Source organism: Epinephelus fuscoguttatus, linkage group LG19 (assembly GCF_011397635.1).
Source record: "Epinephelus fuscoguttatus linkage group LG19, E.fuscoguttatus.final_Chr_v1".
NCBI lineage: Eukaryota > Metazoa > Chordata > Actinopteri > Perciformes > Serranidae > Epinephelus > Epinephelus fuscoguttatus.
The window spans coordinates 7,423,247-7,486,474 of NC_064770.1; the positions used below are offsets into that span (position 1 = coordinate 7,423,247).

The 63,228-nt window shown below is 41.0% G+C and overlaps 1 protein-coding gene across 1 annotated transcript; it reads left to right on the forward strand.

Annotated features, from left to right (window-relative positions):
• Positions 1 to 27,178: 27,178 nt before the first annotated feature.
• LOC125879579 (retinoic acid receptor alpha-B-like) lies at positions 27,179 to 57,400 on the forward strand. The gene is made up of 9 exons (XM_049561527.1): positions 27,179 to 28,355; positions 47,658 to 47,812; positions 49,574 to 49,715; positions 51,733 to 51,893; positions 52,027 to 52,203; positions 52,398 to 52,602; positions 52,808 to 52,875; positions 54,759 to 54,849; positions 56,505 to 57,400. Exons 1-9 carry the CDS (start codon positions 28,157 to 28,159, stop codon positions 56,771 to 56,773), a joined length of 1,467 nt encoding a protein of 488 aa, XP_049417484.1. The 5' UTR covers positions 27,179 to 28,156; the 3' UTR covers positions 56,774 to 57,400.
• Positions 57,401 to 63,228: the final 5,828 nt, after the last annotated feature.

A 63,228-nucleotide genomic window follows, 5' to 3' on the forward strand; every position in this document is an offset into this window, starting at 1 on the left:
TTCATTATGTAGGTCAGAGGGAGAATAAAAGGAGAGAGAAGCCATGTGTCGGTATCCTCAATAATTAATCAATCCTTTTGCTTTCTCTGCGTCTCTCACCGACTTGCATAGACGTGAGGATACAGGCAGAGCAGAGGAAGAGATAGACAGTCAACTGCACATCAAGCTGCAGTTTATTTGTCCTCGGGGAGCCGTTAGCTTAGATAATCACCTCAGTGAGCTTTTAGCAAGCTGCTGCCATCACCAGTGTCTCAAAATTCAGATGTTGAAATTTCCCCATTTTTAACTGTGATATATTCTGTGAGGAAGTTACACGTGCTGCCACCCACACAGACACTTTTGAGGAATTACATTTTGTCCTAAGACTTTGATCTGTAATATCCTCATGTGATCTCGAAGAAAAAAGGAGGATTTCAAAAGAGAAGGGTGGTATTGCAGAACAGGGTGACCAGGGTGACCCACATGTTGAGACAAAGTCCCGCAATTTGATTGGCTCTAGTTTTCAAAAGTCAAACCACCACAGGGCAGATGCTTTTCTAAAATCTGGCTTTTATCCAGTAGCTGTGAAGAAAACTGAGGCTGGGTTTAATGTCAGTCAAACTGCGCACACTTGGGTCATGTGCAGGTGAACCTGTCACAGTCACAAATGCTACGTCCAATGGGGGAAACTGGGAGTCAGCAAGAAGTCACAAGCAATGCAGATTTAGGCAAAACATGATGGAAACTACCAGGAAGAAAAGGAAACACATCTACAACAAAGACTGGGAATCCACTTTTTTCCAGGGTGAATTCAGGTGCTGGAGTTACTTATGAATGTCATATATGTCATGAAACAACACAGTAGCCTACACGTACAGCAAAATAGAAATGGTTATTTTTTTTTAAGTTAGAGTAGTCTTGCGTAGCCACACCTATCTCAGCACTTGCAAAAGGTCTGAAATCAACATATTATCATTCTCCTATAGGGGAAAAACACTGGCTTGTTTGTGTTTCTCTAAACCAATCATCCTGAGCAGCGCTTAGCCCAGGATGCAGCAATGGTGCCCTTGTAAAAAAGTGACAGGGCTAACTGTTGTTTTTTTTTTGACTGTCGGCTCAGTGTTGGGTGATAGTGCTGCTGCTGTGTTAAGGCCCAGACACACATAGTGTTATTCTCGACGGACTCCGCTATGTGGAAAAGAAGGCCAGCTAGCACTGATGAGGGCCAACAATGAGGGAGACACCGCACTGATGAGGGTGGCACTTACCAACAGGCCAGCTTTGACCGACGACCAACCGTCAGCTTGGTGTGTCAGGGCCTTTAGTGCCTTGACAGAAAACAGATCAAGATCAGGCATGAGAGTCCTGCAAGACAGAGTCTGGACTTTTCTGAGGTGTGTTCACAAGTTGTTTTATTTGTTGCAGATCTTAACAACAATTCACCATAAAAAAAACTGACATGCCTTATTGCATGATCCAAATATTTGTCAGAACTCATTTTCAGCTTGTAAGTTGTTGTTTGCTATAGTAAGGGTAATTTTGAAATTGGTAACATGCAGATAGCGGAAGGGAGGGTGAATGTCTCTCTAAATAGCCAGCTAATGGCAGGCCTATAGCCACAGTCTGCATCCGGTGAGTCAGACTCAAGTAAGATAGACACAGACCTATCAAAAATTTTAGATGACGCAACTTCTCAGCATTGATAATGTGTCCCACATTATTGCACACAAATATACTCTTTGTCATACATTTGGTTTGTTGGTTTCTGGTCACCCTACTGCAGAATGACTGACATCTACACACATAGTGCACACTAAGATGGCCTCACACACACAAACAGGCTGGTGACGCAGGATATCCTGCTGTAGGCGTCAGCCCAGGGAAGAAGAGGAAGTGCAATCTGTAGAGGCTCAGTGGAGAGAAGCTTCAGTTTGACAATAATATGATTATAGAAACACCACATATACACTTTGAACATAGATATATCAGGCTAATTAAGCTCAAATTTATATATAACTGTCTTGTTAGTATTCAGAGATATTTGGTGTTGAATGTGTGTCTTGTGATAACCGTTCTCACATTTATGTCTCGATTTTTACACCTAAAGGAAGGGCTTGAGTATAATAATGGATCTGTTCAACCGCCATAACTAATAACTGTAACTAATGGCATAAATGACTAGGGACCCTGAGCTAGCAAAACTAAATGGGATACAGTTATTATTAAAGCAATACTTCATATGCATATTCATTTTTTACCAAGAGTTAATAATACATTTTATTTAAAAAAAAAAAGATAGCACCCTCATATCAATCTGTTACTCACTATCAACCACTCCGTTGTTCCAGTGTTGGACTGACAATTCCTCCACAGGCTATGGCTGCTTATGAGCTGTGTCAAACCAGCTCATAAGCAGACCAGGAGGGTCCTGCACTGCAAAAACTCAAAATCTTACCAAGAATATTTGTAGAAAAATCTGTCAGTGGAGCAAGTTTTTTTTGCTTGTAATAAAAAAAACAAACCTTGCTGCACTGACAGATTTTTCTACTTATTTCAAGTGAAAATTTACTTGAAACAAGTGAAAATTGCCTAAAAACAAGTAACTTTTTAGGTGATGAGTCTTATTTTAAGTGTAATGAGATTTTTTTTGACTAGAAATGAGACATTTTGACTAGAAATAAGACAAATATTCTTGGTAAGATTTTGAGTTTTTGCAGTGTGACCACCTGGAAAGTTATTTCAAATAGTTTATGTTAAGTGTTATATTCTGTGTTCATTCTTGTTTATCACTATCCTTGAAAACATGAAATAACATGTGCCTTTTACTGCATTAAACCATGTGTTCGCCAAAATACAAAGTCACAGGCGTGTATCTACATGTTGATTGCCATAGTGCGTGAGGTCCAACCACCTCTCAGTCTGATTTGGTCAGCAGTACTGAGATGATTCTCCTGGAGTAGGGCAGTATAAACTTTGACATGGTTCAGTTGTGCAAGTTCAACATTTGTAGTCTGTATTTGTCATGTGCACAATTACAGGAGTAGTCAGTGGCGATGAAAGTCTTTTTCTCAGACTTTTTTTAATTGCAACCACACGTGCAATTTCTTTTCTTAAGTGAAAATATATATAGTGTGCATCTGTCTATGTTTAAACTCAGTGGCATGCACAGACTTTTTGAAGGGCAGGGGCGAAAAGAAAAAAAGGGCACATACAGCGTGTTCTTGCCACTGAAGAGGGCGCGAAGTTCCATGTGTTTTCGAGGGCACTTTAGATGTGTTTATATGTTATACAACTGGCACATAATATAGCCTTAAAACAGACTAACTAGGCAGACTACTCAAGTTAGTTTGTAGTTAGGATCAGCATCCACGAGAACTGTGTAGAACACGTTGGACTGTAAAGAACACACAGAGACATGGATGTATGAAGGAAATAAATCCCTGGGGGGGTCTGGGGGTCCTCCCCCCGAACATTTTCAATTAAGTAGATGCCATTTCTTGTATTCTAGTGCATTTTAACACCATATTAGCACAAGATAATCCAAACTGGTTCTGTGAGATATAGTTCTGGCTCAGTATAGATCAAAAAAGGGCCCATCATAAAAGTTATTGCAACAGTAATGTTTCATAGTATTTCTTGGTCCTAATAGTCTTCTGGAGTGTAGTGTGTTTTTCCAACAGAGCAGTTGTGTTTTGGCAACCAGGAAGGCACTTAAGCACATGTTTTTACCACCCAAGAGGGCAGTTTAACATGTTTTAACCAGCCAAGATTGCAGTTTAACATGTTTTAGCCAGCCAAGAGGGCAGTTTAGTGTGTTTTTTCCACCCAAGAAGGCAGTTTAGTGTGTTTTGCCAACCAGGAGGGCACTTTAGCGTGTGTCTTGGCTCCAAAGAGGGCACTTTAGCATGCGTTTTGGCTCCCAGGAGGGCACTTTAGGGTGCGTCTTGGCTTCAAAGAGGGCACTTTAGCACACATTTTGGCTCCGAGGAGGGCACTTTAGCACGCATTTTGGCTCCCAGGAGGGTACTTTAGTGTGCGTTTTGGCTCCCAGGAGGGCACTTTAGCGAGCATTTTTCAACAGTTGCCCCAAACCTTGGGACCTGGCTTTCATGTGGATGCCACTTAATGTGCTCCACCCACCCGAACACTGTTGTAGACCAAGTAAACCCCCTCATGGCAATAGTAATCCCTAATGGCAGTATCCATTGAGCCCTGTGGGTTGCAAGGTGGGGTACCAGCACGATTGGGATCCAGGGAGTTTGGGCCAGGTCAGGAGGGTTTGGAGACCTTGAGCTCTTGTCACAATCCGCGGGCCATTCCTGAGCATGTTTTGCAGTGTGACATGGTGCACTGTCCAGCTGGGGGGCATGGCCACTGGAGAGTGCCGGTGCCATGACGGAGGAACTTAGTCTGTGTTGGTGTTTGTACTGGGAGGAAAATGTAAAGCATATTGCATGGTGGCTTCACCTTCACCACCATCGGTGCGTGTGCTTAAAGGACTACTTAACCCATTTTCAACCAACTTTGTATCATAACAACGTGGGTAGCATGTGTGAATGAACTGTGGCAAACTCCCCTCCATCATCCCAGGGCCCAGATCTCCTTGCTCACCTCTCAGCTCACAACCGCTGCATGATGCATTACAAGTTACCCTTGTGAAGAGAGTCTCGAAGAAACAGAAGGTAGGAAGCAAGAGAGGAGGCACAGGAAGTGAAGGGAGTGAGCGGGGAGGTAGCGATGGAGGCAGGGAGGGAGGGGAAGCTCGATGCCTGAAGCAGATGGTAAATAAAACAATGGGGGAGCTGTGACATGATGGGATTCCCCTACATTCCTCTGTTTGGCTGAGACAGAGAGGCCAGCAGTGACATACACACAGCCTGCTTGTCATGTGCAAGAATGAGAACCAAGGGGCAAACATGTTTGTGTCTGTACACAGAGGCTGTATTGTGACAGGATGTTTATGAAGCAGTAAATAAAATAAAATCTCCTGCTAGACGAAATTTAGCAGCACAACCGTTTTCACTGCAGAGGAGATTCTTTGCTTTTGCGGTTTTGAACGGATTGGGAACACGTAACTGCTGATGTGATGAGTGACTGCAGTTATGAGCACATTGTGTAACTAGTTGCGCAGTGCAGAGCTGTCTGACCTTACACAACAGACCCAAATATTTCCACACACACACACACACACACACACACACACACACACACGCACGCACACACTTTCAGGCATGTTTTCAGCCACAGTACTCCCACTGTAGTAATGGGGTCACAGGGAGCTTGCTGAGAGCTCTGCTGCTCTCCTTTGTCTGTTTGCCTTCAGGCCCGATGGTCTCTCTTCCATTTTATGCAGCCTCAGGTGTCTGTCAGTCTGTCTATCTGGTTATTAGTGATGGGAAAAAATCAACAAACAAATCTTTTTGAATGACTCTTTTTAGTGTCCGGTATGTATCAGGTCAGCCGGTCAAACATCCGAGTGCTCATGAATCTCTGAATTTTCCCAATCACTGTCATTGAAGAGTACCGCTCACTGTGCCTGCTAGAGTGAGTGAACAAGAAGTGATTAGATAAGACTCAAGTCAAGATCTTGCCAGCCAAGGCCAGTGGTGCATTGACACGCTCCTCGGATGGTGATTCTTATGACTTCATTCCAGACACACCAAACCTGCCTCAAAGGACTAGTGGCGATGAAAGCTGACTGTTGCATCGCCTCACGCCACCTGTGTTTTGGCCAAAAAGTTGCTCATGAACGCACTGCAAAGAGTAGTCTGTATTCATCGTTTAAAAAGGAAACTGGAAGACTGACTGGAAAAATAGACTGAAAATAAATATTCAAGACACCAGTTAAAGATGCTAGTTAACCTAACAATAAAGCAAGTATGCATGTATGGTTACATGGAGTTTCAGTTACAGTCCTCATGACTGTACAGCAGACAGTATCCTGCATAACCTCAGCAGTCCCTCCATCTGACATCAGACAAAACCCATTATGTTCTATACAGTAAGCTGTCCTGCTGTGCTCCCCAAGCCCATCAGAGTCTCTCTCTCTGACTCTCTCTCTCTCTCTCTCTCTCTCTCTCTCTCACACACACACACACACACACACACATGCACACACACACACACACACACAAATTACAGGCAGGCCCATGAATCCTGCAGCACTGTAGAAAATTCACTTTGTGTGTGTGTGTGTGTGTGTGTGTGTGTGTGTATGGGCGTGCGTGCCTGCACCCTCATATCCCCGTCATGTTTAATTACTAAATTCAGCTTGATCTGTTATTCTACTCTACTCACGCAAGGAGCACACACACACACACACACACACACACACTGCAAATAAATAAATAGGAGAGGCTTATTTCTAGGTCTAGGTCCTTCATTTTTACCCATCCATCCATAGCTGTTATCCTCTGCAGGGTTGCAGTTATTTTTACTTCCAACTGTACCTACTGGCTTCTTGCTAAAATGCTGAGCTCTCCGACCAATTAGGTTGCATGTCAGCAAATTACAGAAATACTCTAACATTTCTCTTTTAAATGCCCTTACTAGTATATCTGATTGCCAGATACAGTTGTATTTAAACAATTATTACATCATTATATCAATAGGTGTTGTTGTCAATCTGCTCAGTCTTTTTGCTTGTGAAGAGGATGTAGAGATGTTGTAAAATTTACAAAATAATGGACCTAGTCATTGTGATGTTACCCATTATTTTGTGGATTCTCATTTTGAAGCATGGGGTCTAGTTTCCTGGTGCAGCGCAGGGTGGCGCAGAGTGGCGAACCCCACGCAGAGCTAGTTTCGAGCTGCGCAACCTGAGGCGCGCTCAGTTTGGTAGTTTGGCAGACCGAGGTGCGCTGAGATGGGTGTGGCGGCGCAGCAGGGGGAGGTGTCGACAGATGCAGCTTGGCGCAGTGACAGTTTCGTGCCAGTTCACATCCCTCTCAGCCAACCACAAACAGCCACAGCATCAGATAGGGAGTATATATTCAGCATCTGTCATCTTAGAAAAGTCAAAAGAAAAGAAACAGAGTGAGACTGTGAGAGAGAAAGAGAGAGCGTGAGTGCACGAGAGAAACGCAACATTGATTTACACTTATGGTGACCTCCTCCCAGGCTACCTTTGCATCATCAGCCCGTGGAGGTCTGCTCGCAGTTCCGTATATTCGGACACTGCGAGCTTGGACCTCCCAGACCAAAACATCAGTTTCCTCCTGGGAGAAGTTTGGCCGTCTGACGCTGCTGCTCTCTTCTGCCATGGCGAATTGAGTAAACTCTCATTACGCCTTCACGCGGCGCATTTAAGGGTGAGGAGAGGGGCTAGAGGAGTAGCTGCGCCAGGGCGCACGGTGTGCCAAACTTGCAAAATCTGCCTGGCCACACCCAGTTGGCGAAGCGCAGGTGCGCTGCGCCTCCGCCTCGCCCAGTCTGTGTAACTAGAAGCCCTTGAGTTTGGCATTCTAGCCATCTTGGCCACATCTTGGATTTTTGGAGCCTGAAGTGGCCATAATTGGACAAGAGGCGGAGATTACCCAAATGCTAACTGCTAGCTTGGTTAGCATGGTGCATTTACAGATATGGTTAACTGTGATAATACTAAACATGCTTAAAACCATTAAAACAAGATGTATTAAGTGGAAAAAAATGAATATTCAACTCCGTAGGGTCTTTCAATATAACCAGATGCCAAACAAGACTTTTTTAAGTCACCATAATGTTAAAATGAGCTTTCATAAAGTGAAAACACAATGAAAACAAACAGCTACAGCTAAGCCTATACTCTGTCAGTGTATCCTCATTCAACAGTTTGTATGATATCCTGCAAATTAGCATTCCACAAATGATGTTACTGCTTAACTTAAAGTTATGTACTGTGGTTAGGATTAGGTGAAGAAACAAAGTGATGACGTACCCTAAAATGACTTAATATAACAAATAACAATTTGCCTCAGAGGACTTTACAGCATACGACATCCCTCTTTCCTTTGGACACTCACAGCGGATAATGAAAAACTCCCCCCCAAAAAAACATTAACAAAAAAAAATTGAAATTATCACACTTCAGCTCATTGCTAACGTGATCGCAGTCTTTCCAAATATGTGGGTTGTATGTATTGCTGGCTTATGATAATTTTGGTCCATTACTTTTTGGAAAATGTCCAAACAGTGCATGAGAAAAGCAAGACTATGTGAATTGGGGGTTATAGGGAAATTAGCTATAGAGACCAAAATTGTTTTTTGTACCAGACTGTAAACATGTTTATTTCTGTTATAAGTTTGGGCATTATAACATGGGGGTCTGTGGGGATCATGGCCTTAAGTGGTCATTCAAGAAAATGTAGTTTTTGGCACTTCAGCATTGACTTCATTTCTCGTATCCAGTTTCACTCCAAAGTCTGATTTCCAGCACAAGACACTGACGTAAAAAGCCATACTTTCACGTCAGCAGTTATTGCTTAATGGTACCCGGTGGCATCAGGGGGAAACGCAACAGCGCAACAACGTAAAGTCAAGGTGGCAGAAATCCAAGTAGGGTGGGCAGAAGGGGAGGTGGATGGGTTCAACAACCACCAACTTTCACCTGGGCGGTCAGTGTTTGCTTCCCATAAGACTGTAAAGCCAAACTGTTTTTTCTTCGGAAACCGAACCACATGCTTTTGTTGTTAAACGAAAAAAACGTTCCAGAACATCAACAACTAACGCACCCAGGGTACCTTACACATCATATCTTGACATGGAAAGTCCATGACCAAATGTCAATATGTGACAAGGTCAGAGTGAGAGTGTGTTGATTTTTCAGCTCCAAAGGGTGCTGCTTGGGTTTATTTAAAGCAAAACAACAGATAAGTACACTGAATAAAAATATAAACGCAACACTTTTGTTTTTGCTCCCATTTTTCATGAGCTGAACTCAAAGATCTTAAACATTTTCTATACACACAAAAGACCATTTCCTCACAAATATTGTTCACAAATCTGTCTAAATCTGTGTTAGTGAGCACTTCTCCTTTGCCGAGATAATCCATCCCACCTCACAGGTGTGGCACATCAAGATGCTGATTAGACAGCATGATTATTGCACAGGTGTGCCTTAGGCTGGCCACAATAAAAGGCCACTCTGAAATGTGCAGTTTTATCACACAGCACAATGCCACAGATGTCGCAAGTTTTGAGGGAGCATGCAATTGACATGCTGACTGCAGGAATGTCCACCAGAGCTGTTGCCCGTGAATTGAATGTTCATTTCTCTACCGTAAGCCGTCTCCAAAGGCGTTTCAGACAGTTTGCCAGTACATCCAACCGGCCTCACAACCGCAGACCACATGTAACCACACCAGCCCAGGACCTCCACATCCAGCATCAAGTATTTTTGTTAAGTATAGCTACTGTTATACTTTAACATCTCTGCTGTGCATCCCCTCATCATGTCTTTATTCTTCCTTCTCTATGTCCCTATACACACCATAAACAGCGACAAAAAAAGCTCACCAAATTGCTTTCAGTACAAGTCAAAAATATCCATGAACCATGAAACAAGATGCTGCCCTTCATTTTTCTATTTATATCTATTAAATGTTAAAGTTCTGTTGTGGCCCTGTGTTGTACATTGCACATTTTGCATCAGGGATTTGATTCTCACTGACCCATAAATAATGACAACAACAAAGGGATATCCACCAACAGGACAGAGCACACACACACACACACACACACACACACACACACACACACACACACACACACACACACACACACACACACACACACACACATACACCAGGAGAGCATCATCATGGGCTATATATAAATAAAGCACAGACCCATATACACGTAAATACACACCACTCTGCTGGCCATGACTTGAACATAACATGCAATACCATATATATATATATAGTTGATGCAGCCATCTCACAGATGCACATACATGCACCTACATTCTTGATGTGACATACATGTATGGCTGTGGCACACATGTCACACGCAATGCCCTGAACTCTGTGCCCTCCTGTTTGCAGCAGGGCAGAAACAGTAGAGCCCTCCTTTTAGCACTGAGTGACTGTGTCGCACTGATGAATAAAAACTCTGAAGATACGCATCCCTTCGAACATGTAAAGGTTGTAAATGTGACCAAATAAATGGCACTGAACTATTGGTGATGATGTAGCCGGTGTTCTATGGGTCTGACAAGCAAGCACCAAAAAGATTAGAGGTTTGATTTCTATTTTATGTTATATTCATTTGGGCCCTGGTATAGTAAAGTTTTGTGTTTATCATGGGAAAAAGATTTCAGTAGACATGAGCATATACTCAGTTTTAGCTCAACTATACGGGCATATACATGATCTTAGCTGAGATAGCCGTGGGTGATTTTCAATTATTTATTAATGATGAAGTTCATCATTTGCTTTGTTTACATTTGAGCCATTAACTCCCTGTTCATGGTTGTTTACTTTTGTCCTGAATTGTGAAGCACTTTGTTGAGCTTGTTCAACATGAGCGCCATCGATAAATCATTGATCATCCTTCTGATGTTTAATAATAATCATGATAGAGATTTTACCACAATGATGGTTTGCAGAGATGTGATGAATAAGTAGTGCAGATGCTACAGATAGCCACAGCCATGCATGATGACAGCTGCTCTGACTCCGTTTGAGAACCTTACTAATGTAACGCAGTTGGTAAAATTACACTTGTATTTCTTGTATTTCACAGTTCTAATTAGTGCTGACGCAGGCACAAGTATTGATAAGCAAATAGCTTGTTTCTACATCCCTTTATGGCTACCTATGGGAGTAGAATTAAGGCTTGTGCGTGTGCAGCCAGCTCCACAATGATGACAATGTATACCGACCAGCCAAAACATTAAAACCACTGACAGGTGGTGAATAATTTTAGTGAATAATTTTGATTATTTTGTTCCAATGCATTGTTCTGCTGGGAAACCTTTAGTTCTGTTATTCAAGTGGATACCACCTGACATGTTCCCCCCACTCAAACACCGTTGCAGACCAAGTACCCCCCCTCATGTCAACAGTACTCCCCAATGGCAGTGGTTAGGTAGTATCTACATGAATGCCAGAACCAAAGGTTTCCCAGCAGAATGATGCAGTGGAACAAAATAATCAAAGTTATTCACTTCACCTTGAACAAAAAACCAAGGAAGTCTTGCTGTTTGTAAAAAAATGTAGACAACATTTTCGTATCAACCAAAGTCTTCTTCAGGGTCTGAAGAAGACTTTGGTTGATACGCGTAGGTCTGTCTTGTTGCCTTTGCTCTAATAAAAGTTACTTTATATATATTTTTACCTGAAGACGGGGTGCCTCAGTTTTTTTTTTCCTTGGTTGTCTACATTTTTTTTTACAAACAGCAAGACTTCCTTGGTTTTTTGTTCAATATCAATTCACCTACTTCACTGAAGAGCACCTGCCGAGTCAGAGCCTTGTTTACCCAAGCAGCGCTTCCTTCCTTCTTTCTTTTTCAATATTCACTTCACCTGTCAGTGGTTTTAATGTTTTGGCCAGTTGGTGTATCAAACATATTTAGAAATCTGACAGGAACTAAACTTGAAACTTATCATATGCTTTCACTTTCAGTCTCTGTCAGAAAGGGCTAACAGCAAAGTAATGCAATATGTTTGGGGAATCACTGAGCTTTCAATGGGATACATGAGACTTGAATTATACTGCGTGAGTTATGTGAGAGTTTGTAAATGGATGTTTTAATATGGTTTTGCAGTTGTTATGGCCCTGACACACCAAGCTGACGGTCAGCTGTTGGTAAAAGTTGGGCCATTGGTTAGCGTCTGCTGCCCTCATTGGTGCAGTCCATCCCACACTGTTTGCACTCATCTATGCTGCTAAATTCAGCATGTTGAATCGGCGATGGCACAATGGAGCCATTGGAAAGTGCACACAGTAAATATGCTCTGTTCTTTCAACACTGGATTGTGTTTTTATTATGCTAACTAGCTTCACAGCGTCAAGTTTCCTTTTTTGAATGACGATTACAGATGACTGCTGTTTGCTGGTATGGAGAGGTATGTCATATAGGCACAGAATATATGCGCTTGTATGCTGTTGGTTTGGTGTGTTAGTGTGTAACATTTTGGCCGTGATATGGCGACGAGAGGTGATGCAGCAGGGGGGGCTCTCGCAGTCACTAGTTCTCCAACATCAGTTTGGTGTGTCTGGGCCTTTGAACATGGTCCCCAAAGACTTCGTCTTATCAACAATGTTAGCCATTTTTGGATTCTTCATTCACCGGAAGCATGTGTGGAAAAATAATGTTTCCTTCACAAATTCAAGGTAACACAGGGTGAGTAATTGCTCATTCAGGGGGTGAGGTATTCCTTTAAAAGAACTGGTCTTCTCAACAGTAGCAGTGGCGGCAGCCGGAGGTGGTTTGGCTATTTCTAATGTTACATCAACAGGCTCTTTGCTGCTAGGAGTGGCACTAACATTAGCTTGCTGCTCCCTGACTGTATTTAGTAGCATAGGGTTTGACTATCGAAGCTCTGTTGTGGTCATATTCTCTGTGTTGCCATTTTGGAGACAGGCCAACATTATTCTCATGTAACATTAGCCACCAACAGAGAGAAGCAAGCAGGTGAGAACAGAAACTAGTGAGCTCCCAGTGCCCCCTGGGTAATGAGGTTTATTTAAGGTAATGATGAATCTCCCAGAGAACCTGATAGGAGAGGGCAGAAACAGTACCAGTAGCTTTTTAGAAGTTTTAGTTTGCAAGATAAAGTCAGGGACGCTTCCAGTCACCTCTTTGACTAGAACTGTGAGTCGCTCTTCGGGATGAAAAAAATCAGCTCACCAGTTTGTAAACTCTCCTGCTACTTCTGCTAGCTAGCCAGGTTGAGGTTTTCAAATATAAACAGCAAGGAAAAGATGGAGAAGATTGGGCACCAGCTGAACAAGCATCCTGCTAGCCATTGTACAGGCTTTGGAAAATAGACCTGGCGACCTCTGTGCCGTGTTACTTTTTAATGGGACATCAGGAACTGTAATATCCTCTGTTTTGCTAAACTTGGCAAAATCCTGGAACAGTAGCACAAGGTTACAATGGGCCCCAGTGCATACTGTTATGATGGGCCCTAGTGCACACTATCATGCACATATAGTCTGGTTACATGATCAAACACTTGACTTTGGATGACATCAACATACTGTAAATATTATCCAGCAATCATCATTGCATATATGTATATAACAAAAAATTCCACAGAAAATAAGAAATTATTGATTTAATTTAACAATATTAATAGTTGATTTATAGTGACAGAATGACCATATGATTTTGTTACAGATGCTAGTGAGTATTTTCCAAAATAAGAAAAAAGAAACATGACAGAGATGGGTTTGCCTTTTTCAAGGACATATAGCAAATGGCGCTGTTTTTAATTTAATGAGAGTTCTCCTTTAAACACAGGCATATTTTCAGTGTGGCAATTACTCATATGCACCTGTTCTCCACCCAACATATTGTTGGAGGGCCTACTCTCTCTATGGGCGCCCCATCTCATGTGCACCAGTGCAACTGCACTGCCTGCACTCTCAAAGGCCACAGGCTGGAATCGAACTCGGGCCGCTGCGGCAACAGACTTGTACATGGGGCATCTGCTCTACCACTAAGCCACCGATGCCCCGAGCTGCTGAATCACTGCTGTATGCCATTCAGAGGAGGAGCGACCATGCGGCCATTTTGTTAGGGTCGGAAGTGTGGATGGTTAAATCATTCTACAACCAGAAACCATGGATTACCAGAACCACCTGGAAACATAGACAATTATAAAGCAGCAGCCAACAATGTAAGAAGATGCACAAAGGACTAAATTTTGGTGCACAGGTTAGAAGAGCTGATGGGATTTCACTGGAGCTGTACCTTGTATAATTCCACATGACAAATAAATGATTTATTCATTAATTGAAGAATAAAATGTAGAAGTGTTGGCCCTGAGCACCAGTGAGAACCGGCTCGCTGATTGTGCTTTGAAAATGCTACAATGTCAAAAGGCTGTTACAGTCAGACTCTAGGATGTTATATGTCTCTACAATATTCTTTACCTCTCTGAACACCACGGTTCATTTAACACAAGGTTCAGGATACATAACACCCAAATGGAACAAAACATTGTACATATGCCATGTTTCACGTAGCATGTACAGTATACAGTACATTGCATGTGTTCTGTGTGACCTATGAATGCTCTGCCTCCTTCCAACATTGCGTGATCATTTATGTTTTATTATGTGTGATGTCAAGCATAAATGCCTCTATACATACATGCGTGTGTGTGTGTGTGTGCGCGTGTGTGTGTATACATTTTCCTGTTTTACCCCAGGCACACAGAACCTCACTGTTGTCAAATCATGTTTGTTTTCCATATCTTTACCAATCTCTGTCTCAGTTTTCATCTCTATTTTTACACTTTTCTGTTTATCCAGCTCTCTCTCTCTCTCTCTCTCTCTCTCTCTCTCTCTCTCTCTCTCTCTCTCTCTCCCTCCATACCTGTCTCTGTATCTGTCTCTCGCCCCTACATCCTGTCTCTGTCACTCTGTGTGATTGTCTGGTCTATCAATCCTAATTTGCTTCCTCTTTATTTCTCTCATTATTCCTCTCTCCAGCCTGTCTATATCCCTGTCTCCTCTCGCTCATCTCTCTCTCTTTCTCTCTGAAAAGTGTAACCTACTTATAGCACAGCTGTCTGATGAATAATGGAAGAGAGACAGTTACTATCAGCATCTCCATCAGCAGGATCCCGCCTTTGATCTCCGCTCCTCTCCCCTTCCCTGCTGCCCTTCCTTGCAACTCTTCTCCTAAGTTTCTCCTCACCTCCTTTCTCCTTTCAACTTCTCTCCTCTGTTTTTTTTCTTCTTTCTTCTTTCTTTTGAGGGTTCATACAACAAAGTAAAACTTAAGCCCAATTCCATTTCTTATTTTTACCCTACCCCTCGTTTTTAAGTACCTCCTTGCGCCTCAGAACAGAGTCACAAGGGAAAGTGGATGAAATCCCCCCCCACCCTCTCATGAAATGAAACAACAGTGTTGCTGGACATTGTGAATCAATCAGTGAATTAATTTTATTTATAAAGCCCAATATCACAAATTACAATTTGCCTCAGAGGACTTTACAGTGTATGACATCCTTCTGTCCTTTGGACCCTCACAATGGATAAGGAAAAATTTCCCCCAAAAAACCCACGCGGAGAACTGCTGCTCACTGGATATTTCCTGTCTTTTGGACCATGCTCTGTAAAACTGTAGATTAGGAGTTTCTGAAATACTCAGACCAGCCCATCTGGCACCAACAACCAAGCCACCTTCAAAGTCCCTTAATACGCCTGTCTTCCCCATTCTGATGCTTGGTTTGAACTTCAGCGGGTCGTCTTGACCATGTCTACATGCCTAAATGCATTGAGTTGCTGCCACGTGATTGGCTAATTGGCTATTTGCATTAACGAGCAGTTGAACAGGTGAACCTAATGACGTGGCTGGTGAGTGTATGTAAAAATGTTACATGCACAAATCAGCATTAACACTGTAACATAGCTACGGAGACAAAGGCACAATAGTAATTTCGTTTGTTATGCTTAAATAAAGAAAAGAACCATAACACATTAAAATGACATTAAACTAAGATAATACAATAGTTATCGTAATATTAAAACCTTTATTAATGAACAAAACTCTTGTTGTTTGTGCAGCTTGTTTGTTTGTCTTGCCGATGATCCCTCATAACACTTTGCCCTACCCCTCTATTCCAACATGAATTGGGACACCCCTGGATGTGAGCACGTGCAACAGAAAGGTAGGGGCTAAGTGGTAGGGGCAAGGATTATGCTGGGATCTGGCCCGAATTTACAAACAAAATTCCTAATGCAATTTTTGAGATTTTGGCTTAAAAATCATTTTTTACACAACCACAGTACATGTTAAGGTTAAATATTAAAAAATGTACAGTACACCACGTTAATTAACCTACAAATAACACATATAATATACATAGTTCATAACAGTTTGGGAAAGGTTGTTTTTTTTTTAACCTTTGCTCCAGCTACTAATGGCAACTGGCATGTTATATTTAGGCTACTCGTGGCTTTACTTGTGTGATGAAACCACTGATATGTTTCTCTGTGACATACTAAACCAACAAAGAGATGTTAACTTACCTTGTCATTTATGGGCTTCAAGTGAAAAAATGTAGGCTACTGTGATAATATGATCATTTTGTGTTATCATTATACTGCCCAAATTAATGGTTCCAAAAAATGTGCTTGAAAACTAACAGAGAAAGTTATTTGTTTTCATTCTACATGCATAATCAGTTTATCTGATGTAATGCGTAACATCAGATTATCTGATGTTACGCATAACAGTGACACAACACACTGCACTGAATGAGAGAATGTGACCCACACATTTCCTCTTACCCGCCCTTTTATACTCCTTCACCCTCCTTATTCTCCTTATCTTCCTCTCTTGTGTGCACTGCCATGGTCTCTGCATTTTCATTTCTGATTGGCTGATTATTTCAATTTCTAGGCTATCTGGTTTCTTTTCATGTTTAATGTCTGGGCAAAATATTTTGTGTTATGCCCCAGAAATGAAAGGGCAAAGATCAGCGCCCACCTTGGCTCTATGTCACTGACAGCTACAAATCAAGCCAGAAATCTTGGTGTTATTATTGACTCAGACCTGAACTACAACAGCCATTTAAAGTTTATTACTAAATCTGCCTATTACCACCTGAAAAATATAGCTAGAATTAAGGGGTTTCTGTCTAAACAAGACATGGAAAACTTATTCATGCATTCATTTTTAGTAGGTTGGATTATTGCAATGGCTTATTTACAGGCCTTAACAAAAAATCAATCAGACAGCTGCAGCTGATTCAGAACGCTGCCACCACAGTCCTTACAAATACCAGGAAACTGGACCATATTACACCAGTCATTAAATCGCTACACTGGCTTCCTGTGAGTCAAAGAATAGATTTTAAAATCTTACTGCTGGTCTACAAAGCCGTAAATGGTCTCGGACCAAAATACATACTTGATCTACTGGTTCCCTACGAAGCATCCAGACCCCTTAGATCATCTGGAACAGGTTTGTTGTGTGTTCCAAGAACAAGAACCAAGCAAGGTGAGGCGGCATTCAGTTATTATGCTCCTCACCTGTGGAACAAACTTCCTGTAGATCTGAGGTCTGCTCAAACTGTCAGCTCCTTTAAATCAGGGACACTATTGTTTACTGAAGCGTACTCTTAGATTAAATACTTACCTGCTGTATTCTACTGCCCGTACTTTTTAACAACACACTGCTGATTTATGCCTTTTATTATTCTACTTCTTTTCTTATCCTGACTGTTCAATGTATTGAGCCTGTTTTTATTTTATGTTACTGTATTTTATTATTATCACTATCATTCTCAATTTCTATTTCCCTTTTCAATCGACTGATTTTATTGTTTTAAATTGTGTCTTGTTGCTTTTAGTGTCTCTGTAAAGCACTTTGAATTACCTTGTGTTGAATTGTGCTATACAAATAAACTTGCCTTGCCTTGCCTTGCCTTGTTACATTTAATTAAGTGTGCAAATTTAGTTTGCATTTAATATGACTTGCCATCACCAGGTAACAATCAAAGTTTGGTGTGGAAGCATGGTTGGATTCATATAGCTGGGAGGCCTGGGACAAAAATGAGCTGCTGGTCCCCCATTAACCCCCTGTTTCTTTCCTTCTGACATCCCTTTTTTCCACCAAAATTAGTGCATGTATGCACTTTTTTTTACTGTAAGCACAGGAAAAATGCTAAATACCCATTGCCAGTTTCTGTGTGTGTGTGTGTGTGTGTGTGTGTGTGTGTCTTTTTTTTTTTTTTTTTTTGGTGTGTCATGTTCTACATCACAGACAGACAAGAAAACAGGTTAGTAAACAGTAGATAGCATGGAGGCCAGTGAAAACATTACAATTTATTTTTATATATCTCTTATGTATTCAGTCTGACTTTTAACCTCTGTGGACACTAATTTGGAGCAATGTTTGAGCACTGCTTGGGTGGAGATGTGTGGTATTTTGTGGCGGAACATCACTCCACGGCTATAATTAGCACATTCACCCAGGGTTTGTGTTTCTATCAATGCCGATTGGGGCCAGAGCCAATAAATACCCATGACTACTGCAGAGTCATTTGACCTGGGTGTGAATGCCGATTGTAATCCTTTACCATTAAATACGAAGGCCAGATGTGGGAAAGGGGCTTAATATACTGAACCCTAAATTGAGTGGGTGTGAATGTTTAACTGAGTACCAGCTGGCAGCTTGCATGGTAGCCTTGGCCACCTGTGTATGAATATGAATGTGACAAGTAGTATTCAAGTGCTCTGAGTGGTCGGAAGGTGTTACACTAGTGCAAAGTCATTTTGGTGGATCAACAGGGTGGCAATAATAGAAACACAGCAGTGTCACTTGCTGGCAGACTGTTTGACTCTATGAATGCTTTTTGGGCTGTTTTGGAACAATAAACAGAAGGTAAGCATGCATTGCTTTAATTACTCTTCTCTCTGCTGTGTAGTGTTGATAACTGATTCAGAGGGTGATGATGAGTATGATGATGATTAGTGCTTTAGGCATATGAATGGGGAATACAACATTAATGTAAGCCCCACAGCTAAGCAAGTGGGCATTTGTGCCATTAATGGAGGTTGATATGGCAAAAGTATCAGTAATATATATATGTATTAGGGCTGTCAAGCAATTAAAAAAAAAAATCTAATTAATTACATGCTTTGTGATTAATAAATCTAAATTAATCATGAACTTCAATTCAAATGAATTTTGGCAGATAATTTTGCCAGTGTCATAAACCTGCTGGATTTTGGACACAACTGTCCTCCTGTCCTCTACTACTAAAACTGGTCTGCAGTCCCTTGCAATCCATTTTGCAAGGGACTTAGTTAAACAGTCACAAGAAGACTTACTCAGTTTGTATCTGAACACCTGGACCTAGCTTGGACCTAAGGGTTTACTGCTGAATGTTTTGTATTGAGGTGATATTTAGGCTTGAATTACTCCAATGATATGAAAATTCCTTACTGCGGAAATTTCAGAGAACGGTGCTGCTATTAACAGTTCCATCTGGGCGTTTTTTAAATGTAAATGTTCCATTCACAGGGCCAAGCAGCATTATCTGACCCAGTGACGCACTGGGTCAAAAGGCACCACAGAACACGATTAATCAGTGTTATTTTTTCAATGTGTTATTGTTTTTGTGATTAATTAATCAAAATTAACACGGGTGGCAATGTGGTGCAGTGGTTAGCATTGTTGCCTCACAGCAGCGATCCTGGTTTGAAGCCCTTCTGTGCATGGTTTGCATTTTCTCCCCCATGTCAGTGTGGGTTTTCTGCCAGTGCTCTGGCTTTCTCCCACAATCCAAGGACATGCAGATTATTCAGTGACTCTAAATTGTCCATAGGTGTGAATGTGAGTGTGAATGGTTGTCTGTCTCTATGTGTCAGCCCTGTGATAGTCTGGAGACCTGTCCAGGGTGTACCCTGCCTCTTGCCCAATGTCAGCTGGGATAGGCTCCAGCCCCTGTGACCCCCAACAGGATAACCGGTTATGAAAAATGAATGAATGGATGAATTTTGACAGCCTAAAAAATATATATATATTTCTTGGAGAGTATTTCTCATAGAGTGTGGTACATAATTTGACACACATTGACTGTAGCACCTAAAGGAGGGATCAAGGCGTTGATTTGTAAGTCAGAAGTCTCAAAGTATTTGCATTCATGTCGCAAGTTAAGACTCACAAAACTTGAGCCCTAAACTCTGAGTTTCTGGTTCTAAACAAAATCATGACCACGAAATGTAATGCCATTTAAGTAACAGAGAAACAATATGAAAATGACAAAAATCATGAATGCTTTTCTAAAATTTCTATTTATTTGTTAAACAAGTGCAACTGAACCTAATCAGACTTTTATATCACACAGCATAGGGATGCACAATAGTGGCTTTTTTGTTGATATCCGATATGCCGATATGTAATGACTCATTTGACCAATTTCCCCAACTAATTTTAGCGATCATCAAGTCTCTTCTGTAATGGAATTAACATCATATTATGCATGCATATTCTTATCATGACGGACCACCAGCAGATGGAGACATGAAATATGATACTTTTCAATGGATGTAATCTTCATTCATTGTGTAAATTAAGAACAAGCATGTTGACCGATGCTGATAGTTGATTTTAAAGCCGATATCAGGTGATACCAATGATGTGCTGATATTATTGTGAATCCCTAATATAGCACTATTAACCAGTACCATGACAGAATGAATTTTGTGTGTTTCTGTCCTGTCTCGTTGTATAATGAAAATGTAAATGTTGTAAAACAGTAAGCTAAATAGTACTTTGATGTCATATACAACATCCCTGAACTTAACAAAGGCCTTACTTTTAATCTTTGGGCTTTTAAGTCAAAAGGCTGCAGTCACAAGTCACTGATGTTAAAGTGCAAGACAGTTGCAAGTCTTTTTTGCTTTTGTCACATCGTGTCTTAAGTCATCAAATTTGTGACTCGAGTCTGACTTGATCAAAAAATCAAACAAAAGACACGCACATCTCACCATGGGAGGGCAGGTGCTGAGTCAATAGTCGTAGTTGAAAAAAAGGATGAATGACTCGCAACACTGCAGGACTCTTTGCAGCTCGAAACATACGTCATGGTGCAATAAATAATTCTTTTCTGCAAAGAGTCCTGCAGTGTTGTGAGTCATTCATCCTGTTTTTTCATCGAGTCTGACCTGACTCAAAGTCATGTGATTCAAGTCCACGACTCTGGTAGCACCATGCCAGAAGCTGCTTGTTCCATCACTCCATCATCCAAGATCCAGTTTGTTGTTCTACAAGATGAAATGAAAGTTAAAAACATAACGTAAATCTACTGTTTATTAACTGTTAACCCTGATAACAACTGTTATTGCCTGGATCATCTAGAGCTGGCTGCTAAATGCTGGTTGATTTTGGCCTGTTTAACACTAAGAAAATCCTCCTGTTTAGACTGTACGTGACAGAGTCATGCTGGTAGAAAGTATTATTGGGCATCTTATTTTCAGTGTCCTTATTTCCTTTAGCCATCATCCACACACAACCATCCATTTCCAAGTTATCACCTTATCCTTGTCCAGCCCTAATGCCCTACTGACCATATAAACAAATACCATAAAAATACATTGTTCACATAACACAGATTTTATGGTGCTCTCTCTCACACCTTCCCCCTCCTCTCCCCATCCCTCATGCCCCATCGATCGCTGGCTGCTTCCCCCCCTCATTCCCTTCGCCAGTTTGAGTGAGTTGTATCTCTGCTTACTGAGCGGAAATAAACCACAGCCACACACATCAACTGCAAAAGTACAGTCTTTACTGTCTCTTTATCTTTCTGTCTGTCTGTCTGCCTGTCAACATGTTTATCTCTGTAGCTGCTGAGCTACAATAGCAGACAGACAGAAATGACTTCAGGTTAAAGATGGTTTGACAGTGGCGTAAGGTAGTTGTGACAGGCCCAAGTGCACACTGTTGTGATGGGCCCGTAATGCATGTTATAAGGCACACCCGCACTACTGGCAACTGTTTATAGAAAAAAGCCAAAGGAGTCTCATTCAGGGAACTTTGATACTTTTCCCTCTGTTCATTCCTCTCTTGTCCTTTCTTACTGTAGCTTTTGTGTTTAAGAGACATGACCAACCCGATCTCACTCTCGAGTCGTCGAAATCCAATGCTTTAATGGTTGTCGTTATAGTTTAACATTAGCTGGCAGTATCAGGGGGAAACGCAGCAGGACAAGATGTTAAAGCGGTGAAAGTCCGAGCAGGATGGGCGGGAATGGTGGTGCATGGGTCCATCAAACACTAACCCTCACCCGGGAGAGTGGTTTTCATGTTCTGTAAGATGATAGAGCCAAACCTTGTTCTTTTTTCCTAAATCCAACCGTGTGCGTTTGTTGTTGAGGGAAAGAAATGTCAATATGTGGTGTTGTATTGATGTAGTGTGTTTATTTTGAAAGTAGACAATGCATGAAAGAGGCAGGTCTTGACACGACGTCCCAGAACGTTCACAACCAAGGCACCCAGGTGTATGGTATGTAGATATGTAGACATGGAAAGTCCATGACCAAACGTTGATATGTGATGAGGTTGGAGTGAGAATGTGTTGGCATGACTGCTTGCTGGACTTGATGTGCCCAGCTTGTCAGTCTTGACAGATTTTGCACCTAAACTTGCTACCGTATTGTATCATTTTGTCACATGATCAAATAGAGACTGCACATTAGACATTAACATTAATCATTCACAGAGCCCCCCACCCCCCATAAGCTTCACTGCCTGCACTGTCCATACCTACGTCCCTGGAAGCCAAAGCAGGCCATACCTGCTGCAGTAAGAGCTGTGTGTGTGTGTGTGTGTGTGTGTGTGTGTGTGTGTGTGTGTGTGTGTGTGTGTGTGTGTGTGAGAGAGAGAGAGAGAGAGAGAGAGAGAGAGAGAGAGAGAGAGAGAGAGAGAGCAGACAGTGTGTCAAGCCTGTCAGAGGACTGCTGAGCTCAGTGATTCTTGAACTGTTTGTTTGGGCTGTAGATAAAAACCAGTATGTCTGCCATACTGTGTGTGTGTGTGTGTGTGTGTGTGTGTGTGTGTGTGTGTGTGTGTTTGGGTTTTATATAGTGCCATTAAAAGTATACAAGGGCTAAGGGTCAGTATTTCTTTACTACCCAAGCAAGTTTCGCTACCCAAAATCCATAAAAGTAAAAGAATCAGCTGTGTGAATATCTCCGATTGACTTGAACTGTGATGTGTTTGCGTGCATGCTTACATGCAGCCCAGCTGTTGGAGGAGAGATTCACCGAGCTGTCACTTCAAATCTAAATCCACTTTTTCAGCTCGCAATGATAGACATCAGCACAGGAGCTACATTTTATCTCTGTGAAATAAGATCCAGATTATATTTATGTATAATACACATATATGATGTGTCAGGTGTAACTGGTCACTGTGCAGCAATTTTCTACCCTTCCCAGCTCACGGTTCATTTATTTTAACATTGCCTACTGCACTACCTGCCTGTCTCTCAGTACTATCTCAGTGTGTTCCTTGGGTGGGATCTGTTACATATATTCCTGCCTTTTGTTGCTCCTAAATCTTTTCTGTCCTGCTACTTTCACATTTAGCCTACTGACCTTCATCCTCATCTGCATCTTCATTCTCATCTTGCTCTTTGTTGCTAGTTGCCCCCCCAAAACCCATTTTCACCTCTTCAATGCCTCTGTGGTTTCCATAGATTTAATGTCCTTTATCGATTAACAGGCAGCAATGAATGTGATGTGTTTCCCCTCTCTCTGCTCATATTTTAACCAGAAGCTAATCAATACAGGGAGGCCTCACAGCAAGGACATCGGCTCACTTATAGCAAAGGATTAAACTGTGTGAGAGTGTGTGTGTGTGTGTGTGTGTGTGTGTGTGTGTGTGTGTGAGAGAGAGAGAGAGAGAGAGAGAGAGAGAGAGAGAGAGAGAGGGGGTACCAGACATGTCAGTGTCTATACATTCATGCATGAATGGCTGCTAATGTGCCTTTTACTGTACATCTGCATGTGCAAATATACAGTGGACCGTAAACCAAGCAGGTGTGGAAAAAAATCCAAAAATCATCAAAATCACTTTACTCTACTTGTCTTATTTCAAATTTTGCCACAGTTAAACTGTTTGCTCAAACTAACGAGCATGCACAAGTGAAAAAAAAACACCTCCAGCCTTGGCCTGAACTTTTAATTTTCAAACATCAAAAGATACGATTTAAAAAGGCCTATGACCCTAATTTATGATGGAAGGAGGATCATACATTTTCTGCCAGTAACTCAGGGAGACACAAGAAAAAAAATATTTGAAGCTTTGTGGAAGGTAAAAAAAACAATTGCGCATCAGCCACCCTCCTGTTCTGATAAGTAAAGAACAGTCCCTAACTTAATGTAAAACACCACACAATAACAAAACACAATAAAATTTCATCAGCATTTTCATCCAAGGATTGTTTTTAACAGGTTACTCCTAAAAGGGTATAATAAATTCTGATGATTTGGAATATGCTCAGATAATGCACAAAATTGTACTGCTGCACAGGAAGAGTATTTTTTCCCATGATCTTCAAGTATACCGATTTTGTAAGATTAGGCCCAACACTGAAAAAAACAAACAAAAAAATTAGTCACCGATCACTTAATTCATAATTAACAAAATGATTTAGAAAACATGTAAAGAGAGAATTGTTTCTTATGACATCACAAAATATTCCAGATAACTTTAATACTGGGCGGCACGATGGTGTGGTGGTTAGCACTCTCGCCTCACAGCAAGAGAGTTGCCGGTTCGATCCCGGGCGTGCGGAGTCCTTCTGTGCGGAGTTTGCATGTTCTCCCCGTGTCAGCGTGGGTTCTCTCCGGGCACTCTGGCTTCCTCCCACAGTCCAAAGACATGCAGATTGGGGACTAGGTTAATTGATAGCTCTAAATTGTCCGTAGGTGTGAATGTGAGTGTGAATGGTTGTCTGTCTCTATGTGTCAGCCCTGCGATAGTCTGGCGACCTGTCCAGGGTGTACCCTGCCTCTCGCCCGATGTCAGCTGGGATAGGCTCCAGCCCCCCCGCGACCCTCAAGAGGATGAAGCGGTTAGAAGATGAATGAATGAATGAACTTTAATACTGTAAACCAATAATAATAATGCCTTGTAATATGATGTACATTTGTAGTGCATGTCCAGTATAATGCATGGTATGGGAAGATGCTTTATGTGATGCTTTAGATGAGTATTGAGAATACATTTTCAATTAATCTTTGTATACGCAGGTATATAATCAGTAGTGCTGGACATATTTAATGCCTTTATTTTAATGCTTTTACTTTAAAAGAATATTTTACAATTAAAGAAGTGACTTCATGATGAGTTAAGCCCTGTATTCAAAATCTTACTTCATTGGGTATTATTCACAACAGTATTCATTATTCAGGTATTACATATTACGGTAATTATTAATTACTGATGCTTTATGTTTTAATATTGCATCTGATCAAGGAGCAGCTCATTGTAACCATTTTAGATCCTGTTGGATGGTTCAATCTAAAACCATGCACCAAAACTGATGATACAGTCTATATGTAAAATTTTAACTTGTAAAAAGATGCCTATTCCAATAATTTAGTGGAGTAAAAAGGGCAATATTTCCTTCTGAATTGTAGTTCAGTACAAGTGTAAACTACCATAAAATGTAAATATTCAATCAGAATTAATGTGTGTGTACACCCACAAGGAATTTGACTCCAGTTTGTGTTGCTCTCAAAATATGTACACAGAAATATGCAGTTAAAACAAGGACAATAACAGGCAATAGTGAGCAGGTTTCAGGCTTGACAAAAATGAACAAATTCACTTTAACTTGATTAGTTTTGTAAAAAGGAGTGAGACCAATCACTCACTCACTTGTTTCATCATTATAATGATGATGTCAGTGATTTATTAGGGACTGTTCATTACTTCCAAGAGGGGAGGGGGTGGTGCAAAACAAGGGAGGCACTTCAAATATTTTTTTCAAGCATGAGGGAAGGAGTTATTTTTTTGATTTGGCTTAGGGGAGGGACACTCTACATTAAATGGCTGTATTTATTGTTTATTTTGAATACCCTCGGATCCCTAAAACCTGCAAGTAGGTTTTAAGGCAAGTTATCATAAACTGTGAAATATGGTTATTTATGGTGATTTATATATATATATATATATATATATATATATATATATACAGTACTGGCCAAAAGTTTGGACACACCTTCTCATTCAATGCGTTTTCTTTCTTAAAGTAATGATGGCCACTCGTTTTTCTTTAGTTAGTTGATTGGTTCTTGCCATAATATGAATTTTAACAGTTGTCCAATAGGGCTGTCGGCTGTGTATTAACCTGACTTCTGCACAACACAACTGATGGTCCCAACCCCATTGATAAAGCAAGAAATTCCACTAATTAACCCTGATAAGGCACACCTGTGAAGTGGAAACCATTTTAGGTGACTACCTCTTGAAGCTCATGGAGAGAATGCCAAGAGTGTGCAAAGCAGTAATCAGAGCAAAGGGTGGCTATTTTGAAGAAACTAGAATATAAAACATGTTTTCAGTTATTTCACCTTTTCTTGTTAAGTACATAACTCCACATGTGTTCATTCATAGTTTTGATGCCTTCAGTGAGAATCTACAATGTAAATAGTCATGAAAATAAAGAAAACGCATTGAATGAGAAGGTGTGTCCAAACTTTTGGCCTGTACTGTATATATATATATATAGGTTAACTGGTGACTCTAAATTGTCTGTAGGTGTGAATGTGAGCATCTGTCTCTATGTGTCAGCCCTGTGATAGTCTGGCGACCTGTCCAAGGTGTACCCCACCTCTTACCCAGTGTCAGCCGGGAAAGGCTCCATCCCCCCTGCGACCCCCAAGAGGATAAGTGGTTACGGCAAATGAATGAATGAATACATAAACAGTCCCATACTACTACCACTAGGCAGTGGCATGAGGTAGTTACGGTGGGCCCCAGTGCACACTATCATTCATCACATGATCAGAGACTTGACACTGGATAACATGACATACAGCACGTAATTGTTGCTTGTTAGTTATAGAGTAAGCATATCATTATGTTGTAGGTGCTGTTGACTGTTTTACAAAAAAAGAAGAAGTAAACATGACAGATATGGGTTTACCACTTCCAAGGGCATTTATAGCAAATGGCACTGTTTTTGATTTAATGAGAGTTCCTCTTTGAACACAGGCATATTTTCAAGGTGACACACATTCAGAAGGGCCCATTCTCCACCCAACACATTGTTGGAGGGCCCAATCTCTCTATGTAAGGGTGGAGGGGGGCTGTCACTAGGCTACTTGTACTACTACTAGTAGTGGTAATTGAAGACCTACAAATAGTAGTTGTTATTTTAGTTGTGTAAGTAGTCAGTATTGGTGGCATTTTGAAAGTAGGTGGAAAGCATTTGGAGGCACGCGCAGGGCAGATAGGTGGAGCTCGTGCGCAGCTGGTGTCACTCATCAAACTAGAGAGGGAGAGAGGGAGGGATAGAGAGGCCGTCGGGTACAGAGCAGAGGGTACCACAGGACACTGCCGCTGCTGCTGCTGGACCTCAACAACCAGCAACAAGAGACGCGCAAACTGCCTCGGATATCTCCTCTCCCTACCTCACCGCCGCCAGCTTTATGTCCGGATATTCTGCTACTTGGACATTAAAGCGGCAAGTTGAGAGTCAAATATGACAGCTCGTATTTAGCATTAATGTGTCAGCGGCTGTGTTTGTGAGCTGTGAGTCTGTGAACCGGAGCGAGCGGAGCAACGCGTTTCCACCGACTGGACCTTTTTTACTTTTCGGCGAAGAAGGCTGTTCATTTACGGCGTGCATGGATTTAAGGACGAGCGGTACTGGTTATGACATTAAGGAGCACTCTGTCCACTAAACAGACTGTTCGCTTGGCTGGGTACAAGGAGTAGCAAGCGATAAGACAATTACATAATGTCATTTTGGCTACTATGAAAACACAGCGAAAAAGCTGCTAACGATAGCGGCGACGGAGCTCTATCAAGATAAAACAGGCGGTAGACATTAAGGTCATTTACATCACGTGTGTTAGTACAGGACTGTAATGTTATAATGTGTATTTTATTCTTTTTAATCTTTCGTGCTACAGAGTAACGAGGTCTGCAACTCCATTAGCACAGTTAAGTTGGTGTCACTTGTAGAATTTGGACTAGGCTAAGACTACAAAGAAGACAACGACGTTGAATTTGGCGTCTAAATTCGTCAAAAACAACACAACGGACGGCGAAGTTTGACAGCGAAACTCCCTCAAGGGCTGAGAGGTCACCGGGACCGGTCATCTCCTTTCCCTCCTCCCCCTCCTCCTCCTCCTCCTCCCATCAGTCTGTTATGAAGATGTGAACTCTTCCCTCCCTCCCTTCCTCTTTCTCTCTTCGCCGTCCAGGACACTTTGATCTTTTTTTTCCCTCTGTTTGGTACAAAGAGATCAAAGGCGACTCCCTCCTCTCGGGGATGTACGAAAGCGTGGATGTTGTGGGTTTTAGCCCCAGCCCCAGCAGCCCCAGCCCCGGCTCCTTTCTGAGCATGGACTACTACCACAGACCCCCGGGGCTCGGGCCGGAGAAGGGACTCCTGTCTGGTGTAGGAGGACTCCAGCGTCCGTTCGGAGGATCCCTGGTGACCGTGAGACACTGGAGCGGCTCCAGCCACTGTGAGTCCCACTGAAAAAATATTTGCCATTTTGGACAGAATAGCAAATAACTGCAGGGCACACCACAATTAGTAAGTGTGGATAATTTAATTTGTTGAAAAATGACAACGAGGTGCTGGCGGGTAATGCTTGTACTTTGATATCTGTTGTCAGCTCGGGGGGATGAATGCACGAGTTCACCGGTTCCAACTGGGACACATGCCAACCCCTTCTTCTAGTATCAGGTGCCCCACAGCCTCTTTTTTTAGTCCCCTCTTAACTAGATGGGAAGTGAACACACCACTGTTCTACACAACATGTAGTGCCATTCACTCTTACTTTAGCCTGCTCAGCATGTATCCTTTCCTACACTCTTTCACCATTAGTTCCTTACAGCAAGCCTTGTGAGCTTCAGCATTAGCTACTGTTGATGATTACACCATTTAAATCAAGTGGGTATTGTTAAATGAAAAACTGTTTATCTATTCATGAGCATTTTGACTGCCAGACACCCAATAATGTTGCATTCAGTCTAAGGTGACCCATTTTACGAGCAATTAAAATGGGTCCTCAATGTCGCAGCATGTCTACACTGTGTATTGTGCAACTTCTGGGTTTGGTTTATGTTTTCAGTCGAGTGACTCAGACGACCTCAGTAGGTCAGCAGCTGCCTGCACACATTTACCAAATCTAGTCTATATGACCTCGAGCTCAGTGCTTCTCAATGGGTCAGAATTAACTCTGAATGTTTACAGTTTTGTCAACATAACCTCCCCATGCTTTTCAATCAATTAATCCATAAATGTCATTTTTCAAGTAATATTTCCAAACATTAACTTGTTTCAGTTCACAGCTTATAGGATTCCTTTGTAGCTACTCTGTGATAGTAAATTGATTGGTTAAAATAATTTTTGGCTTTGGTTATAATAATTTTGCTTTACCAAGTTTTGCATTTTCTGACATCTTAGACCAAACAGTTAAGCAATTTATTGAGAAAAAAATTATCAGCTTAATCAGCAATTAATATGTTATGTAGTCGCAACCCGAGAAGGGTTTTAAGCCTGTCAAACGTTCTGTAAGTTGCTTACCATTTTATATGGCATTCATTTTTTATTGCACACAGTATCACAAATGTTCTGTATACCAATTGAATAAACCAGGAATAAATGGGCATACTTTATCATAAGAATGCTACTTCTAGGCTACTTAAAATAATATTGATAATAATAATTGTTTCATTTATTACAGTGGTGTCGTATATGCGGATAAATGGGGTCTACTATAAGGATATAAACTCAGTTTACCCACCCATCAACCAAAAATAATTTGGAATATATAAGAATGTGTACCCAGTTCTCCCTCTGTAACATACCCAGTGGTGTAGTGGTTGTCAATGCGGTGGGTGTACCTAGGTAGATGGTTATATTAGTGAGGACGATGTGGGTATACTCTATTTTTTATTTCTAATGGCTTTTTTGGCAATAGTTTGGTTGAGTGTAAACAGCTAGAAAAAGATGTCGGTATACCCTATTTACCTGCATATACCCTCCCTATACGACTGAACCCACCTCATCAACTACCACTGCACCACAGGTTTATTATAATTAAAACCCTTTTGCGTATTTTTTTGGAGATTATTGCACTTGCGAAATTATTGTGATATAAGTTATTGTGTAGTTAGTTTATGAGACAATCATAGTGAAAATTGGTGCACTGGTTCTGTGGCTGAATTATCTCAGTGTCCATGGGTTTGAAAGTCAGAAATATTCAAATGTATACATTAGATTTAATTCTACAAAATAAATATACTAATATTCATACCAACACTAATTACTCTTGTAATTAATACTAATATAAATAATACTAGTAAGTGCAATGATTTATTTTTTGGCAGCCATTTACAGTTGGTGATCATTTCCTAGATTTTACACTGCAGAATCTTTTTTGCTTCGTACACCGTGTTGGGTATCCTCAAAAGCTGGAAAATACAAATACTCCTAGTTTGGTTAAGACACTAAGACCATATGTTTAACTGTGTGTGGCATGCTCTAATCAGTTGGATGTCGCAACGTAGATTCTGTCAACATCCTGATATTTGGTCATTTTGGGTTTTGTTTGATATTAAATAAAGACTTGGCTTTTAGAGTATGAAACTGTTATCGCCAAATTCTGACGATAAATACAATTTTGAAGTGTCAAGCTGCGAACACTTGTCAAATTCTCCCTTCTTCTATGTCTACCTGAAATTATGAATAAAAGGTCTAACTTTCTCTGAATGGGTTATGGTCAGACTTCATGTAAACAAAGTCTTGGTTTTCAGAATTATTTAAACCTCTTAAAATCCATCGGGTTACTGTCAGCCACTTGAGTTAGTTCTGACATCATGCATCAAAATATTGCAGTTTAAACTTTTATGATATGGACATGCTAAACGTGGTTAGCTCAGTTAGATTCTCCACAATTTAACTGTACCGTTTATTTTACAGAAACCATGAGTACCAAAATATAATTCATTCAGATTTTACCAGCAAGGCAAGCAGGAGGGACAGAAAATAAGTGGTGTCTCCCTACCTCTGAAGCTGACTGAAAGTCAGAATATGTGTCCAGTTCTTGATTATATTCCTTTAGTCTGTAATGGTCCACCAATCCAATAAATCAGAGGGGTTTTTCTTAAAAATTAATCCAATTTGTGAATATTGTCGTGTTAAGTCCATTGCTAATTGTATGCTAACTTTGTTTATCAAGCGGACTGCAGTTGTACTGACATGAGCAATATTTTCTTGTCTTCCTGCACCATGTTTTTGGCTATGCTTGTTGTCATTACCTCGCTGATGACAAAATTAAAGTCTTCAAAGAGACTATTGTAGCCAATTGGTTTCCCTTTGCTTGTTTTGAATGCTGTATGGTATGGGTAGTTTGGCCGCAACGTAGCCGAGCTCAATCAACGTGTCACAGTAGAAAGTCCCTGCTTGTAGGAGGGACTTCGATTTATGGCAAACTTTGAAAGGCTTTTCTCAAAATTGTCGCTCGGCATCGGTCATTATGCAATGTGACACATTTTGCTTAATATTTGGAGTAAAAAAACAATGTTGATATCATTAGAAAGCCAAGAATCTCTTCTTAACAGTGTATAAAAAGTCAAACATTTTGTTTTGAGTAATACAAATGTTTTTCTAAAAAAAAAAGTTCTTTTTCAGCTTGATGAAAGAGGCCAGACAGAAATCTAAAGTGTTGCCTAATCACAAGCTGTAGAAGAACTTTCCCTAAATGAAATACCAGACTAGAAGGTTTTTTTTTTTTTATTTTCCATTCAGCCACTTTCTGTACCTGCTTAACATATGCTGGATCATGGGGGGGTGCCAATGCCAATCCCAGCACGCACTGGCTAAGAGGCTACACCTGGATGCCCGTCTATCAAAAGAATAACAAACACAAATTCAAAAACACAGGACCTTCTTGCTGTGACTTGACAGTGCCGCCCAACCCCAGTGTCACATGCTAGAAACAGTCAGCCTCAGAGTCAGACAGTAACCCAAGGGTGATGACATGGTGATGTCACTGCGACATGGGCCTTGCACAACTGGGTTAAGTCATCAAGACAGAGAGTGCAAAGTGGACTCCAGTTGGCCGGTGAGAAACACAAGGAAGGAGAAACATATAGAAGCAAGAGGGGAGTGCTCATAAATTTGAGCTGTGAAGGCAGGAAGGATTAGTGTGTGTGTGTGTGTGTGTGTGTGTGTGTGTGTAAGTGTGTGTGTGTTTGTGTGTGTGTCTGGGGGTGAGGGGTTGTGGGGGGGGGGGGTCTTTGTGCGTGACTGGAATGAAGAGCGTCTAACAGGTTCAAAGGTCAAAGGCCGTACACAGATGCCGGCACGCACACACATTTAGTGACTGCTCCAGCGACATGTAAGCAATGGCCTGAGGATAGTGGTTCACTCTGTGTGTGTGTGTGTGTGTGTGTGTGTGTGTGTGTGTGTGTGTGTGTGTTGGGTGTGATCCAGTGCAATGACTCACTGACAATTGGGAAGTGACCTACATCTCTCCCTCTCTTTATTTCTCCTTCTATCTGCCTCTTTCTTTCCTGTGTCAGCTGCCCAGTCATCACTTCTCTGCACTGAATGACCTCTCTTTCTGTCTGATGGACACACACACACACACACACACACACACACACACACACACACACACACACACACATTCATTCACCCTCACAGTTTGTCTGGGAATGTGAGTGTATACTGACCAAGTTTGACCTGAGTGTGAGTGTGTGAAAAAGGGAGGAGGTGGACGGTTGTTTGTCAGTGTTTTCATCTAGTAGATGGCTTTATCTCTCTATGTGTGTGTGGGAATGCACTTCCATCAGATGAATGCTGAAAGAGTGGCAGTGGAAAGCTGGTTATTAATTCATTTGTTCTAGTCAGAGTCCTCTGGCATTTCATGTCTTTGTCTGTATATCACTGTGTAGGAATTTCTCCTCTCATGTCACATCTTTTGAATTTATTAGAGACAGGATAAAGAGGGAAAAGAACAATATTAACCTTGGCTGCTATTGTTATACCAATTTCTAATCTGGAGCGTGCACACAGTGTTTGCATTAGGCTGATTAAAACTTCAATACAGTGTCAATACAAACAGCTCTGCATTGCTTAAGTCTGTCGTTTATATTTTCATATCTTCTGCATTTTCCCAGTGTGACTTGCAAGACCATCATGGTGACACAAGTTGCATAGCTTTCTCTAATATACCAGACACATTCGGGATGTCACAAACAAGTTTTTTTGGCCATCACACTGATGAAATTTATGCAATTAATGTTTACCAAAACAACACAGCTGCTCAGAGTAGGCTTGTGCCGATTTCCGGTTTAAACGGTTCGGTCCGGTTTAAGAGTTCCACCTGGTTTAATTCACGTCAACCGTATAAACCGGAGGAGGAAAAAAATTTAAAAAATTAAAAAAACAGCTTTTCACATCGGGGGCGTGTCAACGGGACTATATTCAACTTATCTTGCATTGTAACATGCATTATGACAACTTAATAAGGTTTATGTTTGTTTATAGATGAAGTGGAGGAGCCTACAGTGTTTTGTTTAGATTGTCTTAGACTGACAAGTCTGCTTAACTAAAGACTGATGACTTTCTCCCTGATTTTGTGTTTAGATGGGTGGATACAATTTCAGAGTTTAAAAAACTCCCTACGTTGCAGAACCAATAGTAAATCCGCAGGGCGGTCCTTCGGTGGCTCGCTGAACTCTTGTGCTTGTAAACATAGTCCCACTAGAAACACGTGTAGCGGTACAAAATGGCTCAGCCGCGCTCGCAGAAAACGCCGTCAAAGTTAGTGGATGTTTGTCGCGTTTGCGGCGACACATTCTCAGCAACTACAAGAAGCAAACATAATCTTTTACAAGGCCATGACTCATCCATCCGGCCGGACTATAACATTAGAGGGAATCGCCTTGTTGTTTACAAATACTTACGGGTAGAAAACTAGAAGAGTTTTTAGCTATATATATATATATATAGCCTATATATCACATTTTTCACATCACTGTATCACCGTTTAGACTAATCCAATGTTTGTAAAGTCTATAAGCACAATGATTGAACAAACATTACTATTTCTGTGTGCACGTTTAGCTGGGCTAACCCTGTTAGCCGTTGGCGATGTCTGTAATAGGTAATAACTCATTAGACGGTCCGTGAAAAAAATATCTTTTCCAGCGGATATCTTAGTTAAAACATGATTGAGCTAGCAAAGCAGTTTTGTGTTGCTATGTGTGGTATTTATTCAGTTTTGGGAAATCACGATGTCTAGAAAGCATCAGTGGCTGCAGGTGACAAGGACAGCTAAGCTAAGCTAATAACAGGACGTCATCTGTTAAAAGCCTCCCATTGTCGGATACGACATGAAACTACTCCAGTTAGCTCAATCATGTTGTAACTAAGACATCCGCTGGAAAAAAATATTTTCTTTACAGATGAGCACACATTTGATAAAACGGAGTTAAATCTCTTGGCATTCATTTTCAAGCTCTCTGTGTGTTTGTTTCCTTGCGGACGAGAAAAGGGGGAGCACACATTTCCGAGAAGGTGTGTCCTTTTCAAAAATGCAAGAGGCGTTGCTTTGTTGCCGGCCGTTTTCGCCGGTGTGTTAAACACACTTTAGAAAGGAGTGTCCCCAGACTATCAGAAGACGGAGATCTCTGATTGTCTGGTGGCGAGACTAAGTTTGTCTCAGAGGCTTCAGAGGGACTTCTCAGCTCCGCTCCACTCAGCTGTCTGCTGCTGCTGCTGCTGCTGCGAGAGATCAAATTTCATTGGGCGCGGGGAAAAGTGCGAGGGCGTCAGCAGGCATTCAGTTTGTTGCCCTAGTAACCTGTTTCCACTGAAAAAGTTCCTGGTACTATTTGGGGGGCTAGAACTACTACAGGAACGTCCTGTCGCTCGGCCCTCCCAACCGCCGTGTCTCCACTGAGCTAGCGGAGTCGGAGGAAGGTTCCTTGGTGTCCTTCTGTGTCTGTAACCTTGTGTGTATTGGCGGTTAATACAGCATTACCGCCACCTAGTGGGTTGGAAGGGCATTACACCTATAATGGGCTTTTATTGAGAAAAATAGCTCAAATGTGACCCCCAGTGGTAAAATTAGGTATATAATTCGATATACCGGTTCGGTTAGATATTTGGCTTTAAATCAAACCGGTTGGAAAATTTTCAAACCGGCACAAGCCTAGCTCAGAGTACACTAAAGCAACCAGAACTATTATTTTATTTTGTGCCAAAGATTAGGGATGCACCATTTTACTGGCAAAACACTGGTATTGGCTGATATTCGCCTTTTTGACTGCCCTTAGCCTGTTGGTAAATAAGATGACATTCACTGATGGCAGTGGCCGAAGTTTTTCTTTTGTGTCACATCAATTTTGCACAGGCTAACAAGTAGGTCTTGCGACCAACGTGGCCCCGTCTTCCCAGGGACAATAGAAAACAGGTTTGGGACAAATGACTTCCCTGGGATGCCTTGTTGAAATTGACACAATAGCTAGTTAAATAAGTAACAGGGAACTAAAATGTTTCTAAAAAAAAATTTAAAGTAAGAAATAGTGTGGAGTAGTGTGCAGTTCAGTAATATAATCTTAATTTATATTTGATCAGCACTGTCTCGTTTCACTGTGTGATAGGTGTTTGGTCTGATTTCGGGGGGTGGGTGGGGGGTCTGTCTCTTGATCTGCTTCCATTATCTTGTGCCCATGGTGGCGGCATGGATGGGGGGCAATATGAAATTGTAAAAGTATAGCCTGTAGTTCGAGCAAAAGCCTGAGAGCCCGTGAAACTCTGCTAGATGACGCAAAATGCAGCATCCAGCCGAGTTTCACTGGGAAGGGTCAGGGGATATCTAGACAGTGGTTAGATGGGTTGAAGTAAACCACGGTTCATTTGCACATACCACCCACATTGTTATGATACAAAGCTGGTTAAAAATTGGCAAAGTACCCTTTAATTTTAGCTTTTAGAAGCCATTGGCCAGAACTAACAGCTAACAGAGGTTGCTCTAAGAAACATTATGTGTTCAAGCTCTATTCAGTAAAAATGTAAATTGGCGAGGGTAAATTATAATGATGTTTTCCATTGTAAGCTTGTAAAATGTAGATCTTGGAGAGAAACTTGAGAGAGAGAATGAATACAGCTGTTAGAATGACAAATTTGTCGATGTAGATGTTAGAGAAGGAGTTATGATATAGTAAAAAGGCTTAAAATGTTTTTCTTGCAAAAGGTTCTATAAAGGGTTGTTTCATAAATTTGTGTGATTGAATTTGTGCTCATTTAAAGATAGTGTAATAAAGGGCTGATGGTTGTTCTTAAAAAGAACTATCACACTGTCAGAGTTGTGGAAACTACAGAAACACTGGGTCCAATCGTGATTGAACAGTGATGTCACAGAGTTGATTTCTTTCCTCACAGATGATATCTGAGTACACAAACTGGCTGAAGAGAGCACAAAAAACAGCCAAGTTTAATTCGGCTTACCGTTTGGTCCCGGTGTGGACCTTGGCCAGGACTTTATGAAGCCCTGGTTTGTTCTATGGTAGCTACTTCTTTCACATCTTTGGTTACATTAGTTCAGTGTGAGCAAATCAATAAGATGTCACTGCTCTCTGGCATTTGGGGATTTACAGGATTATTGTATCAGTGTAATGAAATACCTTGATTTGTCAGGTATTACTTAATTTGATTAGTCACAAACAAACAGTCCCATCTGATTATGTTATCTAGAAGTGGTCTGTCAATTGGACTTCCACTATAAATTCCCCTATATACATACTATATATTGATATATATTAATATTGATTGTTTTTGTTTTAAAATGGCATATACAATTATAAAGGATTAGAACTGTGCGGTATACTGGTTCGTACCGAAAAGCAGTATTTATTTTCGTTATGATATGAATTTTTCATATACTGCAATACCGGTGAATATCCCAAACAACTTCCGGAAAATGCGCGGCGGGAAAGTGTTTCAGCGGGGACCCATTTCACTGCTGCACACCACAGGCATGCTAGAGCCGGCGAGAGCATAGAGAAAAGTTTAGAGGTGAGAATGGCTGCTGGAGAGAGTCCTGAAAGTGAAGCAACTGTACACGTTGCTGACGAAGAACACGATGACCCAGAAGAACTCATACCAAAAAGAGCAGTGTTTCCCCTATATGCAACTAGCAGCGGCATACACCGCTGCTGAAATATGACCGCCGCTGCTGATTAATTTTTTTCGTCTTAGCTCTTTAGAAACTACCGTTATATTACTTGGTGCTACGGACGCTTCATATCCAGGCCTATAGAACTGGTCTAAACCTTGTCCTTTTATTAAACAAACTAAATAGCCTTATGTTTTTATCTTATTTACATGACGGCATGTCGCGCATTTGCAATTCTCCTCTGCTCTCTGTATCGCGCACAGCAGAGTTACGCCCTGATGCGCATACACAGACACATGTGCACACACGCATAGGTGAGCACACTATAGCGCGGCTCAGGCTGCATTTTCTTGACCGAAGCCGACCCAAGTCCGAGACAATTATAACAGAGCACAGCACTAATGAAGCGGAGCCTGTGTTGTGCTCAGGCGTTGTCACGTCAGTAACAAATTCCAGCACTTGAATAAGCCGTTGCACAACACAACAGCATGTAAAGTGAGCCGAACCCGAGCAAAATACCGTCAAATACCGTGAAACCGATATGAATTTAAGAAAAAAATGTGATATGAAACTTTTATCATACCACCCGGCCCTATAAAGGATTATATCCATATTGTCCACCTCTAAGTGAAGGTGAATGTGGAGCAGAGGTTAGTCCAAGCTGTTGCTTGAAGAATAGTTCTTGATAGCACATGCACTTATTAGTTTTTTGTTGTTGGTTTTGGATTTACATCAGTAGAAAATCATTTGTAGTGATAATGGATGTCAGTGAGGCTTAACAGCATGAAAAAAATATCACATTTAATTACTTTGATTTACGTTTTGTTAACTGTTTGGGGAGGAAAATTCAGTCCGGTGATTAGAGGTCGCTCTCTAAGCTGATGGAGCATGCTCTATTGAGGAACTGTTAGCTGGCATAAAGCCAGGACTGCCTGGGGAGACCATTTAGCAGCATTTACATCAGATTTGGAAAACGGCTTACCCCAGCACTGGCTAACATTTAACATTGTCACTATTGGATTTTAACTCAACTGACCTGAGGACACAGCTTGGCTGCTTTGCCCAGGAGCAGGGACGGCCCAGACTTTGAAAGGTTTTAACCATGCATTATTTGTAGCCCAGCCGAGGGTAAACCCCAAGCTTATGATTAATGTATGTAAACAATGTTATTTGCAATAGACGTTTATACAGTCATTTGTCTTTCTGCCCTGAGTATGTACAGAAAGATGAAGGACTTTCTCTGCTTCAGGTGTCACCATGATTCTCTTTTTCTATAGTCAGATTGTGTATGGCATTTACTGTCATTCAGATGCACGCAATACAATGCTGCTACAGTTGTATTTCATTGTGCATTCCTGTTTTGTGTAATGAAAAAAAAATCTGACCTTCCCTTTCACCTTGGGGGCGTAAATGCGGCCTGGTAGCACATACCTAGGGTCCAAAACTTTCAGCATGTGAATAAACCCTGGCTTTTCCACAGTAGCCTATATATGGGCACCATATCTCTTGCAATATACATTGCGACTGCATCTGTGATTGCTTTCCACCGGACCCCTTTCTTATCATATGGTAGTGTTTCCCCTACCATCATATTTGATCACAACAGAAGTCATTTAAGGTTACCTTTCCTATAGAACAGGTCTATACTTTGTCCTTTTATTAAACAAACTAAATAGCCTTATGTTACAGGCTGAGCCTGATGTGTGTGTGTGTGTGTGTGTGTGTGTGTGTGTGTGTGTGTGTGTGTGGAGCTGTGTATGTGTGTAGTTGTTGCAGGAGTTAGTGCGCCGGGTGTGGTGTGTGACGTCAGACGGATGCGCCCCAGGAAGAAAGTGAGGCATGTGCTATGCTATGTTTACATCGAGCAGCCACAGTGAAGAAGCCTGCGCAGTTCTGCATGCTGTTTTTGAGTTATTTCCCTCTATGTAAAAGTCAGACACTGATGACAGAGGCTGTGCATCATCCCTGCAGTGCTGAAAATAAAGTGCCGTTCTTCAACGCAGATGAAGTCCCGTTGTTTATGTGTTGTTGCCACAATGAGCTAACACAAGCTAAAGGAGCTAATGGTCTTCGGAGGTCCCTTTACTGCGGTTCGGGGGTCTGCCAGCTTGGCATTGGTAACACTTATTTATCTTATTGACACAAGGACATGTCATTTCTGTCCCTACATGGTGCGCGTCTAAAATCCTCCTCTGCTCTCTGTGTCGTGCACGGCGGAGTTCGGCCCTGATGCGCACACACACACACACACACACACACACACACACACACACTCACGGACACAGGTGAGCACACAAAAGCGCTGAAGAACTCGTTCCCTTTCTTGAGAACGAGTTCTTCCCCCCTCGCTGCCATGTTGTTTGTGTATTAAGCGCGTGAGGGTGAGGGGGGAGCCCACTCTGAACTACGGGAGCCCAGCATGGAGCAGCGTTGGCAAATTTTAAAGAGAAACTCGATTTTCATTAAAACAAATTGACCTAAACTACAAATTCGAATTAATTGATAGAATCGATTTATCGGCCAGCCCTATTTCATACTAGTAATTTGAACAGTTTCCTCAGCGCTGAAATCTACCCTGCCTTCCTTAGAGTAACTAGTGTTCAAAGATAAATAATACATTATAATAATACAGCTTTGCTGGAAACTCTATCTAACTGAAAATGAAACGAATGAAATATGACGCAGAAAGATTTCCTAGTCTCTATGATGTAAAAATCCATCATTTCTATTACTTTAATCCTTAGATACATAAATGGGGTCAAAAATGACCCCAGGGGTTGTTTTTCTTCAGTATCTATGGAATTCAAAGTTTTTATCATTTCATATTCCAGGTATTCCTCATAAAACATGTTTTTGACATGAGGCCATTTGCATTTTAAAAAAAAAAAGATATACATTTTAAGAAATTGTTGTTTTTGTATTACTACCCCAATCTTCCATAAGTGGGGTCAAAAATGACCCCAAGCATTTTCTATGGAATATCAAGGGTTAGACCTAGGAATCTTTGATTCTTATCGACTGTGACTGTCACATATACATTTACTGTTGCACTTACACATGTAATGCCAGCAGTCTCACCACCCAGGAGGATTTTTATACAGCAACAATGTTAGTATTATATTCGTTTTATAGCTTGGAATACATATGACGTTATAGAGTATTAACTTATTTTCCACATCCATGACTTTTGTGTGATAAAGTATAGTATTATTGTCATCAAATTAGCCTACTTTGTAGTTAGCTAACACTATGATAATGATGTCATTAGTAAGTGTGTGTCTGTCTGTGTGTGTGTGTGTGTGTGTGTGTGTGTGTGTGTGTGTGTGTGTGTGTGTGTGTGTAGTTCATTACTGCATTTGTTGTGTAGAGATAAGCAGACTTACTATGATATTTATAGCTTCCTTGTAATAAAATCTAACCCGTTAGGTAGCCTATTATATTATTATTGATTATTCAGTTATGTCATTAGTTGTCAAAATGTTAATAAAAAGTGATAAATGAACATGTCAAACATGAAATCATCCTTTTGTTGACCAAAATATAATACAAATAATCATCTTTAACCAAAATGAAAGAAATTGCTTAAGTTTATCACATAAAACGCATTGATTCTAAGTGGGGTCATTTTTGACCCCACTTATGGAAGAGTGTAGGTATTGGTAGGTCATGCATCTAAGGGTTAATTTATAAAAAAGATTAACACTTGTATGTATTATATTTAGTAGGGGTATGAGAAAATAATGATACACTTGAGTATTGCAATATTATGTTTTGTAATACTGTTTCGATTCTCAAAAAAACGTGCAGGAGGCAGAGCCTGAAGACTCAAGGGAACTGTCTGTATCCCTAGCAGAGGTTGCTAAGATAGTCATAAAGGTCTCCAGTGGTAAGGTGCCAGATGTGGATGAGATTCGCCCTGAGATGCTGAAGGCTCTGGACATTGGTGGGCTGTCTTGGCTGACACATCTTTTCAGTATCTTCTGGAGGTCGGGTACGATGCCTGCGGAGTGGCAGACCGGGGTGGTGGTTCCCATTTTTAAAAAAAGGGGACCGGAGGGTGTGCTCCAATTATCGGGGTATCACACTTCTCAGTCTCCAGGGTGCTGGAAAGGAGGCTTTGGCCGTGGAACAGCGGACAAGCTCATTACCCTTTCGAGGCTGCTGGAGGGGCTGTGGGAGTTTGGGGACCTTAGAATTGCATCTCTGCTTTTTTCTGATGATGTGGTTCTGTTGGCTTCATCACACCGTGACCCCCAGCATGCACAGGGGCAGTTGACAGCTGAGCGTGAAGCGGTTGATATGAGAGTCAACACCTACAAATCTAAGGCCATGGTTCTCTGTCGGAACCAGGTGGACTGCCCTCTTCGGGTTGGGTGAGAGTTACTGCCTCAGGCGAAAGAGTTCAAGTATCTCAGGGTCTTTATCACAAGTGAGGGTAGAATGGAGGGTGAGATGGATTGGCATTTTGGTGTGGCTTCCTCAGTGATGTGGGCGCTGTGCCAGACCATTGTGGTAAAGATGGAGCTGAGCCGGAAGGCAAAGCTTTTGATTTTCTGGTCCATCTACATCCCAACCTTCACCTATGGTCATGAGCTCTGGGATGCAAACGGCAGAAATGAGTTTCCTCCACAGAGTGGCTGGGCTCAACTTTAGAGATAGGGTAAGGAGCTTGGACTTCAGGATGGAGCTCAGAATAGAGCTGCTGCTCCATTGCATCAAAAGGGGTCAGTTTAGGTGGGTTGGGCATCTGATAAGGATGCCTCCTGGATGCCTCCCTCCAGAGATGTACCGGGCACATCTCACTGGTAGGAGGCCCCGGGGCAGACCCAGAACACGCTGGAGGGACTTCATATCTCATCTGGCCTTGGAACACCTTGGGGTTTCCCAGGAGGAGCTGGAAAGTGTTACTGGGAAGAGGGATGTCTGGGGTGCTTTGCTTGGCCTGCTGCCCCTGCAACCCGGCCCCAGATAAGTGGATGTAAATGGACGGATGGATGGATGGATGGACATTAAATATTGTCATCTCGATTTTCATTTCAACCAAAATTTAACGTTGGTCCATTGTAAGAATCCAACATATTTCTGACTTCATACTGATGTCTTGTGCCAGCTGAGGATCACTTGAATGCCAAGCATGTGATGTCATTACTTCCTATGCCATGACCACGAGCTCACAACTTCCATTTAAAGGCAGCATACTGCAGTGCTTTGAGCTGAGTGCAAACGTCAGCATGCTAAGACCCTCACAATGACAATGCTAACATTTGGATGTTGAGTATATGATTTTTACCATGATCATTACAGCTGAAGCTGATAGGAATGCCATTAGTTTTGCGGGTTCTTTGTTAGAATGGAATCATAACGTTGTGGTGGCGCTAGATGAAAAGTCAGATGATCATTGAGGTCATTAAAGCTATGTTCATACAGCAGGCAAATCAGTGTTGATGTGGTTAAAGGTTTAAAACACCTGTAAAACATGGTGATGTAAGCATTGTTGAAAGTCCCAGTGTTGTTGTCCTCTGTATCGTCACTCATGGAATGCCTCTCATCCAGTCAGATTACTTTAAAGTAATTGTTTTATAATATTTGCTCTCACAAGCGAGTAACAAGCTAAACATTTTTTAAACACTATTATCCTTATTTGATAAAATGTGAGGCTGTCATCCTCCTGCAACACAAAGATGAGCCACCAATATTCTTTAATGTTAAAATACCATATCCCACATCTCAACAATAACAAGAAGTCTTTCTCCAAATTGAAACCTAGTTTGGATACGCTGCCGACTGCGTCATGTCCTGCACACAAAAGCAGAAGTGAGAGACAATAGGAAGAGATTAACAAACACTGAGACAGACACTTGGAAATTTGACACAAGGAGGAGAGAGAAGTTTAAAAGAGGTCAGACAGTGCTGAGGGGAACTGTTGGCTAGCGTGTCAGTGAGAGGGGAGCAAAGACAAATAGAGGAGAGATTAAGAGAGGGGAAGATGGAGGGATGGTATGATGGCTGAAGAGGAGGAGGAGGAGGATCTCCTCTCTTCATTTCTCTCTCCCTCTCTATGTAAACAGAGCAGACCAGTAGAGGGGAGTTGAATCTCCTCCATAGTGGAATGTCTGGTATGGCTACTGGGGGGAGGGGAGAAGTGTGTGTGTGTGTGTGTGTGTGTGTGTTAGGTTAGAGGTTAGAGTAGGCAGAGTGAAAGAGGGAGAAGCAGAGGAGTTGTGGCTGCTCCTGGTATCTTAATCTGAAGGGTCAGGACCTTAAAATGGGTCAGAGTCAGTCTTTGCCAGGTCTCTGAGCAAAAATAAAACAGCCACTTTGACAAAATGAGCCTGGACACAGAATGGGATGTTATGGTTTACTTAGCTCAAACAACAGTGGAGGAGTCAGCTGCACATCAGCAGCTATGTACTATCATGAGCTGGACAGGGAAATGACAGTACACAAATGAATTCCATTTGACAAGATAAAATCCAACCACCGAAGTGAATTTACTATGCCAGTCGAAACAAACTCCCTGTCCAGACCCACCAGATTGTAACCTTGATTTTCATCTTACCAAAGCAATATGTGATTAAGAGATTAGAGTTAAGATTGGATTAGAGTATAACGACACAATGTCATGCTAACATTGTATGGAAGAGAAACAACATATTCAGTACAGGAACGATAAACAAAATGTCACCCAGCAGGAATGAAGTGCAACATAAATAATTTTTAAAAAGATAAAACATTCTTTAAAAAGTGAGCTATTTTATGTACAACTTTTGACATATCCAGCTATAGTAACAAACAGAATAGACAGTTCCAGGCTTCTCTGCTCGTTTTTGTGACAATAAAATATGTATATATATATATATATATATATATATATATGCTCATTTTGGGCTGGAAGTGAAATTTTTGCTTTGAACTTGAAGCTACTGGTCAATACTGGTTGTTTTTGGCAGTTAGTGTTATTGTGGCACTGTTAAACGTGAGGATTTATTCACTGTGAGCTGGAAACAAACTAACGGCTCTGTTTATATATTAATAGTATGTGAAAGTTTCACTGGTGCTCCTCCAGTGAGAGAACCAAAACACCAAAGTGGATCTTATGCTGGTGGCTTAAAAAATATGTCTTGACAATTTGACCTTGATGTTCATGATATAGTCATTTTATACATCCCGCATGGAACAAGCCACTGTACATTGAGTATAATCAGTATATGGCCGACCAAGTTTATGCTTGCATCGTTACAGTCAAAACAAATATAATAATATCCAAGAAGGTTTTCATGACAAAGGTTGCAGACAAAATTAAACATTTACATTCTTTGGAAGTTATATACAGGGCTCAACAGTAAGGATTGCCCACAATAAGCAAAATACCATGCTGGGCTAATATATCTAGTAATTCACTTGTCTGATTTGGCAAGTTGTAAAAACGAATTAAAAACATTGTTTTTTCTGGATCTCTTGATTGAAATAGCTCAGGAGTGAGCCATCTTGCTGCCCTCCCATCTCTTTGGAGTACTGCACATGCACAGTTCCGATCGGGCTGTCAGGAGAAAATGGTTTTGGGTAAAGACAAAGTTTATGAGCTGAAGCACAAGCACCATTTCAATTATCCTGGAACAGGAGTTCAGTTGGGTGGCGTTAGAGGATGTGGGCAGAACGCCAACTATGCATTGCACTGTTTGCCTCAAAAGAAACACTAAATAAAACAGGGGCAGGCAAAACTTGACTTTGGGCATGTAGTTTTCTGACCCACTTACCTGACCTGGGAAAAACTGTTGGTTTGGATCTTTGATGGTTGCAGGGATAGTTTGTGTCTGTAACTCCTACCTATTGTCATTTACAAAAAAAAAAAAAAAAAGGCACAGGGTTGTGACCGGCTAAGGATACCACTGAACAGCTATTACAATCTCCACTGCAAAAAAGATGGGACACTATGTAAAATATAAATAAAAACAGAATGCAGTGATTTGCAAATCTGTTTTGACTTCCATTCAGTTAAGTATAGTACAGAGACAAGATACTTAGAGTTCAAACTGATAAACTTGATTGTTTTTTTGGAAATATACACTCATTCTAAATGTGATGCCTGCAGCAAGTTTAAAAAAAGTTGGGACAGGGGCAAGTAAAGACAGAGCAAGTTGTAGAATGTTTAAAAAACACATGTTTGGAACGTTCATCAGGTAAACAGATTAACTGGTAACAGGTGTTAACATTATGACTGGGTCTGAAAGGGGCATCCTCTGAAGGCTCAGGTGTTCACAAGAAAGGACAACAGGAGGTTCACCACTCTGTGAAAAACTGCAAATTGTCCAAAAGTTTAAGAACGTATCATGGGGGAGTGTTAGTGCCCATGCCATCATGGGTAATTTGCATGGGTACACTTACATACAGGTTTTGGAGGAAGATATGCTGTCATCCAGATGAGGTCTTTTTCAGGGACGTCTATGCTTATTCCAGCAAGACAAAAAGACACATTCTGCATGTGCTCCAACGGCGTGGCTTCGTAATAAAAGAGTGCAGGTACTAGACTGACCTGCCTGCAGTCCAGACCTGTCTCCTATTGAACATGTGTGGCATGTCATGAAGTGCAAAATATGGCAATGGAGACCCCAGACTGAACTGAGTGGGCAACTGAAGCAGTTAATCAAGCAAGAATTGTAAAGAAATTTACTTTCAAAACTTTAACAATTAATGTCTCCAGTTCCCAAACACTCAGTGAATGTTGTTAAAGGAAAAGGTGATGTCACACAGTGATAAACATACCCTTGTCCCAACATTTTTGAAATGTGTTGCAAGCATCGAGTGTATATGTAAAAAAACAAAAACAATAATGTTTATCAGTTTGAACACTAAATATCTTGAATTTAATTGAAAATGTATCAAAAAGGGATTTGCAAATCATTGTATTCTGTTTGTATATATTTTTTACACAGCATCCCAACTCTTTTGGAATTGGGGTTTTAATAGCTATTCATTGGTGTCCTGAACCGTTCTCTCTGCAACCCTGTGGCTTTTTTATTAATATAGGTGGGAGGTGCAGACACAGACTATCTTTGCAACCACTACAGACAGATTGTTATCATCATTGGAAATACGTAAATTGAAAATAAGAAGCTGGGTTTTGGTAAATTTATATTTATGAAGCATAATTCTGATAAAGCTGATGGCACAAACAGGACAGTTGGTGTTGAAAACATACTCAGCCTGAATCAGCTTTGATGTTAATAACAATATGTGAAAATCACACAGTCTCCAAAAATCTTGCATAGTATTATCTGGTGTATGTAAAGTTAAGGAATGGGATGGTTGTCCTCTGATGCAAAACTGTCCCCAAAAACCTGAGCTAATTTGATTTGGATAATCAACTTAAGCAAATTGTACAAAGCTAAATGTTTATCTTGATTAGAGCTGTACCCAACTCGAAATGATGCTAGTCGAATCAGATTCAGCCATTTAATACAATATTCAACTATTTCTTTTTCATGTGAAGTTTTAAAGTTTAAACGATGCCCAGTGACATGTTTAGGGTGACAGCAGCATTCATGCATATAATTAACAAGCTAATGGCCCCAACAACATGTTGGAACAACATTTATAGCCAACACTAGATATCACACAAAAGTCAGAGACGATATTGTATTAAATATCTGCAGGCTATATATTCACCACTTCTTAGCAGAAGAGTGAAAATAATGTTGTCCCAGAGCCTTACAGTGCAAAGATGTATGTGTGCTGCTGCCAGCATGTCTTTAGCTTTCTGTGCCAAAGAGGAGTGTGAAAGAGAAAAGCGCTCACCTACATGCCAAAAAACAAAAAGAACAGAACAAATGCTTGACTTGAAGCAATCTCAGTCAACAGAAGGGACTTTCAGGGGGCAGCCCTAATCTTGACGGTACCATCTATGACTGATAGTTAGCTCACCTGCATCCACTCACTGACTTAAGTCTTTGGTGTCAAATCAGGTGGTACAGTGTCAAAAATAGGGGACACTGTTACTTTTGATAAATAAAAGTTAAAAAAAATCCAAATCTTACTTCAACTCAAGTTAAATACAAAACAGAGAAACCGATGTACTAATTCAGGATGTGCTGGGCTTTGGGTATTGGCTAATACAGAGTACTGAAATGATACTTGTGTTTTATTAATAAACTGTATGCCTCATTGTTTTGGTGTGAATTGCTGAGTGTTGGAGATATCAGCCACATATATCTCTGCCTTCCCTCCACTTTTAAGTACACCAAAAAAATTAAAAGTTGCAATTCAAGTGTAAACCTTGTAAATGCAGGCATGAATTGTTCAAAACTAAAACAGATTAAGATTCCAGATTACAATACAATTGAATAAAATAAGGACAAAATATAATCATTTAATCATAATTAAGTCCAAATAGAGTGCAAACTAAAAAGCAGAAAATTCTTAATAAGAATTTGGATTCTACATAAAGAAAAAGAATTGATTCGAATACATCGCCCCTATTGTCACTAATACCCAATTCAGCTAGTCAAGTCAGTATTGGCCCAATATCCAGTATCAGATTACTGAATTCCTAGTCTTAACAGAAATGCACTTTTATTGCAGTCTGACTAACTGCAACATCCTGATTTTTCCTGCCTCTGTGTCCTCCTGCAGCCATAGAGACTGAGAGCACGAGTTCAGGAGAGGACCTACTCATCCCCAGCCCCCCCTCACCTCCACCTCCACCCCGTGTCTACAAGCCCTGCTTTGTATGTCAGGACAAATCTTCAGGATACCACTATGGAGTCAGTGCCTGCGAGGGTTGCAAGGTAGGTATCTGAACATATGAGTGAGCTTAACCAACACCAACACAACATACACTTCAGCAGAGTTTGCCATTTGGGGGTACTTGTACTCCTAGAGGTACTTTGAAATCCTGCAGGGGGTACATTTTTTGTTTTTTAAATTTTTGTAAAAAAAAAAATAAAAAAAAATAAAAAAATAAAAATAAAAAATCCATCATGCATAATTCTTTAAATTATAAACTAAATTGTAAGTGCAAATTATCAAAAATATGCAGTTCAGTGCAACTACGAGGCTGTCCCGGTGTTTTTGCATAATGGCAAAAAAACAGGTTTGCCACGAATTTAGTGATGGTTTATTAACATTTGAAATGAAGCATTTCAGTGTATTTCAATTGTAAGCTTACTGTATTTAGTAAGGGGCCGTACACATGCTGCATCTCTAACCGCCTGGAAAACACAGGGTCAGGTGCTGGGTCCTACTCTTGTGCCTTTTCTGTGCCGGCTTTCAAGAGTGCGGCAGCAGGTTGCGTCTGAGGTTGCTAGGCAAACTCATCAAGCACCATATTATAGCCTGTTTTCCTGAAATCCTGAGTGCAGAGCTGATCTTCTTCCTGGCACTGTTTGTGTGTAGGTCTTTTTGTCTGTAGGGTAGATGGAAAGCTCTGGCAGCCCTGCACTGAATGATCAACTTCTTCACCATTTTATTAATGATATTTATGGATTAAGGTAAAGATATCTGCCAGCTGGGGCGCCGGTGGCGTGGTGGATAGTGCTGGCGCCCCATGTACAGAGGTGATGCCTCGCTGCAGCAGTCGTAGGTTCGACTCCGGCTTGCGACCCTTTGCTGCATGTCAACCCCTACTCTCTCTCTCTCACCCCATTTCAATCTGTCCTGTTCATTAAAGGCAAAACAGCCCAAAAAATAATCTTAAAAAAAAAAAAAAAGATATCTGCCAGTTGTGAATGGTCGTTCCTTGTCACATGACATGATGTGTGTGCTGCTGTGTTCCAAAAATTGAACTCTGTTTATGTCAGGGCACAGCCGTTGTGCCCTGAAAAATAGACATCGCTCTGGCATTTGAGCATGCCTGCCACGCATCTACATTGAAAACAATGTATTTAAGGGTGCAAAAAATGTAGTATGTGTTCTGCCCCTAAATCAGACACCAATAGCGCAATGCTGTGTTATACCTATTCAGATAGGCCTTTTATGTTTCCAAAATTTTTTGCTCTAAACAAGCGGTACTCGGCGGAAAAAACATTTCAAAAGAGGTACATTACTGCTGCATTGCAACACTCACATTGGCTTACTGCATGGTGTTTATAAACAGTGGCAGGTTACAGCTAGAAAACCTGAATGAAAAACAGTTGCGTGAGACTACAAAGTATTTGCGTAATGTGTAAGCGAAGAGGTCACAACCTTTGCACCTCCCTTAGGATCTGTAAGCCTCTTTGCTTCATCCAATCCTACACACACAAACACACACACGCGCACGTACCAATTCTCTCTGCATGCAATAAGTATCTGTTTTGATATCTGTGTGTGGGTTTTTGGGTGCATCTAGGCATTTCCGTTTAGGCCATTTACAGACCTGCGTCCAGCTGGCCGTCAACAATAAACAGCACACTCCTCAAGTGTTTGCAGTAGTGGTTATAGTTGATAGTGCAGTTTTAGTTCTAAAATGAAGGTTGTCCCTGCTTTTATTTCAGGTTTAAAAAACAGCCGCTCCAGATGTTCACAATACTGTTGTATTCTGTTCCCTCGTCTCCATTTTTCTGTGTCAGGGTTTCTTTCGGAGGAGCATCCAGAAGAACATGGTGTACACATGCCACCGAGACAAAGTGTGTGTCATAAACAAGGTGACGAGGAACCGGTGTCAGTCCTGTCGACTGCAGAAATGCCTCGAAGTCGGCATGTCCAAGGAGTGTGAGTACAGTCTATAGAGCCTTTCTGTGTGTGTGGAGTAAAGTGTGGAAAAGGATGAAGTTCTAAACTGTAAAGGGTTAATGTTTGTTTATGTTTAGATTGCTTGTAGTCATGCTATAATTAACAGAGCATAGCAAGCAAAGTGACTTCTATACTTTAAGCAGGAGATGCAGTACAGTTCAAGCTTGGTGCTTCTCTAAGACAGCACAGTGATGTGTTTTAACCTTGATATTTGTCTCCCTCTGGTGGCCTTTCTCAGTTGATACACGCCCCACAAAACCACCACCATCAACTTGTAATAGCCAGCATCATACCTCACTATACCATTTCCTTTTTTCAAATCTTAAAGGAGTACAGAGCAGTGTCTGGGTCTGCCCCAGTGCCTCCTACTAGTTGGATGTGCCTAGAAAACCTTTAACAGGAGGTGCCTAGGGGGCATCCTGATCAGATGCCCAGACCACCTCAACTGGCCCCTTTCAATGCCAAGGAGCAGAAGCTCTACTCCAAGGTCCCTCCAGATGTCTGCACTCCTCACCCTTTTTCTATGGCTGAGCCCAGCCACCCTCCAGTGGGAACACATTTCAGCTGCTTGTATCCGCAATCTCATTCTTTCAGTCACTACCCAAAGCTCATGACCATAGATGTGGGTTTTAGACTTAGAAGGACTGGTAAATTGGAAGCTTCACCTTTTGGCTTAGCTCCCTCTTCACCACGACCGCCCAGCGCAGCACCCACTGCTGATGCTGCTGTGCCAAATCGCCAATCCATCTCACGCTCCATTTTACCCTCACTCTTGAATGATATTCTGAGACACTTGAATTTCTTCACCTGGGGCAGTAACTCTCTCCCGATCCACGGTTTTCTGGCAGCGCACCATGGCCATCTGTGTTTATTCTAGGTACTCTATAGCAAATAATATTAAAAGTATTTTGTTTTCAAATGAAGGGATTCTTTCCACAGAAATACTTGAGGCTTTTAATTTAAAACACAAAAAGATTATAGGGTTAAAAAAATATATTAATTTTTTTTTTCTACAGATATTGACATTGAAACTGTAGTGAAAAGTGTAATGTTGCTGTGAAGACAATGGGATAGAGGCACTGCTGGGTCTTTGTGGGGATCACATACAGGTGCTCTTTGGATACTTAAGGTGCTCTCTGCTGAAAAGTACACATAAAGTAAATAAACAAGATGTTTGGTGCCCACATGTGCTGCTCAGGTAGGCAGTGTGGCCTGTTCCTTGTCTCTGTAGCAGGCTAGCAGGCTAAGGGGGCATCCTGTAATGCATTTTCTCATCCCCACATGTATATCAGCAAACCACGAAACATTTTATTGGTCACGTCTTTGAAAAACAGTGACAATGTTAACATTGCAGACTCTGATTTGACTAGCATAAACTGTTTGTGGACCATCGAGACATCGGTTATATGTAATCCTGCTTCAGGGATGTAGGCATACTGTTGTGCTTTCATGTACATGGGGATGAGGTAATGAGGTTGGCTGATGGTGAATTGTCCGTAGGTGTGAATGTGAGTGAGAATGGTTGTCTGTCTCTATGTGTCAGCCATGTGATTGTCTGGTGACCTGTCTAGGGTGTACCCTGCCTTTGCCCAGTGTGAACTGTTATCAGCTTCAGCTCCCCTGTGACCCTGAATAGCATAATGGATGGATAAGTACTTGCAAGATTACGGAAAGAGTAGTCAAATTGATGCACCGAAATATCTTAAATTACAGTCCCTGGTATGTGTCAGGCTCTAAAAATGCTACATTCTCATTTTCCATAGAGTCACCACCTTCATTAGATCCACTGTCTGGTAAAAGCCCATGTCTTACAGGTCTTCCCTCAGACTTACTAAATACAGGCTGGTGGGAGGCATAAATATACACAAAAGATTTAAAAGTAACTGTGACATGAGAACTTTGAAATAGCAGCCTCCCTGTCTTTGAATAAAGATATCAATGCTAACTGCTGCTTAATGTCTGAGCTAAATCTTTCTGTCTTTGCCCCCACCAACAGTGGTGCGAAATGATAGAATGAAGAAGAAGAAAGAAGAAAAGAGGCAGGGGGAGACAGAGATCTACGTCCTGTCAGCAGACACAGAGCAGATGATTGAACGAGTCCGCCGGGCCCATCAGGACACATTTCCTTCCCTCTGTCAGCTGGGAAAATACACCACGGTACACACACCTACACTAACAAGCATATTTTAATTTAAAAAATTGACTTACACCTAAAAACAAATGGAACATACAGATAAAGCCAGTGCTCTAAAGGTGTCTGTCTCTCTCTTTCCCTGACCCCAACCTGCAGAGCAACAGCTCAGAGCACCGTGTCGCTCTGGATGTCAGTCTTTGGGACAAGTTCAGTGAATTGTCCACCAAATGCATCATTAAGACAGTGGAGTTCGCCAAGCAGCTCCCTGGTTTCACCACGTTAAGCATCGCTGATCAGATCACCCTGCTCAAAGCCGCCTGCCTCGACATACTGGTGAGTTTTTGTCACATATCAGCACACTCTTAGAGCCAGTTACACAAACAGTTCCTCAACAGAGACAAATGTTCAACACATGGGGCAATGTACATCTGTGGCATAGCAGAAAGTTGTGTATAAAAAGTCTCCATTAAATGATTCATCTCATGTTGTTTCCTTCTGCTTTCGGCCACCTCATCCCCTTTTCCTAGATTCTAAGGATCTGCACCCGCTATACCCCCGATCAGGACACCATGACCTTCTCAGATGGTTTGACTCTGAACCGCACCCAGATGCACAACGCAGGGTTCGGACCTCTCACAGATCTGGTATTCTCCTTTGCCAACCAGCTGCTCCCACTGGAGATGGACGATGCAGAGACAGGATTACTCAGCGCCATCTGCCTGCTCTGTGGAGGTACTGCACTTGATTTTCTCAGGAATATGAAATAAAAGAATGTAGAGTTGAGTAGTGATGGAAAAATCAGTAAGGATAGAAATTATTTTTGTCCTCTTGAGTCCCACATTCACATAGAAATGGTGTGTGTAGTAAGACTGTACAGATTCATGTTCTGTGTACATACTATTGTGGTGTAATGTGTTTTTTGTATGTGTGCATGCAGATCGTCAGGATCTGGAGGAGTCAGAGAAGGTGGATGTTCTTCAGGAGCCAATGCTTGAAGCCTTGAAGGTTTGGCATCTACTTATGATTTTAGTACTTAGTCATTTCACAAGGAAAAATTCTTTGAAAAGACTCAAACCAACAGTCAGTCAGTCAGTCAGTACGTTCTAACTTTTCTTACCCTGTCTGTGGTACTCATCACCATGCCTGTTTGTTTGGAGGGTGGAAACCTTTAAAAGTATATTTCAGATATGTAGTTTTATTTTACAGGACTAAGAAGGCTCAGTAATGAAGCTTGTCAGTATAGTTTTTAGCAAACGCTACTCAAACAGAAGTGAATTTTGCTTTGGGATTATTTGCAACACCATGCTCTAGTGGGTATCTGGGGCAGCAGTACAGTGTATGTTGGAATGAGTCAAAGTAAACTACAGTGTTTGTGTTCATGGTGGAACATGTCAACCAGTTCAACAGTGTGGCTCACTGATGTGTTTTTAGTAGTGTTTGGATTATAATGGAACTCTATGGCACAAAGGAAGAAGGTGAATCAGGCTTTAGATACACTCACAATTCATTGTTGGTTGTGATCTTTTCATAGGATTTGTTGGCATTACAAGATTTAGAATATCACCAGACATATCCTTTAAATGACAGGAGTGAAGATAGTTTATAAATGCCCACCATATGCAGCAGAATAAAAATAAGACCACAACAGGTATAAATGTATTCTTAATAGGGATGCACCGATATTGATTTTTTTTTTCAACAGATATTGATAACTGATAATTGCCTGCTTCTCATGGCCAATAACAGATAATTTCACAGGTTGTATTTATTTATTTGTTTAAATCACTAGAACCTGTAGTTTATGTACACCTGAGGGTAAGAAAGGCTGAGATGTAGCTAGAAAATATGGATGATGTAATATTCCATGGCCCTGACCTAACCAAATCAAACCAACATCACCATCACTAACACAACAAACACAAAGAACAGTTGTGACTCTTCCATATCTGCCAACATTAGGCTGTGAAAAAGAGGGAGGTTTTCTGGGGTATTGTCAAATGGCCTACCCCCAACGCCCCCGCCCCCATATAACCCTACAATACAGGTGAATATAATAAATACAAGGATGTGAAAGCAAAATTACTTTTAATCAGTATTAAATGTATAGTTAATGGTAAGAGAGAGGGAAATGATGAAGCCCAGTGTTGTGTAATTCTCTGGTGTATCAGTGAAGTGTATAAACTACACTGCAGAGTGAAGTCTCCACTAACAGAGACAAACAGAGGCAGCTGACTCATATGAATGGGTTGGCATCGGCAAGTCCGCGTTACATCTGATGTATGAAAAGTTTATATTGTCACGCTGCATTTTTATAAATTCTATCCAGGTGCTGTCTCACCGTCCCTGGTTGAATAGCCCATAGCTACCAAATAGAATGGCGATGCACGATTGATTCACCTCACACATTAACACTTAATTCAGACGAACAAGCAGCTGTGTCTCACACACACACACAGCTAGAGAGAGTGTAAGTAATAATAATAATATATATGGTGCATCCTTAATTCTTATGTACTGTTTCTTCTACTATCTTTATTTAGCAGGGACATGGCAACCAGCAAGACTGAGTGAGGAAATAAACATCAGTAAAACAAAGTTTAATCTTTCTGTAAAACACACACTTAAGTCATTAATAATAGAAACGCTGGGAACAAAAAAATTCACCAAACAAAGCAGAAAGGTGTCCAAAACAAGGGGTTTTTATAGTAAGAGTTGTCTTTTCCTTAGTTTTAAAGGCTGCATTTCAGAAGAGTGATGTAAAATATGCCCTGTAATATTGTTAATGAAGGAGTTGGTCAAAAAGATTGTGATATTTGTTTTTCTCCATATCTCCTAGCACTATGACATATAAACAAAACGTTTTTATCCATGTCTTTGTGTGTGCACAGATCTATGTGAGGAGGAGGAGGCCTGAGAAACCCTGTATGTTCCCTAAGATACTGATGAAGATTACAGACCTCAGGAGTATCAGTGTCAAGGGTGAGACACGCACACACACACATACACACACCAGTGATGGCTGGTAGTAGTCTACAGGCTTCTGATTACACATGGGCAGTGTTGTTGGGGTTAGTTTGAATATTTACACTTGTGAGCGGTCATGTGCAGCAATATTTTCCACATTGCTAAGTTAGCTAGAAAGATGAAGCCAAATTACACAAGTTATCATTGACCCTAATTGCCTTGTCAAATTCTGAAGTTGGAAAAGTTTGCTCGTCACAAAATAAATCTGACTCATTTGACTGATGGCATGGGCATGATATTATTATGTTATCATATTCACCAAGCTGTTGGTCTTTGAACCGCTCAGCATGTCTGTCGGCAAGCTGCTTTGCTAAGTTGGACTTGTTGAATTCCTGGTCTGCTTAAGTTTGAAACAGCTTTAACAGACAGGCTTTGTGGTGTCTGTGTGCTCCCCTGACTGTCACCCAGGTCAGCCACAAAAATTGCCACTTTATTCCACTTGATGACAGTCACAATCAAAAGACTATTTCTAACAAGCTTCATAGAAAGGTGAAGTGGAGTGGAGTTCAGGACAGAGTGAAACGTCAGACCCTGTCAGGCATTCCCCTGCCTTCTGTCATTCTTAGTAATGCCCAGACTTTTAGCAACAAGACTGATTAACTTTAAGCCCAGTAAAGTTTCCAACACAAATCTACAGATGCCTTTGTTCTGGGCATGACAGAGATGTGGCTAACCAAGAGGGACTCAAGCAGGATTTGTACTTCTGCATCAAACTGACACTGTACCTACAGTACGGCATAGGCTCTTTGTACCCCACACAGTAGCCTATGCCGTAGCCTGACGTGCTCCTCCACAGAAATGTAACCACGTCACAGTGACACAGACCTCCTGTTTATTTTTGTAAGCTGAAAACCATTTTGCCATTACTTTTATTTCACACATCAGAAACAATAAATCGTGAAGACACTAAATCCCCCACAAAATGTCATTTTAAGTCCTATCATATGGTATCATGAATTTCACTGGTATTGATATCAACTACTAAATTTTTGCTATTGTGACATGCCTACTATTTATTATAAAATCACTATAATGTGAAATACATGGTAGTAATACCATTCAGCGTATCCTCATAGAGTGGTTCAGATTATATCCTATGAAAATGCACACAGTTAGCATGACACCCTACAAATTAGTGCCCCACGAATGACGTTACGTCCTTAATGTAAAGTTCTAGAGGTTAGGTTTAGGGAAAAGAAACATGGTGAAGACGTTCTTTATAATGACTCAAAGGTCACTCAAGGTTCACACAGATCCGCATACCTGGAGAAAGTCCTGGGGAAAAGTCCTGCATTTTGTGATGCATCCACCGCCCCAACCTGCCTCCTTACAAGACAACTCAGGATGGCTTCTTTGCTTACTCCTGTCAGCGCACTGGTCATATGAATGCATTCTTCCAAAATATGTAGGTTATCCATGAATTACTGGCTCATGATTATGTGGGATATGTATGAAATAGGTGCATTACTTTTCGTAGCAAAACATATAATTACTGCACACAGCCTGAACTGCTACCACAATGACAATCATGTCATATCCACCACACCAGGTTCCTACTTAGTGACGTGTTCTCTTGTCCTGAAGTTTCTCTATTCGCCTCTTTCTCATAGGAGCAGAGCGAGTGATCACACTGAAGATGGAGATACCCGGCTCCATGCCTCCTCTCATCCAGGAGATGCTGGAGAACTCTGAGGGACTGGAGGGGCATGGAGCTGGAGGAGGGAAAGGGGGAGGAGGAGGAAAAGGAAGAGGAGGAGCCAGAGAAGAGAATGAAACGGAACTCGGCAGCTGTCAACCAAGTCCGTCACCCAAATCGGTTTCATCTCCCAGCCTGAGCCCTGCACCCTGCTCCCCCTCTTCTCCCTCCCCCTCCACCTGAAGTCCTCAGCGCCTCTGCTCTACACAGCGCCACCCCACGGCATATCGTGGTACTGCAAGAAAACCAACGACACCGCAGACTGGAAGCAGGAAAAACTGCACCTAATAACGTGATGTGGAGGACAAAAAGTCTGACTCTCTGAACCCATTAACTAGTTACTGGTGACATGTTTTGTCCATGACATTATTAAACCTTATGCCTACCAGCAGGGAGGTTAATTTTTAGGTGGTATGAGGTTAAATGAAGCAGATATTCTATGGTGTGGGGACTGAATTTGTGTTCAGACATCATGGTTTTATACATCAAATGCAAAAAACAGCATTTTTGCAATCTTTTTATATAATGCAGAAAAAGTGTATTATATGCAAACTGTGTGAACCGAAATGAAGGATGATGAAGATATTTAAATGTGGACAGACTGATGAAGAGGATTCATATCCCCCCATATGAAGTGATGTATAGTATGCAAAATTATTATTTGTATTATATTGTATATAAAAAGGCTGTGAAAGAAGTTGTTGAACTGAGGTGGACTTATACAAGAGGTTATTTTCCTAAATGTAAATTTGTATATACTGTTTCTCCCCAATACAGCTGTAAATAGTTCTTCCTTCAACCCCCCCTCCAACACACACACACACAGTGCCCCCAGCCTAATGCTTCCAATGCCCTTACAGACACATCAGGGAAAACTAGCAATGCTTGACTTAATTTGGCAGACATATTTCTCTATTTGTTGCTTTGCATCATCATCTGTCAGATTTAGTTTCCAGGTGCAGCTAGCAACTTCACTTCAGCAAACTGTTAAACATAATTTAATTTTAGAGTAATGCAATGTGTGCCTGTTGGTGGACAGACTGGTATACCAGGACTACAAAAACTCCTCACAAGAGTAATCAACCCTCACTGTGGCATTTGAGCTGTTGAGCTCGGCAGACTTATAATTTAATTAAGGTAACATGGAAATTTCATCCTCAGTGACAACAGGTGCTGCCTCAAAATGCACACACTGAGTTTTGTTTTTTATAGTCTGTTTACACAGAGTTGCTGTCTCACTACAACATCCCTACTCTGTCAGGTACAAACCTCCATTTTCAGTGTTGTCCTCTTTAATGTATGGTGAGGTAAAACTCATTGGAAAGTTATAAAAAACACAGGGAGTTCAATAAAGAAGTATGGCTCTCCTCTTCTGTCTTGAAATGTGTGTGCTCTTTGGTAAAATGGAGTCTTTGCTGTGAAATACACCATCATTTTTCATATTCACATTATCTTATTCAAGTAAAAAAAAACCTCTATTTTAACATGCAACCCTTTAAGGCATCATAAACTAAATATTTTCCTTTTTTCAATGACCTGTGCCTTTAAAGCAGACAGATACCTTGCAAACAGAATAACCCCAGAGACTGCCACATTAAAGATCATAAATTCTTTATGAAGGAACTTGAACTGTACAACAGCAAATATTTAAGACACGACGTTTTATTCCTCCTATGTAGTTGTTTATCATGTGTCTAGCACTTATATATGTCCAGCACATAGCTGAAGACTAAAAGTGCAAACCTACACTGAGAATGCCTTTATCATCATTTACATCCTCCAAAACTTGAGTTTTTACTAGGGATGAGCGAGTACTGGAAGTGGGTGGGATTTAAACTGGAGCTTTGTGTTTTAAGCCTGAAATTGATGCAGGTTGCTTTATTTATTATTAATTGGAAGGCTATTTACAGAGCAGCCTCAGAATTGAGCTTCAGAACACTTGTAATCACAAGAATATTGTAACTATTTTTAACAACTTTTAAAAGTTTCCATTGTTAAATAGCTTTAGATCAATGTTATTGAGTAAGTATAACTCTTTACATAACAAAACATGAACATAAACTTGAATGAATAAACTTCGACACAGGCATGTAGTTAATACGATGTAAAAAGAACGAACTAGTGGAATGTTTTTCTACACAATAAAACTGTTTATTAATATTAGGTATCTATGTGAGAAAGAGAGAGAGAGAGAGAGAGAGAGAGAGAGGGCCATTTAACATCTCAGTGAATTAAAGGGTTCTTTATGTGTTTCTATGAAGTATGAGCCATGCTATTGGGAAGTCTGGATGAGAACCAAATTGTGAAGTTTGATCATGATGTCTCCAACATTGCGTTTACATTGTCATGCTTGCTTGAGGTAGAGAAACCTTGATTATTACGATATCACACAACCACTAAAGATCAAAGGAAAAAAATTCCTTGAGGGAAAACAGGACACTTAATACGAAAATAGTCAAAGCATTTATTTTGCCAAAAGAATGCTGCGGTGCCCCACAACAATGAACAAGCATGACTTAACGCTATATACTTTCTTTATCTTACCTCTCCAAATTTCACCTGAAAGTCACCTCTCCCAACACTAAAGTCCTGCTCTTGCAGGAAAAGGGCTCAATGCACAAACCCGCTATATTTAAATATCCCATCAGCCTGTTTGATTTTGTTCTGAATATAATAATTTGCGGAACCTATGCATAATGAGCGTACTGCTGCCCAGTTCTGTTCTGTATATATATATATATATATATATATATATATATAAATGCATAGATATAAGCACACACAGCAATGGCTGCCATGTAAGGTACTGGCCTAATGATCAGGCATCTGGGCAGAGCAAGACAGGGACAGAACACACCAACCCTGTCAGGGATGTTAAACTCATTTTAGTTCATGGGCCAAATACATCGATGTCAAGTGAGCCAGACCATTGAAACTACTGCATAATAACCTATAAATAACAAAACCTCCAATTGTTTCCCTTTCTTTCAGTACATTCTGAATGTAACAACAGCCTGAGATATTTTAAGAAAAATAAGTGCAGTAATGCTGGCATCACCACACCAATCTAATGTGGAAGCTTTTGAGGAAGCAGGTTAAATTTTCCCCTGCCTTACAAGCCATTTACCAATTTCAAAAATTTGGCAGTGCCTTAGCAATAGCATTCCACCATTATAGTTTAAAGATAGAAATCTGAAACAGATTCCTTTGTAGCCTTCACAAACAATTCAATATTAGGTGTGTTAAGTCATCAAGTGTGCCGGGTTGGACCCTTTGGTGAACCAGCTCTGGCCCATGGGCCGTATGTTTGACAGCCCTGGTCTGGCATATGAAAGCTATGATAGATTTAGATGGCTGGGACTCTCATTAGCAAACATTTTACAATATAAATAACACATATTTGGTCATGCCCATTTTAGTTGACATAGTAAGGCTAATGTTGGAATCCTGTTGTCACGAATGTTATTGTATTCACTAATGCACTGTTCCGTTTCGAATGTGGTTTGCTTTTCAGTCTAGGGTCACCTGTTACTACATGCTTTGCTGGTAAATGTCACTGTCTGGTATAAACCAGTACAAATACAGGAAACAGGAACTGCAAGTAGCTAAAACAGCAGGACATTTAATGAAGCAGATGTGTCAAAATGTAAACTAACAGGCTTAGTAGCCTATCATTGAATCTGTTTCAGCTGTCTGTATGGTGGTGTGACCTCAGCCTGTCTGGGCTCAGCAGTAAAATGACTGGAATGAGTCAGCTTAATTTGCTCTAAAAGGTGGGTGTATGATGTATGTTTAAAATAGGCAAATGGATACATTTGTGTTTGTTTCTGTTACATTGTCTCAGATCAGCTGATCTAAATTGTGCCATCTAAAGTGAGTACGTATCTTACTCCCATTGTCACTCTACACTGGTTTGTGCTTTTGCTCTCTGAAAACACCTCTTATTTTGTATATTTGAATATTTTGCCAGATATTTAATACCCACTGGTTGCTGTGGTTGATACTAGTTGTGAACGTTAAATTGTGGTTATTGTACTAAGTGTTACTGTAATTTGAAGCATTCTCTGGCACAAGAATTTCCTTATGAATAAATCAAAATCCTATTGAACTGAATTGAATTGAACTGAAGATAAGTCTGGATACAGTAGGTACACTTTGTTATTTTGTGATATTTAGGCTACAATAGCAAGTACATTTGTGATGCTAACTGTTTGAGGTATAGTGTATAAGTGTCACCAAGTGGATTGTGACTGCAAGTAGCAGCATTCTAATAAAGATCTAATAAAGGTGGATCTCTCCAAATGTCAAAATAAAAATTATTGAGTTGTTGCAGTAATGTTTGTGATTTTTGAGATTTAAGGGTAAAAATGATCAAGTGGGTGTAACCTGTCACGTAGCCCACTGATGATGAATATGGTGTCTGATTGCAGTTAGCATGTCTAGTTGCTCCGAGTGCGCCATATGTTGCTATTTATTTTTGTAGCAAATATCTAATAACAAGTAAGCCCTACGTAAGACCTACTTTGTGTGGTGCAATCCACTTTCAACATGTGTACATTTTGACTGTGTAACCATAATAATAATAATAATAATAATAACAGTAATAAAGTTTATTTGTGTAGCACCTGTCAAAACCAACATTACAAAGTGATTTACACATTAAATCACAACAATAAAATAGGCACACACAGAAATAGACCTTTAAAGACAATAGATAATTAAAAACCATAAACACAACCGAGACAAAAAAATTAAAGCAATAGGTGAATTTAAAACTAACAACAAGTAGTGCAAGACTTAAGTGTAATGTCAGGAGTAAGGTACAGTTTAACAAACTGGTTAAGAATAAAAACAAATGTAAAACATTTTATTTATTTATTTTTTTAATTTAAAAGATAAAAATAGTTGTATATGTATGTATAAACATTTCGATAAAGACACAACTTCAAAATTGATACTGATTTAATAGAAGATACTGATGACAAGCCAGAGTTTTTCAGGCAGGTTTTTCCACAACCGAGAGGTCGTAACAGCGAACAGCTTGGTCCCCTTTAAGCCACGTTTTCACCAAACACTTTCAGTATGGTACCTTTGGAACCAAAAGTAATCATTCAGACCCTTCACCTCATTTATCGTTCACAGAACAAGGCTGAAAATAGAACAGGCTGAGGTGAGAGTCGCTCTCAATGGGGTATTTAAAAATAGCAGGTTTGTGCATTTAGTCCTTCTTAGGCAAGCCTGGGTTTAGTGTTGCCCACAATAATGATGCTCCGCAATGCTTTGTTTACAAAGTAATAACAACTAAAGTAACAGTCAGAGTTGTCATACTTGAAATTTAAGGTGTGCTGATGGATTCACATTGTCAACTCATGCACTGAGTAGCATCACAAGTAAACATTCTACCTCAAAAGTCGCCAACAGTCGGCCCAGTAAATTAAATGATTTTTTCCTCAGTATACAGCTGCTGCAGCAGACAGCAAAACATCCCCTCATTTCATGGTTATAGTTTTCTCATATATGGAAAACCTGCTACGGTATGAACAGTGGTTAGATACAAAACCAGCCCTGAGCAAGTGTGACCATTTGCTGTTGACCAATCAAGACTGCAGTGTTTACAGCTCCACCTTTTAGTACCAGATCTGTGTGCTAGGTACCCCAACAGAGGGGGTACTAAATTGAAAAATGTGTACCGAATTGAACTTAAACATACCAGACTGCTTGGTGGATATGGGGCTTAAGTCTTTAAGTGTGAAGTGGGAACAGTTAGCAGTTTCCTGCCTGAGGATCTCAGCTTGCAACCTGGTTGGTACAGAGACAGCAGTTCAGATATAGGGCCTGAGACATAACACCTTAAAACCAATCCTAAATCCAGCTAGAGCTACGCTAAGTTTGAACTCACAAACAGCCGGTTGCAACTGACACCAGGTCTGTATGGGGTTCCATTTGTGCCAAAAATATGTCGACACGCGCACTGTCTATGTCTATTAAACACTGAACTCTCCTTGTGTCATTTGACTTTGTCATTACATCGTGTCGTCATGCTGTGTCATTTGACAAAGCGTTGTTATGATGGGTTGTTTGACAGTGTCATTATGATGTGTTATGTTGTGTTGTGTTGTTGTATTATACTAAGTGTTGTTTGACAGTGTCTTTACGTCGTTACTATGTATCGTCTTGATGTGTCGTTTGACAATGTCGTTGCTATGTGTCGTTACTGCGTGTCGTTGCTATGCGTCCTTACTATGTGTCGACTTGATGTTTGACAACGTCGTTGCTATGCGTCGTTACTATGTGTCGTCTTGATGTGTCGTTTGACAACGTCGTTGCTATGCGTCGTTACTATGTGTCGTTTGACAACGTCGTTGCTATGCGTCGTTACTATGTGTCGTCTTGATGTGTCGTTTCACAACGTCCTTATGCCTGGCTACCGCGGTGGCACCGGGCGCCCCTTTCCCGACTTACCCTTTGCGGTCGGCGGAGGAATCACGATCTGCACATTAACTTCACCTATAGCAGTGGCGAGGGACACAGTCAGTACACACACACACACATAATTCAAGTCCCCCCGCTGCAACAGGTGACACGGGACCATAAAAATACTTAATTCGATTTAACACTGGTTTTACAAAAATATGAAC

What these genes read in the sequence shown, in the direction of transcription:
- LOC125879579 (XM_049561527.1), top strand. Translation starts at nt 28,157, where the DNA reads ATGTACGAAAGCGTGGATGTTGTGGGTTTTAGCCCCAGCCCCAGCAGC. An exon ending in CAATGCTTGAAGCCTTGAAG is followed by an intron (nt 52,876 to 54,758) that starts GTTTGGCATCTA and finishes GTGTGTGCACAG; the next exon opens with ATCTATGTGAGGAGGAGGAG. An exon ending in CAGGAGTATCAGTGTCAAGG is followed by an intron (nt 54,850 to 56,504) that starts GTGAGACACGCA and finishes TCTTTCTCATAG; the next exon opens with GAGCAGAGCGAGTGATCACA.